The sequence below is a fragment of the Ranitomeya variabilis genome, chromosome 4 (genome assembly GCF_051348905.1).
Source record: "Ranitomeya variabilis isolate aRanVar5 chromosome 4, aRanVar5.hap1, whole genome shotgun sequence".
Taxonomy (NCBI): Eukaryota; Metazoa; Chordata; class Amphibia; order Anura; family Dendrobatidae; genus Ranitomeya; species Ranitomeya variabilis.
This window is the reverse complement of record NC_135235.1, coordinates 416292438-416364526: the sequence shown is the minus strand read 5'-3', so window position 1 is coordinate 416364526 and position 72089 is coordinate 416292438. Positions and strand designations below refer to the sequence as shown.

At 44.4% G+C, this 72089-nt stretch overlaps 1 protein-coding gene across 3 annotated transcripts; it reads right to left on the bottom strand.

Annotated features, from left to right (window-relative positions):
- Positions 1–18096: 18096 nt before the first annotated feature.
- Positions 18097–63164, bottom strand: PPP1R27 (protein phosphatase 1 regulatory subunit 27). 3 transcript variants are annotated; one of them, XM_077257583.1, is made up of 4 exons: positions 63103–63164; positions 60830–61144; positions 55635–55785; positions 18097–20277 (listed from the first exon to the last, which is right to left on the bottom strand). In XM_077257583.1, exons 2-4 carry the CDS (start codon positions 60996–60998, stop codon positions 20154–20156), a joined length of 444 nt encoding a protein of 147 aa, XP_077113698.1. In that variant the 5' UTR covers positions 60999–61144; positions 63103–63164; the 3' UTR covers positions 18097–20153. The 3 variants fall into 3 exon arrangements, with proteins under 3 accessions (XP_077113698.1, XP_077113697.1, XP_077113696.1); XM_077257582.1 differs by lacking the exon at positions 63103–63164 and adding an exon at positions 62297–62326; XM_077257581.1 differs by lacking the exon at positions 63103–63164 and having other exon boundaries at positions 60830–61213.
- Positions 63165–72089: the final 8925 nt, after the last annotated feature.

The window sequence follows — 72089 nt, the reverse complement described above, 5'->3', positions numbered from 1 at the left end:
GGTCGGGAAGGGGTTAAATGTAATTTTATTTTGATAGGATGTTAGAGGGATTAAAAGTTCAGTATCAGTTTCTCATTTTTTCAACAAATTTACAAAACCTGTTTCTTTACTGACCTATTCAGATTTCAATGGACTGTGGGTCAGGGCTGTGGAGCCCGTAAGCCAGACCTCTGACTCCTCTATTTCCCTGACTCCACAGCACTGGTCACTACTGAGCATGTACATAAGACCAGTCTCACACATCCATATAATTCCGGTACCGAAAAAATCGGTACCGGAGTTATCCATGTCCGTGTGTCCGTGAGCTCACGTGGCACATCAGTGTGGCACACGTGCGGCAGCCGTGTGCCGACTGAGTACCACACGGACCGTGCAGGAGACAGCACTACAGTAACCGCTGTCCCCAGCGTGGTGCTGAAGCCGCCATTCATCCCTTCTCTCCAGCAGCGTTCGCTGGAGAGAAGGAATGAAAAATCAATGTTTTTTATTTTTTTTTGTGGTTAAAATAAACCCCTATGGGAGGTGGAGCCGCATATTCATCACTGTAATGAGCGGCACCACGTGACCGCTCATACAGGACAAGCTGCGGCGCTGAGAGGAAGCATCGAGTGAGCTGGGTGAATATTTTATTTCCAGCGGGCGGGCGCACAAGGGGGTGGGAGGGGGGAGGTTGCCGGGAAGTTTATTTTAACCACAAAAAAAATAAAAAAACATTGATTTTTCATTCCTTCTCTCCAGCGAACGCTGCTGGAGAGAAGGGATGAATGGCGGCTTCAGCACCACGCTGGGGGGACAGCGCTTACTGTAGCACTGTCTCCTGCACGGCACACGGACAGCATCCGTGTGCGGTATGTGTTTTACACGGACCCATTGACTTTAATGGGTCCGTGTGATCTGTGCGCTCCCACGAACACTGACATGTCTCCGTGTTTTTCAAACAGACACACGGTCCGTGAAAACACGCTGACATGTGCAGAGACCAGGGCCGGACTGGCCATCGGGCACTTCTGGTAAATGCCAGAACGGCCGGTCCCTCTAATGGGCCGCTCGGTCACCTCCACTCCCTCTTCAGCGTGCATGTCTGGCAGGCGCAGCATTAGCTTGCCTGCACACACAATCACGCTGCACTGATGAAACCAGCAGGACCAGGAAAGGTGCGGCGCTGTGCTGTTCTGTGCCGCCCCTTGGCTCTGCTGATTTCAATTCTGCAGCGCGATCATGCACACAAGCAGGGGGCGCTGTGCAGGTCTGCCCCGTGCAGAAGTTTTAGGCCTCCCGGCACCGTACTGTACCATCAAGTTGTACAAGTGCCAGCCCGGACATCCCAGGATTGCAGACACACCACATGATGTGAGGGTGGATGTCACCTGCGAGCCGGCTGGGCTGAGAGGAGCTTCAGTGATGAGGTCAGCAGACGGGGCCGGGGCAGGAGGTCTCTGACAGAGTCGGATCTTGTCTTGCCGTGGTGTCTGCAGTCAAGCTGAGGCCGGTGAGATGATTTATTGTCCAGCTTGAAGCTTCACACAGATGGGGTCGCGCTGTCAGTGGGGTCATCAGCTCCAGTGTGTCCTGATCTGTGTGCAGGAACAAGCTGCAGCAATAACTCCCAGCAGACAGCTGTATACAGGATCATAGGCCGATCACTCCTGAGCCTGGTTGCAGGACATCATACACTGTGTATATATATATACACTCACCGGCCACTTTATTAGGTACACCATGCTAGTAACGGGTTGGACCCCCTTTTGCCTTCAGAACTGCCTCAATTCTTCGTGGCATAGATTCAACAAGGTGCTGGAAGCATTCCTCAGAGATTTTGGTCCATATTGACATGATGGCATCACACAGTTGCCACAGATTTGTCGGCTGCACATCCCAAAGATGCTCCATACAAGGCAGGATGGATCCATGCTTTCATGTTGTTTACGCCAAATTCTGACCCTACCATCTGAATGTCGCAGCAGAAATCGAGACTCATCAGACCAAGCAACGTTTTTCCAATCTTCTACTGTCCAATTTCGATGAGCTTGTACAAATTGTAGCCTCAGTTTCCTGTTCTTAGCTGAAAGGAGTGGTACCCGGTGTGGTCTTCTGCTGCTGTAGCCCATCTGCCTCAAAGTTCGACGCACTGTGCATTCAGAGATGCTCTTAGGCCTACCTTGGTTGTAACGGGTGGCGATTTGAGTCACTGTTGCCTTTCTATCAGCTCGAACCAGTCTGCCCATTCTCCTCTGACCTCTGGCATCAACAAGGCATTTCCGCCCACAGAACTGCCGCTCACTGGATTTTTTTTCTTTTTCGGACCATTCTCTGTAAACCCTAGAGATGGTTGTGCGTGAAAATCCCAGTAGATCAGCAGTTTCTGAAATACTCAGACCAGCCCTTCTGGCACCAACAACCATGCCACGTTCAAAGGCACTCAAATCACCTTTCTTCCCCATACTGATGCTCGGTTTGAACTGCAGGAGATTGTCTTGACCATGTCTACATGCCTAAATGCACTGAGTTGCCGCCATGTGATTGGCTGATTAGAAATTAAGTGTTAACAAGAAGTTGGACAGGTGTACCTAATAATGTGGCTGGTGAGTGTATATATACACTCACTGGCCACTTTATTAGGTACACCTGTCCAACTTCTTGTTAACACTTAATTTCTAATCAGCCAATCAAATGGCGGCAACTCAGTGCATTTAGGCATGTAGACATGGTCAAGACAATCTCCTGCAGTTCAAACCGAGCATCAGTATGGGGAAGAAAGGTGATTTGAGTGCCTTTGAACGTGGCATGGTTGTTGGTGCCAGAAGGGCTGGTCTGAGTATTTCAGAAACTGCTGATCTACTGGGATTTTCACGCACAACCATCTCTAGGGTTTACAGAGAATGGTCCGAAAAACAAAAAAAATCCAGCGAGCGGCAGTTCTGTGGGCGGAAATGCCTTGTTGATGCCAGAGGTCAGAGGAGAATGGGCAGACTGGTTCGAGCTGATAGAAAGGCAACAGTGACTCAAATCGCCACCCGTTACAACCAAGGTAGGCCTAAGAGCATCTCTGAACGCACAGTGCATCGAACTTTGAGGCAGATGGGCTACAGCAGCAGAAGACCACACCGGGTACCACTCCTTTCAGCTAAGAACAGGAAACTGAGGCTACAATTTGTACAAGCTCATCGAAATTGGACAGTAGAAGATTGGAAAAACGTTGCTTGGTCTGATGAGTCTCGATTTCTGCTGCGACATTCGGATGGTAGGGTCAGAATTTGGCGTAAACAACATGAAAGCATGGATCCATCCTGCCTTGTATGGAGCATCTTTGGGATGTGCAGCCGACAAATCTGCGGCAACTGTGTGATGCCATCATGTCAATATGGACCAAAATCTCTGAGGAATGCTTCCAGCACCTTGTTGAATCTATGCCACGAAGAATTGAGGCAGTTCTGAAGGCAAAAGGGGGTCCAACCCGTTACTAGCATGGTGTACCTAATAAAGTGGTCGGTGAGTGTATATATATATATATACACACTCACCGGCCACTTTATTAGGTACACCTGTCCAACTTCTTGTTAACACTTAATTTCTAATCAGCCAATCACATGGCGGCAACTCAGTGCATTTAGGCATGTAGACATGGTCAAGACAATCTCCTGCAGTTCAAACCGAGCATCAGTATGGGGAAGAAAGGTGATTTGAGTGCCTTTGAACGTGGCATGGTTGTTGGTGCCAGAAGGGCTGGTCTGAGTATTTCAGAAACTGCTGATCTACTGGGATTTTCACGCACAACCATCTCTAGGGTTTACAGAGAATGGTCCGAAAAAGAAAAAAAATCCAGTGAGCGGCAGTTCTGTGGGCGGAAATGCCTTGTTGATGCCAGAGGTCAGAGGAGAATGGGCAGACTGGTTCGAGCTGATAGAAAGGCAACAGTAACTCAAATCGCCACCCGTTACAACCAAGGTAGGCCTAAGAGCATCTCTGAACGCACAGTGCGTCGAACTTTGAGGCAGATGGGCTACAGCAGCAGAAGACCACACCGGGTACCACTCCTTTCAGCTAAGAACAGGAAACTGAGGCTACAATTTGTACAAGCTCATCGAAATTGGACAGTAGAAGATTGGAAAAACGTTGCTTGGTCTGATGAGTCTCGATTTCTGCTGCGACATTCGGATGGTAGGGTCAGAATTTGGCGTAAACAACATGAAAGCATGGATCCATCCTGCCTTGTATGGAGCATCTTTGGGATGTGCAGCCGACAAATCTGCGGCAACTGTGTGATGCCATCATGTCAATAAGGACCAAAATCTCTGAGGAATGCTTCCAGCACCTTGTTGAATCTATGCCATGAAGAATTGAGGCAGTTCTGAAGGCAAAAGGGGGTCCAACCCGTTACTAGCATGGTGTACCTAATAAAGTGGCCGGTGAGTGTATATATATATATATATATATATATATATATATATACACAGTATATATATATGTACACAGTGTATGATGTGTATGATATATATATATATATATATATATATATAATATATATATATATATATATACACTGTGTTCCAAATTATTATGCACATAGAGTTTAGGAGTGATAACGTTAGAATTTTTTTGTTTGTCATTTAAACTCATTGATGGTGATGTGTGTCAGGGCTCTTTATATCACTGAAAGCAATTACAGATACCTGTGCACATTAGTTTGGCAGGTGTGTCCAAATAAAGGCAAGACTACTTAAGAAGGCTGTTCCACATTATTAAGCAGCCTACATTTTTGGCCAAAATGGGAAAGAAAAAGGATGTGTTGGCTGCTGAGAAGCAACAAATTGTGGAGTATTTAGGTCAAGGCATGACTACAATCAACATTGCCAAGACACTCCATCGTGATCATCGCACAATCAGGAAGTATGTAGCTGATTCCCAGCACACACGTGTGCGTGCTGATAAGGAAAAATTGAGGACTCTTTCCAACAGGCAATTGCGTAAGGTTAAAAGAGCAGCTGCAAAAATGTCTTGTCATAGCAGCAGACAAGTTTTTGAAGCTGCTGGTGCCTCCAACGTCCCCAGAACAACAAGATGCAGGGTCCTTCAGAGGTTTGCAGCTGTGTGTAAGCCATCCTGTCGACCACCTCTATCCACTGCAACAAGCAGAAACGGCTCCAGTGGGCCAAACGATACATGAAGACTGACTTCCAAACTGTTTTGTTCACCGATGAGTGCCATGCAACGCTCTATGGTCCAGATGGATGGAGTGGAGGATGGATACCCCATGAAAACACGGCTAAGGCACCAAGAAGGAGGAGGTGGAGTAATGTTTTGGGCTGGAATAATGGGGAGAGAGATTGTCGGCCCCTTTATGATCCCTGAAAGGGTAAAGATGAACTCCATAATCTATGTGGAGTTCCTAAAACAACACTTCCTGCCATGGTTAAAAGGAAGAACCGTGCTTTCCGCAGCAAGATCATTTTCATGCATGATAATGCACCGTCTCATGCTGCAAAAAACACATCTGCATCTCTGGCTGCTATGGGCATAAAAGAGGACAAACTTATGGTGTGGCCACCATCTTCCCCTGAACTCAACCCCATTGAGAACCTCTGGAACATCATCAAAAGCAGTGTCTATGATGGCGGGAGGCAGTTCACATCTAAGCAACAGCTCTGGGAGGGTATTCTGTCCACATGCAAAACAATTGAAGCAGAAACCATCCAAAGACTGACAAATTCAATGGACGAGAGAGTTCAGAAGCTTCTTTTGAACAAGGGGTCTTATGTGCAAATGTAACATCACCTAGAATAAAGTTTTCACTTGAAAACTGTTTGATTTTATTTTGTAATAAGCTGATAATGCTTATAACTTCACAATTGACCATTTTTTGTTCAAAATAAAAAAAAAGGTTGAAAACTCTGCTGTGCATAATAATTTGGAACATGCATTTTGAGTGTTTATTTTTTTTTTTAAAAAGATACTGTTGTCATAGGCAGTTTGTTCCAAAACATTGCAATTATACTAGAATAGTAGATGACTGGAAAATAACAATGACTACAATTCAGATAGGTAATTTAGAGAAAATATGAGGAAATATTATTTGCATAATAATTTGGAACACAGTGTATATATATGGGCACCAACGGAGAAACATGAAGAGACTGGATCAAAAATTTCCATTAAAAACAATATATTTATTATAGAAAATATTATAAAACCAACATTAAACACACAATAATATGGTGAGATACCGTTACAAGTAAGAAGTCTGCACAGAGCCAGAGACTAGAGTGTCTCCCCACTAAGTTGTTATCCGTAGAACACAGATGTATAACTACATAAACCTCATATTTACATAGACCATACCAATAATTAGGCTATTATGCGAAATATAGTGCAAATGCATAACAAGGAGACAGCCGTGTCGTATATAAAAGGCAATCTAACTGACATTAAGCGTATGGCCAACAAGGGCATCATAAAGAGTAATAGATAGTAGTTATTTACCTGTGGTCATGTTTCCAGAATAAAAAGAGGGGAGATCACTCAGCCAAAGCGCACCTCGACGCGCGTTTCGCTATATCAATAGCTTCGTCAGCCACTGTATATTATATCATCCAGGAGCAATCGGTCAATGCATATATCATAATATACAATACACAGTGCACATAGTATACACAGTGCACATAGTACACATACTGTACAGGAGAATATGTCACTCATATCCTATACTATGTGCACAGACATCTGATCTTATATACAGGATGATATGTGATGATATAAGATCTGATGTCTGTACTCATAGTGTAATATACAACATGACATATAATCCTGTATGTAGCATCTGATGTCTGTACACATAGTTTAGGATATATCAGGGATATGATATAAGTGGTGCACAGACATCGGATGTTATATACAGGGAACTACAGTTAGGTCCATATATATTTGGACAGAGACAACATTTTTCTTATTTTGGTTATAGACATTACCACAATGAATTTTAAACAAAACAATTCAGATGCAGTTGAAGTTCAGACTTTCAGCTTTCATTTGAGGGTATCCACATTAAAATTGGATGAAGGGTTTAGGAGTTTCAGCTCCTTAACATGTGCCACCCTGTTTTTAAAGGGACCAAAAGTAATTGGACAATTGACTCCAAGGCTATTTCATGGACGGGTGTGGGCAATCCCTTCGTTATATCATTCTCAATTAAGCAGATAAAAGGCCTGGAGTTGATTTGAGGTGTGGTGCTTGCATTTGGAAGGTTTTGCTGTGAAGTAAACATACGGTCAAAGGAGTACTCCATGCAGGTGAAACAAGCCATCCTAAAGCTGTGAAAACAGAAAAAATCCATCCAAGAAATTGCTACAATATTAGGAGTGGCAAAATCTACAGTTTGGTACATCCTGAGAAAGAAAGAAAGCACTGGTGAACTCATCAATGCAAAAAGACCTGGGCGCCCACGGAAGACAACAGTGGTGGATGATCGCAGAATAATCTCCATGGCGAAGAGAAACCCCTTCACAACAGCCAACCAAGTGAACAACACTCTCCAGGAGGTAGGCGTATCAATATCCAAATCTACCATAAAGAGAAGACTGCATGAAAGTAAATACAGAGGGTTCACTGCACGGTGCAAGCCACTCATAAGCATCAAGAAGAAAAAGGCTAGACTGGACTTTGCTAAAAAACATCTAAAAAAGCCAGCACAGTTCTGGAAGAACATTCTTTGGACAGATGAAACCAAGATCAACCTCTACCAGAACGATGGAAAGAGAAAAGTATGGCGAAGGAGTGGTACAGCTCATGATCCAAAGCATACCACATCATCTGTAAAACATGGTGGAGGCAGTGTGATGGCTTGGGCATGCATGGCTGCCAGTGGCACTGGGTCACTAGTGTTTATGGATGATGTGACACAGGACAGAAGCAGCCAAATGAATTCTGAGGTATTCAGAGACATACTGTGTGCTCAGATCCAGCCAAATGCAGCCAAACTGATTGGTCGTTGCTTCATACTACAGATGGACAATGACCCAAAACATAAAGGCAAAGCAACCCAGGAGTTTATTAAAGCAAAGAAGTGGAATATTCTTGAATGGCCAACTCAGTCTCCTGATCTCAACCCAATTGAGCATGCATTTCACTTGTTAAAGACTAAACTTCAGACAGAAAGGCCCACAAACAAACAGCAACTGAAAACCACCGCAGTGAAGGCCTGGCAGAGCATCAAAAAGGAGGAAACAGCGTCTGGTGATGTCCATGAGTTCAAGACTTCAGGCAGTCATTGCCAACAAAGGGTTTTCAACCAAGTACTAGAAATGAACATTTTATTTAAAACTATTTAATCTGTCCAATTACTTTTGGTCCCTTTAAAAACATGGTGGCACATGTTAAGGAGCTGAGACTCCTAAACCCTTCATCCAATTTTAATGTGGATATCCTCAAATGAAAGCTGAAAGTCTGAACTTCAACTGCAGCTGAATTGTTTTGTTTAAAATTCATTGCGGTAATGTCTATAACCAAAATTAGAAAAATGTTGTCTCTGTCCAAATATATATGGACCTAACTGTATGTGACTGGTGTAACGTCTTATGTCTGTAGCCACAGTATACAGCAGCGCAGCAACCAGGGTGCAGAGTGGACGGTTACCCTGGGCTTCAGGGGGCGCACCCAAAGTTGCACTGCCCTTAATTAATGAGCATGTATAATGTGCATATACAGTTGATCCCTGCAGTAGATCTCCCTGCACTAATGCTCTCTGTTCTGTAGACCGCAGATCGCTTTATGCCTCAGGTCTACAGAACCACCGAGGCGCCGACGCACGCTGGGGGCGTCAGAGTCCTGGCGCATGCTACACTGCGTTGCCTTGCCACTGGACTTGTCAGGATCCTGGGTTAGATGAGTATATGATTTTTTTTTATTAAAACTTGTGATGTGATGTGGGGGCATCATAAACAATGGGAGACCCTTCTACGTAGTGTGTGGGACTCTGAAACTTTGTGGGGGGCCCCTCATACAATTCAGGGACTAATTCAGCATCTATTATACAGCTTGTGGACTAATGCAAGGGTCACTATACAGCTTGAGGACTAATGCGGGGGCCATTATACAGCTTGAGGACTACTGCGGGGGCCATTATACAGCTTGGGGCCTAATGCAGGGGCCATTATACAGCTTGGGGACTAATGCAGGGGCCATTATACAGCTTGGGGACTAATGCAGGGGCCATTATACAGCTTGGGGACTAATGCAGGGGCCATTATACAGCTTGAGGACTAATGCGGTGGCCATTATACAGCTTGGGGACTAATGCAGGGACCATTATACAGTTTGGGAGCTAATGTGGAGGAGCATTATAGTGTACAGTTTGTGAGCTAATGTGCGGGGGCCATTATGCAGTTTGGTAACTAATTTGGAGGCCATTATACAGTCTGAGGGCTACTGTGGTATTCAGTATTTTGGGGGAGCAGTGGGGACATCATACTCTGTATAGCGGAGCTGTGGGCCCAATATACTGTGTATAGGGGAGCTGTGGGACCACCATACTGTGCATTGAGAAGCTGTGGGCCCACCATACTATGTATAGTGGAGTTTAAGGCCCATAATGCTGTGTAGAGGGCAGTTGTGGGAACATCGTATTGTGTATAGAGTAACTGGGTGTATTATACTGTATATAGGGGAGCTGTTTGCCCATCATAATGTATATAAAGGAGTTGTACATTGGGGACTCAGGGGACTTTAGTAGATGTTAACTGGGCACTTAAGAAGCATCATTGTTATAGGGGCACTCAGAGTATTATGGCAGTCATGTGCACAAGGGGCATTATTACTTTCTAGGGGAAAAATGTGGATACTGTTTTCAAGTGCATTTGCACAGTGCATTAATATTTTCTAGTGGGGGCAATTTTACCATATAGAGGGCACAAAGGCATTATTCCTATTTAAAGGGCACAGTGGTGGCATTATTATGTAGGGCAGTAAAAGGAGTGCTGTTTTTGTACCACACAGCAGGTGCAGTAATAGGGACACATACGGCAGCAGTGGCTCAGTATTGGGGTATCAGGTGCAGTAATAGGGACACATATGGCAGCAGCGGCTCAGTATTGGGGTATCAGGTGCAGTAATAAGTACACATACGGCAGCAGCGGCTCAGTATTGGGGTATCAGGTGCAGTAATAGGGACACATATGGCAGCAGCGGCTCAGTATTGTGGTATCAGGGGCAGTAATAGGGACACATACGGCAGCAGCGGCTCAGTATTGGGGTATCAGGTGCAGTAATAGGGACACATACGGCAGCAGCAGCTCAGTATTGGGGTATCGGTTGTAGTAATAGGGACACATACGGCAGCAGTGGCTCAGTATCGGGGTATCAGGTGCAGTAATAGGGACACATACGGCAGCAGCAGCTCAGTACTGGGGTATCAGGGGCAGTAATAGGGACACATACAGCAGCAGCGGCTCAGTATTGGGGTATCGGGTGCAGTAATAGGGACACATACGGCAGCAGCGGCTCAGTATTGGGGTATCAGGGGCAGTAATAGGGACACATACTGCAGCAGCGGCTCAGTATTGGGGTATCAGGGGCAGTAATAGGGACACAGGCAGCAGCAGCTCAGTATTGGGGTATCAGGAGCAGTAATAGGGACACATACGGCAGCAGCGGCTCAGTATTGGGGTATCAGGGGCAGTAATAGGGACACATACGGCAGCAGCGGCTCAGTATTGAGGTATCAGGTGCAGTAATAGGGACACATACGGCAGCAGCGGCTCAGTATTGGGGTATCAGGGGCAGTAATAGGGACACATACGGCAGCAGAAGCTCAGTATTGGGGTATCAGGAGCAGTAATAGGGACACATGGCAGCAGCGGCTCAGTATTGGGGTATCAGGAGCAGTAATAGGGACACATATGGCAGCAACGGCTCAGTATTGGGGTATCAGGTGCAGTAATAGGGACACATACGGCAGCAGAAGCTCAGTATTGGGGTATCAGGAGCAGTAATAGGGACACATATGGCAGCAGCGGCTCAGTATTGGGGTATCGGGCAGTAATAGGGACACATACGGCAGCAGCGGCTCAGTATTGGGGTATCGGGTGTAGTAATAGGGACACATACGGCAGCAGTGGCTCAGTATCGGGGTATCAGGTGCAGTAATAGGGACACATACGGCAGCAGAGGCTCAGTATTGGGGTATCAGGGGCAGTAATAGGGACATATACAGCAGCAGAGGCTCAGTATTGGGGTATCGGGTGTAGTAATAGGGACACATACGGCAGCAGTGGCTCAGTATCGGGGTATCAGGTGCAGTAATAGGGACATACACTCACCGGCCACTTTATTAGGTACACCATGCTAGTAACGGGTTGGACCCCCTTTTGCCTTCAGAACTGCCTCAATTCTTCGTGGCATAGATTCAACAAGGTGCTGGAAGCATTCCTCAGAGATTTTGGTCCATAGTGACATGATGGCATCACACAGTTGCCGCAGATTTGTCGGCTGCACATCCCAAAGATGCTCCATACAAGGCAGGATGGATCCATGCTTTCATGTTGTTTACGCCAAATTCTGACCCTACCATCCGAATGTCGCAGCAGAAATCGAGACTCATCAGACCAAGCAACATTTTTCCAATCTTCTACTGTCCAATTTCGATGAGCTTGTACAAATTGTAGCCTCAGTTTCCTGTTCTTAGCTGAAAGGAGTGGTACCCGGTGTGGTCTTCTGCTGCTGTAGCCCATCTGCCTCAAAGTTCGACGCACTGTGCGTTCAGAGATGCTCTTAGCCCTACCTTGGTTGTAACGGGTGGCGATTTGAGTCACTGTTGCCTTTCTATCAGCTCGAACCAGTCTGCCCATTCTCCTCTGACCTCTGGCATCAACAAGGCATTTCCGCCCACAGAACTGCCGCTCACTGGATTTTTTTTCTTTTTCGGACCATTCTCTGTAAACCCTAGAGATGGTTGTGCGTGAAAATCCCAGTAGATCAGCAGTTTCTGAAATACTCAGACCAGCCCTTCTGGCACCAACAACCATGCCACGTTCAAAGGCACTCAAATCACCTTTCTTCCCCATACTGATGCTCGGTTTGAACTGCAGGAGATTGTCTTGACCATGTCTACATGCCTAAATGCACTGAGTTGCCGCCATGTGATTGGCTGATTAGAAATTGAGTGTTAACAAGAAGTTGGACAGGTGTACCTAATAAAGTGGCCAGTGAGTGTATATGGCAGCAGAGGCTCAGTATTGGGGTATCAGGGGCAGTAATAGGGACATATACGGCAGCAGTGGCTCAGTATTGGGGTATCAGGGGCAGTAATAGGGACACATACGGCAGCAGCAGCTCAGTATTGGGCTATCAGGGGCAGTAATAGGGACACATACGGCAGCAGCGGCTCAGTATTGGGGTATCAGGGGCAGTAATAGGGACACATACGGCAGCAGAGGCTCAGTATTGGGGTATCAGGGGCAGTAATAGGGACATATACGGCAGCAGTGGCTCAATATTGGGGTATCAGGTGCAGTAATAGGGACACATATGGCAGCAGCGCTCAGTATTGGGGTATCAGGTGGAGTAATAGGGACACATACGGCAGCAGCGGCTCAGTATTGGGGTATCAGGGGCAGTAATAGGGACACAAACGGCAGCAGCGGCTCAGTATTGGGGTATCAGCAGGATAAGGAGTTTGTGCAGGTTGGGAATAGATGGTGATGGGGCTGGAATATGAGAAGTGAAATTTGTCTTTGTTGTATTCTCTGCAGACGAGTTGTGGCTGGAGAAGTTGTCATGTCGGTCTGGGCCAGATGGAAAAGATGGGAACAGTGAACGAGTCAATCAGAAAGAAAGTAATCTGTAAGTCATTATCTGTAACTGTGCTGTGATCACTTATATGTTATGCAGAGCTGATATCTACTGCTATATGGTAACGATATGGCGTTAATACAGATCTTGGCCTTTGTAGAGATTTTTGGTGGCTCAGTGGTTAGCACTGTTGCTTTGCAGCGCTGGGGTCGTGAGTTCAAATCCCACCAATGACAACATCTGCAAGGAGTTTGTATGTTCTCCCCGTGTTTGTGTGGGTTTTCTCCGGTTCTCTGGTTTCCTCCCACATTCCAAAGACTCATAGGGAATGTAGATTGTGAGCCTCAATGGGGACAGTGATGATAACGTCTGTAAAGACCTGTGGTGCTATATCAGTGAGTAAAATAAATACATAAATATTAGCTCATTGGTATCTGACCCTTTGCATCACTGTCCATCAGCTACTGTGTATGAAGAGGCCGCAGCACCATGTAGTGCGCAGCATCATCTTCATTATCTATGAGACCCAGCTCTGTGTGTAAAATAGCTGTTTTGCCCGCTCCTGCACCTAAGAGCAATAAATAGGACTGAGCTGTAATACTGGGCACAGCTGTGACTATATGTCATATAGTCGTGTTACACTCCCCTCACTTCTTGAGACCTACAGGTGCACAAAGATATTACATATTCACCATGTGACAAATGGGCTGAATTTTAGTCCCAGTCCGGCCCTGGCAGAGACACATTGATTTTAATGTGTCTACGTGAGTCAGTGTCTCCGGTACGTGAGAAAACTGTCACCACACGTACCGGAGCCAATGACTTGTGAAACAGGCCTAAAGTGCAGCACAGATTCATCTCCACTAACAGCCGAGATCCTTAGATCAGGAACAGAACAGACATTTATAGGACATTTCATAACTTTCCCAATTTATTATGAAAACATTTACAGCACATTCTACATTGTACTACTGTACCTAATTTATTATATATTTTAGGAATCTGAGTCCGTCCATTTTATACTGACTACATCAAAATGAACGACAGTCGGGACTACACAGCCCTGCTTTGAAGGGCCTATATACTTGAAACTCCCCAAAAGTTATACCATTTTAAAAACCGCTCCCCTCAAATACGGTACTTCAAAATTGTCAGGAAAAAAAACCTTCATGTGCTACACAGGAATTAATGCAAAGCAGAATGGAAAAAAATAAATTTAAATGGAACCTATCGGCAGGATTATGCTCAGTAACCTACAGACAGTGTCAGGTTGGCGCCGTTATACTGATTAAAATGTGGAGCTTATGCAGTAGCATCTATCGGATCTCTGATAGATGCTACTGTGCAGACGCGACCGGCACCATTTTTAGACATAATTTTTTTTTCTAAATAAATTTATATCAGCAAATAAAATAGTCAAATGCATATTATATATGCGATCATGCTGCAGCACAGGCACCTGCCTGCTGAATGTGATTTTTTTAATATTTTTTTTTCAAATCCATATAATATTCAGTATGTAAAATAGGTGGCAGGTCACTGTAAGCATAGCAACACATGAAACCTCCCCTTCCCCCACAGCCCGTCCCGGAACACGAGAATCTCATTAACTGAAAATAAAAATTAAATAACCACAAGACAGATTTCATCAATCAAGGTATCACTGTAATCAGTATAATGGCACCGACCTGACACTGTGTGTAGGTTACTGTGCACAATCCTGCTGACAGGTTCCCTTTAAATTTTACCTCTAAAATTTTGTTTTGGCATCAATTTTTTCACCTTTGCAAGAGTCAACGCCCAACAGCTGACTCCATTTTGGAAACTACATCCCTCAAGGATTATATCGAGGGGTATAGTGAGCATTTTGCACCCAAAGGTACTACAGAGAACATGATAACATTAGGTGATCATATTGAATATGTTGTCATATCGTCATCATTTTTTTTTTTTTACTTTTACTACAGCAAAGAATGAAAGAAAAGTGATAAAATAAAAAAAAAGTAATCTGACTAAGGGGATGACACGGGGAGGGGGAGATATTTACTAATTATTGGGCTTTTGATCACTGTGATCCAAAGGGAACCAATAAGAAAAATCCCTTCTGGTGTCGGCAGGCTCACTTGTCATGGGCCTTCAATTTTTTCTTCATGAAGACGAGGCAGAGTGCTAGGGGATGGCGGATGACTATATAGTTAAATCAGGTGTAAAAAAAAACAAAAAAACCTGAAGTTAATATAATATATGAAAAACAACAAAAAAGAAAAAGGCATGTTGGAGAAATATACGTATACACTGTATTTTTCGAACTATAAGGCTAGGTTCCCATTGCGTTAGGGCAATCCGTTTAGCGCTAAGCGCTAGCGGATTGCGCTAACGCAATGTCTTTTAAGGGGTCGTGTTAAATGTCCCCGCTAGCGCAGATCCCCAATCTGCGAGAGCGGGGAACGGACCTCGGGCGCGCAGCGGCCGCTGCAAGCAGCGTCCGAGGCGCGCCACAAAAGAACGGCACATCGCTAGCGCGTGCCGAAAATGACACGCGGTAGCAATGCGCTTTAACATTGCCGGCAATGGGAACGCTAACGGACGCGTTGCGCAGCGTTAATTTCGCCGTGCAACGCTGTCCGTTAGCGCTCACACTAAAACGCAATGGGAACCTAGCCTTAGACGCACTTTTTATCATAACATTTTAGAGGAAAAAGAGGGTGCATCCTATAGTCCGAATGTAGCTTACCATAGGAGCGGCAGCGGGTCACAGGAGGCAGGGTCACTGCTACAGGAATCCGGCGGCAGCAGGAGTTGGGCAATGCTAAAGCCCCCTTGGCTGGGAGGATCGGTTGTTGAGGCTGTGGGCCCTGGGTTTCAACAAGATGTCAGCGATGAGGCAGGAGCGGAGTCCTCGCTCTGCCCATTGATTTCCCAGCAGTGAGTTTCAGGAAAATGGCCACCAGAGGCAGTGCAGGTGCAGATTTAGATCTTGGCTCAATACCTTCAGTATTCTATCATCTTAAGATGACCAATCAAAAAACGCCAACTCAGCTCAGATGACACGTTTCTATATGTTTTTCAGATATGCCTTGTTCTTGCAGATAGTTTTTGCTGCAAATGCAGAGAAGTCACTTTTGCGTTGCAAAGGTGAAACTTAACTATCATGATAAGTAAAGCCTACAACCTGTATTTTTCCTGCAGAATAGAAGATCAGGACAAGAGTTGGACCCCACACATATGCTGCAATAGCTGTGCATCACATCTTATCCTATGGTTGCATGGGAAGAGACAATCTAGAAGATCTGAATGTGGCCTTTTTGTTTTTTTACATTGTATATTAGGGGTATAATAGGGCCAACAGTGTGAGCAGCTGACGAGTGGGGGCGCCATATCATAGAAACTAAGAGTGCCAACCTCCACTGTCAGGTAGGATACAGCATAGGGATTGTTAATAGGGCTCATTAGTCTACACATATTTGTAATTTGACATTTCTTGAATAAGACCCTTATCATACTCGCTATTGTTTTTGTATATACACTGCTCAAAAAAATAAAGGGAACACTAAAATCCCACATCCTAGATATCACTGAATGAAATATTTCAGTTGCAAATCTTTATTCATTACATAGTGGAATGTGTTCAGAACAATAAAACATAAAAATGATCAATGTAAATCAAAATGAATATCCCATGGAGGTCTGGATTTGGAATGATGCTCAAAATCAAACTGGAAAATCAAATTACAGGCTGACCCAACTTCAGCGGAAATGCCTCACGACAAGGAAATGATGTTCGGATGTGTGTGTTGCCGCCATGTGCCTGTATGACTTCCCTACAACGCCTGGGCATGCTCCTGATAAGGCGGCAGATGGTCTCCTGAGGGATCTCCTCCCTGACCTGGACTAAAGCATCCACCAACTCCTGGATGGTGCGAGACATGATGTGCCAGATGTGTTCAATCGGATTCAGGTCTGGGGAACGGGCAGGTCAATCCATAGCTTCAATGCCTTCATCTTGCAGGAACTGCTGGGAACTGCTGACACACTCCAGCCACATGAGGTCTGGCATTGTCCTGCATTAGGAGGAACCCAGGGCCAACTGCACCAGCATATGGTCTCACAAGGAGTCTGAGGATCTCATCTCGGTACCTAATGGCAGTCAGGCTACCTCTGGTGAGCATATGGAGGGCTGTGCGGCCCTCCAAAGGAATGCCACCCCACACCATTACTGACCCACTGCCAAACCAGTAATGCTGAAGGATGTTGCAGGCAGCAGATCGCTCTCAACGGCGTCTCCAGACTTTGTCACATCTGTCACATGTGCTCAGTGTGAACCTGCTTTCATCTGTGAAGAGCACAGGGCGCCAGTGGCGAATTTGCCAATCCTGGTGTTATGTGGCAAATGCCAAGCGTCCTGCACAGTGTTGGGCTGTGAGCACAACCCCCATCTGTGGACGTCGGGCACTCGGACCATCCTCATGGAGTCAGTTTCTAACCGTTTGTGCAGACACATGCACATTTGTGGCCTGCTGGAGGTCATTTTGCAGGGCTCTGGTAGTGCTCCTCCTGTTCCTCCTTGCACAAAGGCTGAGGTAGTGGTTCCGCTGCTGGGTTGTTGCCCTCCTATGGCCCCCTCCACATCTCCTGGTGTACTGGCCTGTCTCCAGGTAGCACCTCCAGCCTCTGGACACTACGCTGACAGACACCGCAACCCTTGCCACAGCTCGCATTGAGGTGCCATCTTGGATGAGCTGCACTACCTGAGCCACTTGTGTGGGTTGTAGAGTCCGTCTCATGCTACCACGAGTGTGAAAGCACAACCAACATTCAAAGTGACCAAAACATCAGCCAGAAAGCATTGGTACTGAGATGTGGTCTGTGGTCCCCACCTGCAGAACCACTCCTTTATAGGGGGTGTCTTGATAATTGCCAATAATTTCCATCTGTTGTCTATTCCATTTGCACAACAGCATGTGAAATTGATTGTCAAACAGTGTTGCTTCCTAAGTGGACAGCTTGATTTCACAGAAGTTTGATTTACTTGGAGCTATATTCTGTTGTTTAAGTGTTCCCTTTATTTTTTTGAGCAGTGTATTTAGTCACTTCATCACTGGATGCATCAGACACTGACATATCACTAGTGATGGACCTCATAGGGCATAAGCTTGCAGGCAGGGCCCTCACTCCTCTTGGTATCTGTAAAATTGTGTTACCCTGTGATGTCTTTATTGTCTGTACAAGTCCCCTCTGTAATGTAAAGTGCTGTGGAATATGTGAGGGCTATAGAAATAACAATTATATTTATCCAGCAAAAGAAATGGCTATTACATTCTCTTACCATCTTTTTTTAATTGTTTTTCCTACACAGACAATGTATGAAGACACCAGTATACATATTGTCACAATGCAGTCTGTTCTAGATTCAGCAGGGTGAACATGTAAGCAGATTTATTAAAATAAAAATGATATATTTGTAACCAAACAGAATATTTTTTTTCAGGTTTTGGGTCTTTTGTTACTTAGAAATGGCTATAAAATAAAATGTTAGAAATGGTCACTTTACAAAATACTTTTACAGTAGTAATAACGCACACACCATTAGATGAGTTAGTTCAGCTTCACGTTGACATTGACATCAACTTCTCCAGGACTTCACGTGGAATAATGCATTAACCTAATTCGAAAAGCAAACTGCCGAACATGTGATATCAGCATGAAATACTTCAGAGTTTGGGGTATGTATTGTAATAGCTGTAAACCCACCACTCCCCTGTTTGGGAGAGGCAACCACACCGCCATAGTCATTAGATCCCTACTACCTGCAGTCCTCACTAATGGCAGATCCTTAGATGCCTATTTATAGAGATTGTGTATGAATTTGTATGCACTGATCTCTCATTGGTTGTGGCCACAGGCAGACGGACTTATCATTGAATTATGTCAGTGTGATATGTAGCAGAGAATTTAATTTAAAGATATTTTATAAAAAAAATATTTTATGCAATTAATGCTTACAAATTTTAAAATGTATTTAAATAAAAATAAATTATATGTACACATCAGCCCTTCACTGTCCTAATCCACGCCAAGTAATACAATTTACCCTTTAATTATTTTAAACCCCTAAAGCACCAGGAATATTAAGTATAAAGCCTTAACTGCCTCAAGCATGAGCAATATTACATTAACTACTGCACTACATTAGAACAAAGACATTGATGGCGGTTTAGGATATTTGCTTGTGTAACATATGGGTCTAAAGTACAGGACATCACATGCTTCCTATCTCCAATGCTCCCAATTGCCCCTTCCTTTTGCTTTATCTCTGGATGGATCTTGTTTCACATGCTGAGCATCATTCAATGAGTAGGGGACTAGCAGAGAAGTCATGGAGGAATTAGAACACAAGGTTATACATTGTAGCTGAGGGATACGCAGGTAGCTGTAAATAGTGACAAAGGTGATAAGAGATGAGAGGGATCATGGGAACTGTAGTCCTTCAGACCGATAATCTCATTGACAGCAAGCCCTCGTAGCATAAAAAGAACTGTACTGTACAAGCTGGCATAGCGAAAATATAGGGCATTTTCCCATTTCTGTTGTAACGGCAACTTATTTGGAAATCCCGGACAGATGAGTAATTTAGGTTCTTTGGTTTCAGTGGAGTTCTTCTAAATAGTCATTATTAATATTACTGCATGTTTTAGACTGATTGGTGGGTGTTCAGATCTGGAGATTTGCTACGGTTGCCATGTGTGTTTGGTCACTTATTTTAAGGGATATATAGGGTTTACATATGAGAGGATATAGAATGGTTAATGGGTGTATTAACCCATGTGTGACCAGTACCGCAGAATTAGGCATGAAGGTGTTTTTTGGTTGCTCCATCACATTTGTATGGCTAGAGTTATTTTCATGTCTATGGCCACCTTAGTTTTCTGCAGATATTCTATACAAATCTGAACCTGTTGTTTTAATCTGAAGTCACATATAACTTAAACACATGGTTATATATAAATGTATATACATTTCAAGACACTTTAGTACACAGTGCACAATCATACGCCGCCCTGTGCATGAATGGGACAGTGATCTGTCTCCTTCCTAGCACCTCCAAGGAGAGCCTCTTCTGTACCAGCAAAATGTCTACAGACGGCCATCGGGAATCCAAACAGGTTTCCACGTGGCAGTAAAGATTAATGTTGCTCTGTCACCATGCTGTCCAGTATTTGTGTGACTGTAGCTGGACTTGAAACTCCTTAGGCATGACATAGATTGAGAAGGTGAGAGCTTAGGAGGGAATCTCAACAGTCTACATTCTCTCACCTCAAAGGATCAGCAAAGGTTAAAAATGCCCACCCTGCTGGGGCTAGGATACAGGTCAAAAGTCAATCACCCTCCTTTTTCGAGAATAGCTGGACAAGCTCCTCACAGTCAGAATCTATCAGTTCACATGGCTTCTCTCCTTCACTGTTCAAAACTTCTTTTTCAGCTCCAAGCGATAGTAGATACCTATGTGGAGACAAAGATTTTGGTGGAGACATGTTATTTATGGATAGACAGTTAGTACCCATCTGTAGTGCACAGGATGAGATGTGGCAGTCATTGGTTAGTGTCCTTTATTAGTGGGGGAGAAAGTCATACAAATTAAAAAGAAACCACCAAGATCATTTAGAGAGCTTCTTCACCAGATAGTGTACACTTACATGATTTATTTCTTTAATAGACTGTTTCTTGCCAAAAATGTGAGAATTCCTATTTTTCTTATTATGAAGCCTGATCATAAGTTCAACAAAATTAACCAGGGCCCAAAATAGAGTCTTATGAAGGTGTCCTAATACAGCAGTCTGGGTTAAATGACTTAGCGCCAATGCTGCCAAGTTCTTTGTCCTATTCTTTGCTGCCAGCACAACCGTCAGTACAACCAAGCTGATCAGCTGGCTCATACCTGACTGTCATGTCACTAGGGATACATTGCTTTACAAAGATAGTCTGTTAAAGGGGTTTTCATGCATATCTCTAGAATCTCAAATTACTCAGCTCAAGGCAGATTTGCTTCCGAACTGAGGGCAGATAAAGGGCATTGAGGCTTGGATGGACTTAAGCTATAAATTCTCTGCCTATCATTTCTATATTAGCCATAATGTACAATAATCGTAGATGCAGTTCCACATTAAAGGTAACGTTTCTCCTTATGGAGAGTGACATACCAGCTGGCTTGTCAAGGTAAGGAGGCTTATTCGCCGTGCAATGCTCCTCTGGGAATTTAAATATGCAAATTGCCTCTTCTGAGAAAAAGAGGACCTAACTCTATAGCGCCACCTGTTGGAAGTAGCGATCCTACAAGTCACAATCAACCCTTTAACGAGTCGTGCAATATGACTTAGGATAAAAGCCAAATCAGTATCTAAATTCGCAGACGGTGTTTCGGGCTGTTGGCCCTCGTCAGTGCGAAGCATGAGAACTGATTTGGCTAGGTGAGAGGCTCTGGACTCGGGTCTAAGGGGTAACGTTTCTCCTTATGGAGAGTGACATACCAGCTGGTTTGTGAAGGTAAGGAGGCTTATTTGCCGTGCAATGCTCCTCTGGGAATTTAAATATGCAAATGTCACTCTCCATAAGGAGAAACGTTACCCCTTAGACCCCAGTCCAGAGCCTCTCACCTAGCCAAATCAGTTCTCATGCTTCGCACTGACGAGGGCCAACAGCCCAAAACACCGTGTCTGCGAATTGAGATACTGATTTGGCTTTTATCCTAAGTCATATTGCACGACTCGTTAAAGGGTTGATTGTGACTTGTAGGATTGCTACTTCCAACAGGTGGCGCTATAGAGTTAGGTCCTCTTTTTCTCAGAAGAGGCAATTTGCATGTTCCACATTAAAGGGATTATTGCAAATAGACATTCCTCTCAGAATCCCGGTCATCAAGTAATTCCACTAGTGGCAGCAATGTTTAGCTACCCATTTTGCCTTCATGTAGATACACGACAGATGATGTGCTACATGGATGTGCCAAGTCTACCAGAGTGAAAACTGCTATTTACCCCTGTGGTACATCCAATTACATCCTTTCATGATGTCAGTGCATACAGGTATGTGATAAAGCATAGGTCGTAAGTAAAATGCTTGCTTTCTATAGTAGGATAAGTGACTTAAAACACTTCATTGTAAACTTGAACTATACATAGACAGCAAGTGAAATAAGTATGAAAGATGTCATCAATTTTCTAAGTAAATATATTTCTAAAGGAGCTATTGACATAAAATTCTTACCAAATGTCGGTGACAACCCATCCAATTCACACAGGAAAAGAAATCAAACCATAGATGTCCATAAATTAAGTTATGTGTAATTATGAGAAATGACAGAGGGAAAAGAATTGAACACATGAAGAAAGAAGTGCAAAAAGCCATGGAAAATAATGACACCAGCTAAAAGCTATCAGTAATTAAAAAGCAATCCTACCACTTAGTGAAAAATAATTTCAGCAGGTTCAACTGATGGCCTATCAAAAAGTAATGCATTACCAAGGTGCCACACAAGAAACATCTCATGATGGGTAAAACCAGTGAGCGTCTAAAAACCTTTGTAACCTTATTGTTGAAAAATATATTGATGGCATTAGTTATACAATAATTTCTAAACCACTGAAGGTGCTAGTGAGCACTGTTGGGACAATAATCCGAAGTGGAAAGAACATAATTTCACAATAAACTGGCTAAAGCTAGGTGCTCATCGCAAGATTTCAGACAGGAGTGATTTACCAGAAGAGTTGTCCAAGAGTCAATGACCACCTGTTGAGAGCTACAGAAAGAGCTCGAAACAGCAGGTACAATTGTTTCAAAGAAAACTGTAAGGCTAGATTCACGTAGCGTTAAGTACATACCGTTAAACGGATCTGTTAAACGCATGTACAGAAAAGAGCCAAATTTCTTGAAAATTTGGCTTCACTTTAACACTTGCGTTAACGCACGTGCAGCGTTTATGTCATTCTGATGTCCATTCGTGAAGCATCCGTTTGTCTGCGTTTGGCACTGTCAATAAAGTTGTTCTCTTTTTTTTTTTTTTTTTTACACACATCCGACGTGCACTACACACTCACATGATGTATACAGAGATATATAATATAATAATACATAGAATTGTACTTACATTGCCTCTGATCGCTTGCAAGACACTCACACTGTGCTGCAGGCGTGTTGACAATGTTGTTGTGTCCCTTCTCCTAAAAATGGCTGAAATCATATTTCCTGTCACATGACCACATGGACCACCCTCATTAACGCAATTCAAACGTATGGTTTTATTTGGAAATTTTGCATGATTTGCGTCTGGCTGCGTTTGCAATAGCCTTCAATGGCAGAATAGACGCTTTCCGTTAGTCTTGCGTTAGCTTGACCAGACCCGAAAACACTGCAAGCCGCTTTCCAAGGTCCGTCATAAAAAAACGTAATGTGGCAAACGCATGCCAATTTAGGCATGCGTCACGATGCGTCAGACAATGCAAGTCTATGGGTGCGATACAATGTCCGTTACATTGCGTTTTCACTACTTAAAAACGTGTCCGTTTGACGGACTCCCCTAGCGCAATGTGAACCTAGCCTAAGTAATGCCCTTAACCTCCATGGCCTGTATGCACGCTTACCACGCAAGACTTCATTGCTGAACAAAAAGCAAGTACACTAGCGTTTACAATTAGCTCAACAACATTTAGACAAACCAGTGAAATACTGGGAGAATATAGTCTGGTGAGATGAAACCAAAAATGAACTCTTGGATGCCATAATATCAGGGGCGTAATTACCACGGTCGCAGCAGTCACCGCTGCGACCGGGCCCGGCGGGTCAGGGGCCCAGAAGGTCCGAGGCACCCGACACCATGTTGCAGTGCAGGAGATTTCTCTCTCACGGCAACAGTCAGAGGTGTATCTAGGGGGAGGGGGCAGCCAGGGCATGTGAGAGATAGGAAGCAGCTCCAGTCAGCACAGTGAGACAGCTTCTCCTGCTCTGCAGCCCCGGGACAGAAGGCGAGAGCAGGGGTAGGTGCGGGACAGGACAGAGCTGCTGTAGTCAGGAGAAGCTGAGGAGCTGCACTTTTATATCAGCCTCCCCTGTACCAGAGAGGAGAGTGTGAGATGTGTGTATAAGCTGGTATCGTGTGTGTGTGTAATCTGTAGTATATGTGTGTGTGATCTGTAGTATACACTCACCGGCCACTTTATTAGGTACACCATGCTAGTAACGGGTTGGACCCCCTTTTGCCTTCAGAACTGCCTCAATTCTTCGTGGCATAGATTCAACAAGGTGCTGGAAGCATTCCTCAGAGATTTTGGTCTATATTGACATGATGGCATCACACAGTTGCCGCAGATTTGTCGGCTGCACATCCCAAAGATGTTCCATACAAGGCAGGATGGATCCATGCTTTCATGTTGTTTACGCCAAATTCTGACCCTACCATCCGAATGTCGCAGCAGAAATCGAGACTCATCAGACCAAGCAAAGTTTTTCCAATCTTCTACTGTCCAATTTCGATGAGCTTGTACAAATTGTAGCCTCAGTTTCCTGTTCTTAGCTGAAAGGAGTGGTACCCGGTGTGGTCTTCTGCTGCTGTAGCCCATCTGCCTCAAAGTTCGACGCACTGTGCGTTCAGAGATGCTCTTAGGCCTACCTTGGTTGTAACGGGTGGCGATTTGAGTCACTGTTGCCTTTCTATCAGCTCGAACCAGTCTGCCCATTCTCCTCTGACCTCTGGCATCAACAAGGCATTTCCGCCCACAGAACTGCCGCTCACTGGATTTTTTTTCTTTTTCGGACCATTCTCTGTAAACCCTAGAGATGGTTGTGCGTGAAAATCCCAGTAGATCAGCAGTTTCTGAAATACTCAGACCAGCCCTTCTGGCACCAACAACCATGACACGTTCAAAGGCACTCAAATCACCTTTCTTCCCCATACTGATGCTCGGTTTGAACTGCAGGAGATTGTCTTGACCATGTCTACATGCCTAAATGCACTGAGTTGCCGCCATGTGATTGGCTGATTAGAAATTAAGTGTTAACAAGAAGTTGGACAGGTGTACCTAATAAAGTGGCCGGTGAGTGTATGTGTGTGTGTGATCTGTAGTATGTGTGTGTGATCTGTAGTGTGTGCGTGTGTGTGATCTGTAGTGTGTGTGTGATCTGTTGTGTGTGCGTTATCTGTAGTGTGTGCGTGTGTGTGTGATCTGTAGTGTGTGTGATCTGTAGTATATGTGTGTGTGTGATCTGTAGTATGTGTGTGTGTGATCTGTAGTATGTGTGTGTGTGTGATCTGTAGTACCATATGTGTGTGATCTGTAGTACCGTATGTGTGTGATCTGTAGTATGTGTGTGTGTGATCTGTAGTATGTGTGTGTGTGTGTGATCTGTAGTGTGTGTGTGTGTGTGTGTGTGTGATCTGTAGTGTGTGTGTGATCTGTAGTGTGTGTGTGATCTGTAGTATATGTATGTGTGATCTGTAGTATATGTGTGTGTGTGTGATCTGTAGTATGTGTGCGTGTGTGTGTGATCTGTAGTGTGTGTGTGTGTGATCTGTAGTATATGTGTGTGTGATCTGTAGTGTGTGTGTTATCTGTAGTGTGTGCGTGTGTGTGTGATCTGTAGTGTGTGTGTGATCTGTAGTATGTGTGTGATCTGTAGTATATGTGTGTGTGTGTGATCTGTAGTGTGTGCGTGATCTGTAGTGTGTGTGATCTGTAGTGTGTGTGCGTGATCTGTAGTGTGTGTGTGTGATCTGTAGTATATGTGTGTGTGATCTGTAGTATGTGTGTGTGTGATCTGTAGTATGTGTGTGTGATCTGTAGTACCGTATGTGTGTGTGTGATCTGTAGTACCGTATGTGTGTGTGTGATCTGTAGTATGTGTGTGTGTGATCTGTAGTATGTGTGTGTGTGTGATCTGTAGTATATGTGTGTGTGTGTGATCTGTAGTATATGTGTGTGTGTGTGATCTGTAGTATGTGTGTGTGTGTGTGATCTGTAGTATGTGTGTGTGTGTGTGTGAGGCAGGGGCGTAACTACCACGGTCGCAGTGGTCGCCACTGCGACTGGGCCTGGCAGGTCAGGGGCCCGGCAGGTCAAAGGCACCCGACTCCCCCCGTCGCCGCATTGAACTATACTGGCGTCTATGACGCCGTTACAGTTCAAAGCAATGATGGAGGAGAGAGCGTCAGCTGACGCTCCCTCTCCCATCATTCCCTCTGCCTCTGACACTGCGGGTGCGTGATGACATCACTTCATCGCGCACCCGCTGTCTGCAGGACCCAAGCAATGCAGCATCTGCACAGGTGATGGCGGCCGCCATATTGGCAGAGCCTGTGGTGGCTGCTGGGTCTGAGGAACATCCGGCTCCGGATCTGGCGGGGGGCACATGGACCGATCCGCCTAGGAGGGGCATGCCGCAGCCGCTCAGCCATGTGGAGGATCCAGGGATGAACATGGAGGTGTATGGGACCAGCGGCAGTGAGGTGTGTCTGCTGCCCGTGTGTCGCCGTCTTCGGCCGCCAGCATCCCCGGCCCCCTGTGACACCAGCCCCGTTTCCTCCCTGCTCTCCCGTGCCCCATGTCCTCGTAGGTCCCCAGGTTCAGGTCATTGTGCTCCTCCAGGCCCCCGTATGCGCATTGTCACTCCTCCCCTGGTCCCCCAATGCTCCCCATCTCCCATGCCCTGAGTCCTCCTGCTCCCCCCATGCATTCCCAGCCCCTTGTCCCCATGTGACCCGTCTGCTCTGCTCTCAAGTCTCCCCTGTCCCCTTTCTCACTGTTTGTTCCCCATCTACCCTGTCCTCATAATCCCTGTGCCCCCTTCCTCCCTGCTCCCAAGTTTCCCCGTCTTCCCCTGTCCCCTTGCAACTCCATCTACTTGTGTCCCTATCTACTCTGCCCTCGGAGTCCCCTTGTGTCCTCTTGTGCCTGTCTCCCTTGCCCCCTAGTCCCTATGTGTCCCATTGTGCCCTTCTCTTCTTCCTGGTCCCCATGAGTCCCCTTGTGCTTGTGTCCCTTGTTCCCGTGTGTAGCCTTGTGTCAGTCTCCCTTGCCCACTAGTCCCTGTGTGTCCCTTGTCCCCGTGTGTCCCCTTGTTTCAGTCTCCCTTGCCCACTAGTCCCCTTGTGCCCTTCTCTCCTGCCTCCTAGCCCGCATGTGTCCCCTTGTGCCTGTCTTCCTTGCTCCCTAGCCCCCCTGTGTCACCATTGTGCCTGTCTCCCCTAGCCCCCTTGTGTCCTCCCCTGCCCCATAGTCACCATTTGCCCGTGTCTTTCTCATTGCACCTGTATGGAGGGGCTAATAGAACAAGCCCAAGAAGAAAAATACCCATCTACTGTCCCTCCACATGCTCACAACCCCAGTGGGGGAGCCACAAAAAATGGGGGACACGAACAATTGATATAGGACACTCCTAATACAAAGAGAACCAAAGAAAATTGGAGTACATGTCCATAATTCGTATGAAATTTTTTGAAATTACATAGATATACAGAAAACACATATATCAAAAACCCTTTAAGACATATATATATAAAAAATGGTAGGCGAGTTAGGTAGCACAGACCAAACTAACGGTGCTGTCCATCACCGACGCCATATTATACAACAATCAAAATGCAGTATGCATGAATTAAATAGTACAATGGGCACAGAGTCAGGGAGAAAGTAGGGTCGTTTTGAAGAAACACAGTATAGCCCTGTACACAGGCTAATACCACAGTGACTATATTTCCACACCCATCCCCATGCTCTTACCACAATTGCTGGCGTCAGACCTGGACAGCACCGTTGCCCCAACGCGCGTTTCGTGACGAAGCTAACGCGAAACGCGCATTGGGGCAAAGGTGCTGTCCAGGTCTGACGCCAGCAATTGTGGTAAGAGCATGGGGATGGGTGTGGAAATATAGTCACTGTGGTGTTAGCCTGTGTACAGGGCTATACCGTGTTTCTTCAAAACGACCCTACTTTCTCCCTGACTCTGTGCCCATTGTACTATTTAATTCATGCATACTGCATTTTGATTGTTGTATAATATGGCGTCGGTGATGGACAGCACCGTTAGTTTGGTCTGTGCTACCTAACTCACCTAACATTTTTTATATATATATGTCTTAAAGGGTTTTTGATATATGTGTTTTCTGTATATCTATGTAATTTAATAAAATTTGATACGAATTATGGACATGTACTCCAATTTTCTTTGGTTCTCTCTGTATGGAGGGGCTGCATTATGCTATGAGGGGGGCTGCATTATATTCTATGGGGGTTACATTATATTGTATGGTGGGGCTGCATTATACTTTTGTGGGGTGGCTGCATTATACTATATGTGGGCTGTGTCATACTGTATTGAGGACTATGGGGAATACATTATACTATATGAAGAACTATGGGGTGCATTATACTATGAGAAGTGAATTGTACGACATGGATGACAATGGCGGTGCATTATACTATATGGAGCACTATGAGGAGTGTATTATACTATATGGAGGACTGAGCAGTGTATTTTAATATATGGAGGACTATGAGGAGTGTATAATACTATATGGAGTACTGAGAAGTGTATTATACTATATGGAGGACTATGAGGGGTGCATTATACTATATGGAGCACTATGAGCAGTGTATTATACTATATGGAGGACTGAGGAGTGTAGTATACTATATGGAGGACTGAGCAGTGTATTACACTATATGGAGCACTATGAGGAGTGCATTTTAATATATGGAGGACTATGAGGAGTGTATTATACTATATGGAGGACTGAGGAGTATATAATACTATATGGAGGACTATGGGGAGTGTATTATACTATTGTACTATATGGAGGACTATGGAGAGTGTATTATGCTATATGGATGACTATGGAGAGTGTATTATTCTATATGGATGACTATGGAGAGTGTATTATACTATATGGATGACTATGAACTGTGCAGTATATTATATAGAGGACTATGGAGGTGCATTATATTATAAGGAGTACTATGGGGGTGCATTATACTTCTTATATGGATCCCCATGACTTCTATGTAAGCCCCTGATGAGTATAATGGTTTATTTTCTTTTATAAATTACATAACAATGGCAGTACGGGGGACAGATATATACCAGGATGGGGCACCGGATAGTTACGCCACTGAGGTCACACTATACAACTTTGCAATAAAGCTATAGTGTGCAAAATGAATAGGGAAAATCTCAATTTGGGTGGAAAATATTTTTGCATGGTTGGGGGGGGGGGGGCATTTGAAAGTTCGCATCGGGGCCCATAACTTTCTAGTTACGCCACTGCATAATATACACCATGTTTGGAGGCCAAAAGGCACTGTATATCACCCCAAAACATCATATCAACAGTGAAGTTTGAGGTGGGAAGATCATGGTGTGGGGCTGTTTTTTAGCGTAAGGCACTGGCAAACTTCATATGATTGAATGAAGGATGAATTAACAAATATACCAAAACATTCTTGATAAAAATCTGCTGCCTTCTACCAGGATAATCAAGATGAAATGAAGGTGGACATTGCTGCAATACAATGATTTCAAACACACAGCCAAGGAAACTCTCATTTGGTTTGTGAGATCGAAAATAATTGATTTCAGTGAAAGAAAATAAAGCTGTTAGAAAGGCCCAGCCAATCACCTGAACTGAATCCAATAGAAAATGTATAGAACGAAAGCTCAGAGATCATAGAAGGAGCTCACGGAACCTTCAGGATTTCATGTCAATAAATATGCTTAGAAGATTGGTGACTTGCTCAATACTTATTTCTCCCACTGTACATGAAACGGCCACAGCCTGCCATTCTGCATGATATAACTGACCTGTTCTGAACAAAAGTTTTTTAACGACGTGGGTGAGTGCCCTTTTTATTTTTGGATGGACTTTTCTGTTACTAATTGTTGAGCACCACTGTTCTGATGTTCATGCAGCTGAATATTGGCATTACAGTTGCATGCAAAGCAGTCCTTGGATGATTTTAAAGTGACTAGTAGCAGTGCCAATTGTTACTATGGGATTGAATTTGTACTCACTTACTAAAGTACTGTCTGTAGCTGGAATGCCCCTGTAAGCCAGTCTCCCATACAGCCTTATCACCCTGCTCCTGGTGATGTCCCATGCATTGAACACATGAGTATCTCCACTTCGGCTGTGTGCACACGTTGCGGATTTTGATGCGTTTGTGCAGCGTTTTTGACACGCGGAAGTGCATCAAATCTGCAGTGTAGTACAGTAACAATGATAGTCAATGGGAATTTGAGAATTGCTGTGCATATGCTGCAGAAAAATCCTTCGCTGCGTTTTTTTTCCGCAGCATGTCAATTCTTTGTGCGGCAACGCAGCGTTTCTGCACCCATTGAGTAAGGCAAATCCACACATCAAAAAACGCATGACAATCCGCAACAAATCCGCAAGTAATCTGCATCAATTCCGCATTAAATCCGCAAGCATTTTGGCCTGCGTTTTCTGCCAAGAGATGCACATTCTGTGCGGAAAATTCCGCAGGCCAATCCGCAACGTGTGCACATACCCTTAGTGTGCAAGAGAATAGCGGAGCAGATAAGGGGTAAATATAGCACTACTGTGCAAATCGTTACGGGGCATAAAAGCAGCTGTATATCCTGTATGTTTCCTCCCGCACGCCAAAGACATACTGATAAGGAATTTAGATTGTGAACCTCAATTGAGACAATAATGATGATGTCTGTTAAGCGCTGTGGAATTAATGGCGATATATAAGCGAGTAAAATAAAAAATGATAACTAAACCTCAAAACAACAATACTCTACAAAGCAGTGCAAGATAATGAAAATAATGTCGAATGATCTATTTTGGCATCATCTGTTAAGCATTTAGGCATATATAAGGTGTTTTATATAAGCTTGGAAAAAACCCTTTAAAGGGTATATTCCAGTTGAAAGAAGTTATAAACTCTTGGTTGATGGGGGTCCAACCCCTGGGATACCCACTGATCGCCAGACAAGGCATTTTTATCCCTCTTAGAATACATGCACAACCGTCACTCCGATCATTCTCTATTATAGCATTATTGGAGCACTGTCCATGGCTTTATTAGAGAACTAGCTGTACTACCCGGCTTCGCCCGGGTTAATGACTGCTGTTAGCAAAATAGAATGTGTTAACAAAAATTTATTCTGCACACAAAAACCACAAAACAAATAGATAGAAATGTAATTATTAAAAGGCAAAAACCAAGCTAATAGAAGAATTTCACAACATATATTAGCTTTGTGATACTGAGAATGTCTTTGTTGCCTATATTAACCAATCAGAGCTCAGGTTAATTAACTGTAGCAAAATAGAAGCTGAGCTGTGATTGGTTGCTATTGGCAGCCTGATAAATCCCCAGCCAACAGGAAGCCCTCCCCCCTGGCAGTATATATTAGCTCACACATACACATAATAGACAGGTCATGTGACTGACAGCTGCCGTATTTCCTATATGGTACATTTGTTGCTCTTGTAGTTTGTCTGCTTATTAATCAGATTTTTATTTTTGAAGGACAATACCAGACTTGTGTGTGTTTTAGGGCGAGTTTCATGTGTCAAGTTGTGTGTGTTGAGTTGCGTGTGGCGACATGCATGTAGCGACTTTTGTGAGATGAGTTTTGTGTGGCGACATGCGTGTAGCAACATTTTGTGTGTCGAGTTGCATGTGACAGGTTAGTGTAGCAAGTTGTGTGCAGCAAGATTTGTGCATGGCGAGTTTTGCGCGTGGCGAGTTTTATGTGTGGTGCGTTTTGAGTATGTGCAAGTTTTGTGTGAGGCAACTTTTGCATGTGGTGCAACTTTTGTACATGTGGCAATTTTTCTGTGTGTGCAAGTTTTGCATGAGGTGAGTTTTCCATGAGGTGAGTTTTGCGCGTTGCGAGTTTTGAGTGGTGACTTTTGTGTTTCGACTTTTATGTGGCGAGGTTGGTGTGTGTGTGGTGAATTGTGTGCTGAGGGTCGTATGTGTGTTCAAGCACGTGGTAGTGTGTGGTGCATTTTGTGTTTGTGTTCATATCCCCGTGTGTGGTGAGTATCCCATGTCAGGGCCCCACCTTAGCAACTGTACGGTATATACTCTTTGTCGCCATCGCTCTCATTCTTTAAGTCCTCATTGTTCACATCTGGCAGCTGTCAATTTTCCTCCAACACTTTTCCCTTCACTTTTTCCCCATTATGTAGATAGGGGCAAAATTGTTTGGTGAATTGGAACGCGCGGGGTTAAAATTTCACCTCACAACATAGCCTATGACGCTCCCGGGGTCCAGACGTGTGACTGTGCAAAATTTTGTGGCTGTAGCTGCGACGGTGCAGATGCCAATCCCGGACATACACACATACATACATACACACATTCAGCTTTATATATTAGATATACCTGTATGTAATCTCCTGTATATAGTATATATCTGTGTGTCATCTCCTCCTGTATATAGTATATACCTGTATGTCATCTCCTCCTATACATAGCATATACCTGTATGTCATCTCCTCCTGTATATACTATATACCTGTAGGTAATCTGCTCCTGTATATAGTATATACCTGTGTGTCATCTCCTCCTGTATGTAGTATGTACCTGCATGTCATCTCCTCCTCTATATAGTATATACCTGTGTGTCATCTCTCCTGTATATAGTATATATCTGTGTGTCATCTCCTCCTGTATATAGTATATACCTGTGTGTCATCTCCCCTGTAAATAGTATATACCTGTGTCATCTCCTCCTGTATATAGTATATAGCTGTATGTCATCTCCTCCTGTATTAGCCCTCGTTCACACGTTATTTGGTCAGTATTTTTACCTCAGTATTTTTAAGCTAAAATGGCAGCCTGATAAATCCCCAGCCAACAGTAAGCCCACCCCCTGGCAGTATATATTAGCTCACACATACACATAATAGACTGGTCATGTGACTGACAGCTGCCGGATTCCTATATGGTACATTTGTTGCTCTTGTAGTTTGTCTGCTTATTAATCAGATTTTTATTTTTGAAGGATAATACCAGACTTGTGTGTGTTTTAGGGCGAGTTTCGTGTGTCAAGTTGTGTGTGTTGAGTTGCGTGTGGCGACATGCATGTAGGGACTTTTGTGAGATGAGTTTTGTGTGGCGACATGCGTGTAGCAACTTTTTGTGTGTCGAGTTGCATGTGACAGGTTAGTGTAGCAAGTTGTGTGCAGCAAGTTTTGCGCATGGCGAGTTTTGCGCGTGGCGAGTTTTATGTGTGGTGCCTTTTGAGTATGTGCAAGTTTTGTGTGAGGCAACTTTTGCATGTGTTGCAACTTTTGTGCATGTGGCAATTTTTCTGCGTGTGCAAGATTTGCGTGTGGCGAGTTTTCCATGAGGTGAGTTTTGCACGTGTGGCGAGTTTTGCATGTGGAGAGTTTTGCGCGTGGCGAGTTTTGAGCGGCGACTTTTGTGTTTCTACTTTTATGTGGCGAGGTTGGTGTATGTGTGGTGAAATGTGCGCTGAGGGTGGTATATGTGTTTGAGCACGTGGTAGTCTGTGGCGCATTTTGTGTGTGTGTTCATATCCCCGTGGTGGTGTGGCGATTATCCCATGTTGGGGCACCACCTTAGCAACTGTACAGTATATACTCTTTGGCGCCATCGCTGTCATTCTTTAAGTCCCCCTTGTTCACATCTGGCAGCTGTTAATTTGCCTCCAACACTTTTCCTTTCATTTTTTCCCCATTATGAAGATAGGGGCAAAATTGTTTGGTGAATTGGAAAGCGCGGGGTTAAAATTTCACCTCACAACATAGCTTTGACGCTCTCGGGGCCCAGACGTGTGACTGTGCAAAATTTTGTGCCTGTAGCTGCGACGCCTCCAACACTTTTCCTTTCACTTTTTCCCCATTATGTAGATAGGGGCAAAATTGTTTGGTGAATTGGAAAGCACGGGGTTAAAATTTCACCTCACAACATAGCCTATGACGCTCTCGGGGTCCAGACGTGTGACTGTGCAAAATTTTGTGGCTGTAGCTGCGACGGTTCAGATGCCAATCCCGGACATACATACATACATACATACATACATACACACACACACACATTCAGCTTTATATATTAGATGAATGGAGCGACAGTCGAGCATGGGCACTGGCCGCTCCATTCTAATGAGGATAAAAATGCCCCATTCTGCCAATCCGTGGAGTCCCAGTGCTCGGACTACCTCCAATCTGGAAGTCATCATCTACCCTTTGATTAGGTGATAACTTCTTCCAATCAACACTGAAAACTGATAGCTTGAATGTCTGTGTAAGGGTGAATGCACATGTCTATGTTTCAAGTGGACAGCACAAGGATGGCATCTGTGTTCTTCTGGCCATTTATATCACAGAATCTAACATTAGAACTGGTGAGATTGCTCCACAAACCAAATTCATGTTTTTTCCTTGCATCCCATTAGTTAAAAAATGGCTTGTGAAAAGGCACATAAACTGATACATGTCTGTGTGCAGTACTTAAAGTGGTAGTCACATCTCCAATATCCTATCCCAATATGTAATTGTTTTTAAATAATTTTTCACCCATGGATCTGTTGCTGGATACCTTTCCTTCTTTTATACTCCAATTAGAAATGTGATTCGCTATGTCTCTTTTTTCTCATGTGCAGAAATTGCAAGACCTTAGGTATCCATGGTTCTGACCACTGATATAGTGACAGTTATCTAGTTGTTAGTGGTCATATCCATGGATACCTAAGGTCCTGCAATACCTGCACATGAGGAAAGAGACATGGCGATTCAGAAAAACTATACTGCATATCTAATTGGAGGTATTTGCTAATATTAACATTACACCTACTACATTTTGGGATAGGATCTTGGACATGAGAATACTCCAAAAAACGCAATCTTGTAAAATGAGTTTTTAAAAAGACACTCTGGCTGTCTATTGTTGGCCGGTGTGACACTTTTATAGAGGTACTGTGACTGTAGTTAGGGTGTAGTATAGGGTGAAACTAGTCTGCCACCATGCAGCATTCACAGCTCCTTGCATATACCTGCCATTCTTTACAGTTCTTGAAAATTGGGAGGTATTGTATTTTTTTGCATCTTTGCCTTAATTGTAGCATAATGAATTTACTCCAAATATATCTTCAAATGCGCTGTCTGCACCTAGTGGTAGACAGGAATAAGTGATAAAATGCACGTGGCCCACAAGATGGCACTATACAACTAGAGCTATGTCTGCTCTGCATTAACCTCATTTACTTGGAGAAGGAATCGGAGAAGGGGGAGGGAATACCAGCAGGCATTAAGATGCAGAAAGGAATGCACAGCCTATTCTTGAAGTGACTTGACTGGTCTTAAGCAGAAGACTATCATGTGAGGCAGTGGAGAGGACAGAACAAGCCCAGCACATGATCTTTCCTCTTGCAGCATGTGAAGATGTCATTCCAGCATTGCACGGGTTTCTAATTAATCCCCCCAAATACATTTCTCATATTAAATTATACCATACCATTGCTTGAAATATTTCCATGACTGAGATTGGAAACATTGGCCCAGTTTCATCAAAGTATTTTTGCTAGAAATTTTGGCGTAAAACACTGTAAAAGTTGCAACCAATTTACACCACAGCTCATCTAATTCATGAGTTGTGACATAGCTTACATCAGAAATCTTTCTCCAGCCATTGACTGGAGTAAGTTTTCTGGCGAGGCACACACCACTTTTTATACGCTCCTTAAAGGGAACCTGTCACACCCAAAATCGATGGTGAGGTAAGCTCACCGGCATCAGGGGCTTATCTACAGCATTCTGTAATGCTGTAGATAAGCCGCCGATGTTACCTGAAAGAGGAGAAAAAGAGGTTAGATTATACTCACCCAGGGGTGGTCCCGCTCCGATGGGCGTCTCAGGTCCGGTCCGGCGCCTCCCATCTTCATTCCATGACGTCTTCTTCTTGTCTTCATGCTGCGGCTCCGGCACAGGTGTACTTTGCCCTGTTCAGGGCAGAGCAAAGTACTGCAGTGCGCAGGCGCCGGAAAGGTCAGAGAGGCCCGGCGCCTGCGCACTGCAGTACTTTGCTCTGCCCTCAACAGGTCAAAGTACGCCTGCGCCGGAGCCGCGGTGTGAAGACCAGAAGAGGATGTCATGGAATGAAGATAGGAGGCGCCGGTGCGGACCTGAGACACCCATCGGACCGCAGCGGGACCGCCCCTGGGTGAGTATAATCTAACCTCTTTTTCTCATCTTTCAGGTAACATCGGGGGCTTATCTACAGCATTACAGAATGCTGTGACCTTCTCACCATCGATTTTGGGGGTGACAGGTTCCCTTTAATGAATCAATAGTGTGTGACTCCACCATGCCCTACTGGTGTGAACAACGTCGGTGTTGATGAATCAGTGCCTCTGTATTTAGACTATCGCCATGCTGCATTCTTGTCTACTCCCCATAAAATGCAAATTCAGCTTTATGCAGAAAAGCTGAGGTGTCTCACCAATTGGTTACTAAGAACATGCCGCCTAGCAACCATAATGTGGTTTGGCAATGTGTGCTTAGTAACCAGTTTGTCTCAGATTACTCAGGCCTTCTTAGTCCCTTATTTCCACATTAATTGGTCATTGCAAGACCAATATATTCATTTTTTACACACAAATAAAAAAATAAGATACATAACACTATATCTGATGTCATTGTTGCCTCCCACTCACCACATTCAGCAATGGGTTATCAGTAAGTTTTTGGGCCCCAATGCAAAATCTACAACAAAGTATCCAACTATTGCAGGCCTTTATAGTCTTTTCATATGGGCCAAAGGGACCTTTTGGGCCCCATTAGGCTCCAGGGCTTGGGTACAACTGCAACCCCTGCCCCTACTATAATTATGCTCCTGCTCATTACTCCCCTGCTCCTACTATAGTTACACCCATACTCCTACTATTGTTACGTCACTGCTCCTACTACAGTTACGTCCCTGCCCCTACTATAATTATTCCCCTGTTCGTTATGCCCCTGCTCCTACTATAGTTACACCCCTGCTCCTACTATAGTTACACCCCTGCTTCTACTATAGTTACACCCCTGCTTCTACTATAGTTACACCCCTGCTTCTACTATAGTTACACCCCTGCTTCTACTATAGTTACACCCCTGCTTCTACTATAGTTACGCCCCTGCTCCTACTATAGTTACACCCCTGCTTCTACTATAGTTACACCCCTGCTTCTACTATAGTTACACCCCTGCTTCTACTATAGTTACACCCCTGCTTCTACTATAGTTACACCCCTGCTCCTACTATAGTTACGCCCCTGCTTCTACTATAGTTACACCCCTGCTTCTACTATAGTTACACCCCTGCTTCTACTATAGTTACACCCCTGCTTCTACTATAGTTACACCCCTGCTTCTACTATAGTTACCCCCCTGCTTCTACTATAGTTACACCCCTACTTCTACTATAGTTACACCCCTGCTTCTACTATAGTTACACCCCTGCTTCTACTATAGTTACGCCCCTGCTTCTACTATAGTTACGCCCCTACATGTCATCATTCTCATATGGCATCCATGAGGCTTTGTGATACATATATCTGTGACTTCAGTTCCCATAGCTCAGCACATACTAAGATTTGCTCTGTATTTATGTACACTAAGCTAGAAATGGCTCGGTCAGTTATTTATGTCACTCAGATGTGACCGAGATGGATGTAATGACTGTGATTGATTCTAGACGATAGTTCAAACGGTAAGGGTGCATTTATACTGAGAGATTATTTGTCAGGACTCTGAACATTTTCTACCTTTTGTGCATTACTGCCCTTTTCCAAGAAGGCGTGTTTGGTCTCATGTGCACTGTGTCTCCTGCTATAAAACTCCACCCCAGCATTCAGTCTGTGCTAGAGTATTCTGCCTTGCATCCAGCTCCTGACCTCTGATTACTCCCTGGCTATACACCTGCTCCTGTGAACCTGTGTGGTGATCCTGCTCCTCTGCTCTGAGTTCCTGCTGCATACACAAGTTTCCAGTAATCCTCCTTCATCTGCTGTTCGTGTTTACTTCCATCTGCATTTGCTGGTCATGTAAGCTGTTGCTGCTTTGCAATAACCTGAGACTATTAACCAGGCCTCCCTGGTTGAGCTAAGATATGATTTGAACTGCCTAATAAGCATATCTATCTGTGCCTGGACTAAGACAAGGATTTATTCGTGTCAAGTATCCTCAAGAATAACTGTGCTTCATAGACTTTCTGCTTGATTGCATTTTCCTCTGAAGTTTCCTATAGACTGCTAAGCTGCGTTTATTATTTGCACCAAGTGTTGTGGAATTGAGTTTCTCTCTGCACCTGTTTGAATCACCGTGTGATAATATAGACTTTACCACTTATAAAACTGTGTCCTGTAGTTGTCTTGTTCCATGCAAAGAGTCTCCTGAGTTATCCCCTATAATTATTACAGGATATTCTAGCCTAAAAAAAAAAAGGAGACTGCTGGAACAATGACTGCAGAAAGCAAATTAGAGCAGGTGTTTTCCATAATTAGATCACTGCAGAAAGATGTGGAACGTCTGCAAAAGAAGTTTGGAAGCTTTGAACACAATCAACAAGTGTTTGGACAAACTTTGCAGGACTTGAGCAACCGCATGGCAGCCCAGGAAAACAAACTTGCTGGCATAGAGTCCCAGTATGGATGGGCTTTTCAGGACATAAGCACGCAAATAGCTGCACAAGTGACTTTACCCTCTGGGCAACCGCCACCAGCTGGCCCACCTAAGTTGCCCCCATTCAGATTTAATGGTGATCGCGACAAATTTCGTGGCTTTGTGAATCAATGTATGCTATATTTTGATGTGCATGCTGACCGTTTTCCTACTGATAGATCCAAAGTATTGTGTGTAATAATCCTACTGACCTCACGAGTAGTGTTGAGCGATACCGTCCGATACTTGAAAGTATCGGTATCGGAAAGTATCGGCCGATACCGGCAAAGTATCGGATCTAATCCGATACCGATACTCGATACCAATACAAGTCAATGGGACACCAAGTATCGGACGGTATCCTGTATGGTTCCCAGGGTCTGAAGGAGAGGAAACTCTCCTTCAGGCCCTGGGATCCATATCAATGTGTAAAAGAAAGAATTAAAATAAAAAATAGGGATATACTCACCCTCCGACGCAGCCTGGACTTTACCGCCGTAACCGGGAGCCGTTGTACCTAAGAATGCGCGCTTGAAGGGCCTTAGATGAGGTCACTGCGCTCTGATTGGTCCGTAGCAGTCGCGTGACCGCTACGCGACCAATCACAAAGCAGTGACGTCTTCTAAGGTATTTCAAGCGCTTGAAAGACCTTAGGTGACGTCACTGCTTTGTGATTGGTCGCGTAGCGGTCACGCGACCGCTACGGACCAATCAGAGCGCAGTGACCTCATCTAAGGCCCTTCAAGCGCGCATTCTTAGGTACAACGGCTCCCGGTTACGGTGGTAAAGTCCAGGGGCCGCCGGAGAGGTGAGTATATCCCTATTTTTAATTTTAATTCTTTCTTTTACACATTGATATTAATCCCGATACCGATTCCCGATACAACAAAAGTATCGGATCTCGGTATCGGAATTCCGATACCGGCAAGTATCGGCCGATACCCGATACTTGCGGTATCGGAATGCTCAACACTACTCACGAGCGCTCGCCTGGGCGATTCCGATGATTGAGTCTCGTGACCCACGGTTAAATGATTTGGATGATTTCTTGGCCGCTATGGCATTAATGTTTGATTACCCTAATCGCCGTGCAACCGCTGAATCTGCTTTGTTGTCTTTACGCCAGGCTAAATGTTCTGAGTATGCCACTGAATTCAGGAGATTGGCGGTAGATACCAAATTGGGACAGTTATGCACAATTGCCTATTTTTAAAAGGGGTCTGTCTAGTATTGTAAAAGATGAACTAGCCTGCTCTGAGTCACCACAAGAGCTAGAGGCATTTATACAGCATTTTGTGCGCATAGACATTCGCCTTACTGAGCGTTGGCAGGAGAAATTTGCTGCATATAACCGTGTTTCTAACTTTTCCCTTCCTTCCAAAGAGCCTGCAGGTAAAACCTCTCGGGAGGTGGAGGAGGTGCCCATGCAAATTGATTCCGTTCAGAGGCGCGAGATCAATGAGCGCCGGGAGCATCGCTTTCGTGAAAGTCTATGTTTCTACTGCGGCCAGTCTGACCACTTCTTGATCAATTGTCCTAAGTGTCCTAGACGGCCTAACAAGGTGCTAGCAGCAATAGGGGAGTATGACAACTGTGATGATGAATCTGACATCTCTGAATGTAGCCTGCCTTTAAATGCTGTATTCCATTCACTTTCTATGACTTCACCCCCCAAGGAGCTGAAGGAAAAGAACTCTCACTGTTCTCTCCCTATTAAGATCCTGTGTTCAGGACAGTGGATTTCCAGTGCAGCTATGATTGACTCTGGTGCAGGTTACCATGGAAACAGTGGATGGATCACCTTTAAACTCTGGGCCTGTGGATCAGGAGACCGTACCCCTAGAAATTTTGTTGGAGCCTAAGCATCAGGAGCAACTTTCTTTCTTGCTAATTTCTTCTCATTTTCCTGTGATTTTAGGCATTCCTTTGTTGCATTCTCAGAACCCAATTATCAACTGGGAGACCAAGGAGATTATCTTCCCAACAAGGAGCAACTCAGCGTTAACAGAAGCTGTCCCTCAGTCCACGGCTACGGAACCACATGTACAGGTATTTTCTTTACCTCCAGCTTATAAAGAGTTCTCTGACATCTGTGACAAGAAGAATGCAGATCAGCTTCCTCCACACAGGCATTATGACTGTCCCATTGAGCTGCTTCCCGGGGCAGCCATTCCTTTTGGTAACGTATACCCTTTGGCGGCACCTGAGCTTCAAGCGTTAAAAGAGTATATTGATGAAAATCTGGCCAAAGGCTTCATACGTCTTCCTCACGAGCAGGGGCAACTATCTTTTTTGTAAAGAAGAAGGATGGGACCCTGAGACCCTGTGTTGACTATCGAGAACTGAATAAGGTAACCGTACGAAACCGTTACCCTTTGCCTCTGATTCCCGAATTACTGGAAAGAGTCCACCATGCTAAGGTGTTCTCTAAACTGGATCTTCGTGGGGCTTATAATTTGGTGCGTATTCGTCCAGGGGATGAGTGGAAGACAGCATTCAGATGCCGGTATGGACACTTTGAATCTCTTGTGATGCCCTTCGGGCTTTGTAACGCCCCTGCAACATTTCAACACCTTGCTAATGACATTTTCAGAGATTTGTTGGACCAGTTTGTAGTGATCTATTTGGACGATATACTAATCTTTTCTGACTCTCTACAGGAACATGAAGAACATGTCAAAACTGTTTTAAGACGTCTGAAAGAGAACCATCTGTATATTAAGCCGGAGAAATGCGAGTTCCATCGTTCTGAGATACAGTTCTTAGGTTATATCATCTCTCCCCAGGGGCTGAACATGGAATCTGGTAAGATTCAGGCTATCCTTGACTGGCCGGTACCCAAGAACGTTAAGGAGGTCCAACGTTTTATTGGTTTTGCAAATTTCTACAGACGCTTCATTCGAAATTTTTCTGATATTGTCCGTCCCATTACTTCCTTGACAAAGAAGGAAAAGCCCTTTAAGTGGTCATCACAGGCTCAAGAAGCTTTTGATCGGCTTAAAGTCTGTTTCACATCAGCACCGCTGTTGATACACCCAGATCCAACACTTCCTTTCATTGTGGAGGTGGACGCTTCTGATAATGCTTTGGGGGCTATTCTCTCCCAAAGAACTGGAGAGAAGGGTCTGCTACATCCTTGTGCTTTCTTTTCCCGTAGACTAACCTCAGCAGAGAAGAATTACGACGTGGGAGACAAGGAATTGCTGGCTATTATTGCGGCTTTCAAAGAATGGAGGCATCATCTGCAAGGAGCTGCACAACAGATCATAGTGCTAACTGACCATCGCAATCTAGAGTTCCATAGATCTGCTAGATGTCTTTCTCCTCGTCAGGCTCGTTGGAACTTATTTTTAAATCAATTTAACTTTGTTATCTCGTACCGTCCAGGTTCTCGTAATGGGAAGGCTGATGCTTTATCCCGAATCCATGCTGCGGATTCCGTACCTGGAGCCCCGTCCAAGACCATTCTATCTGATGCCAATTTCATCGGAGTTATCCACGATCAGGACTTGTGGAGGGAGTGCAGGGAGGCCTATGAAGGTGATGTATTTCTGGCCAACCCACCTGTGGATATTAATCTTGTCTTTAAGGGTCGCATGTGGTTCAGAGATCGACGTATCTACGTCCCGGAGGTCGTCCGTCTGCAGATCCTCAAGTTGGTACATGACTCCAAGTTGGGTGGTCACGGGGGGGGTACAGAAGACACAAGAGTTCCTGAGCCGATTCTTCTGGTGGCCAACTTGCCTGAAGGATACCAAGGACTATGTTCTCTCTTGCGAGGTATGTGCCCATTACAAGACTCCTCATGTGGCACCTACGGGTCTTCTACAACCATTACCTGTTCCGTCCCGCCCTTGGGGGTCTATATCAATGGACTTTATTGTGGAGCTGCCTACATCGGGGGGCATGAATACAATCATGGTGGTAGTTGATCGTCTGACTAAAGCTGCTCATTTTGTTCCGTGCACCGGCTTCCCCTCAGCTAAAGATACAGTGAACTTGGTTATACAGAATGTCTTTCGGTTGCACGGGGTTCCGGATGAGATCATCTCTGACCGTGGAGTACAGTTCACTTCAAGATTCTGGAAGGGGTTTTGCTCTGCACTCAATATTAATATCTGTCTCTCTTCTGCTTACCATCCCCAGACAAATGGTCAGACTGAGCGTACCAACCAGACGCTGGAACAATATCTAAGATGTTATGTCAGCCATCTCCAGGATGATTGGTTGGGGTTGTTGCCGTTAGCCGAATTTTCATATAATAATTCTCAGAGCGCCTCCACTAAATTTACACCTTTCTTTGCCTATCTGGGTTATCATCCGTGTATTTTACCTAGGTCTCCAATTAATTCTCCGGTTCCAGCAGTGGAGGAAAGGCTGACTGCGATGAGACAGAATCTGGAGGTCTGAAGGAATCCCTGACCACAGCTCAAGAACGTTATAAGAGATCGGCTGATAGATTCCGTAAACCTGCACCCATGTTCAAGGTAGGAGATTCCGTGTGGTTAGCAACTAAGAATCTGAAGTTAAACATTCCTTCACAAAAACTTGGACAGAAATTCATTGGCCCTTTCAAGATCAACGGTATTGTGAGCTCTGTGGCCTGCCGGCTGAAGCTGCCTAGGACAATGAAGGTACACCCAGTTTTGTTCCACGCAAAGAGTCTCCTGAGTTATCCCCTGTAATAATTATAGGGGATAACTCAGGAGACTCTTTGCATGGAACAAGACAACTACAGGACACAGTTTTATAAGTGGTAAAGTCTATATTATCACACGGTGATTCAAACAGGTGCAGAGAGAAACTCAATTCCACAACACTTGGTGCAAATAATAAACGCAGCTTAGCAGTCTATAGGAAACTTCAGAGGAAAATGCAATCAAGCAGAAAGTCTATGAAGCACAGTTATTCTTGAGGATACTTGACACGAATAAATCCTTGTCTTAGTCCAGGCACAGATAGATATGCTTATTAGGCAGTTCAAATCATATCTTAGCTCAACCAGGGAGGCCTGGTTAATAGTCTCAGGTTATTGCAAAGCAGCAACAGCTTACATGACCAGCAAATGCAGATGGAAGTAAACACGAACAGCAGATGAAGGAGGATTACTGGAAACTTGTGTATGCAGCAGGAACTCAGAGCAGAGTAGCAGGATCACCACACAGGTTCACAGGAGCAGGTGTATAGCCAGGGAGTAATCAGAGGTCAGGAGCTGGATGTAAGGCAGAATACTCTAGCACAGACTGAAGGCTGGGGTGGAGTTTTATAGCAGGAGACACAGTGCACATGAGACCAAAGACGCCATCTTGGAAAAGGGCAGTAATGCACAAAAGGTAAAAAATGTTCAGAGTCCTGACATTATTGCTCACCAAGAACACTCTTTTCACCAAAATCTTTCAGTGTAAACATACTATTACCCGATGAACAAACAAAACTCTGGTTCATAGGGTGAAATGATCTTTTGCACATCATCTGTCAGGGGGTTACCGTGACAGTGTGGAGCCAGAAGACCGCAGCATCTGATTGCTCCTACTCCCTCGCTGAGAAGAAGCACTTCTTCATTTTAATGGTGTTTATTCCTTTTGGCAGAACAGGGGTTAATCGGCCATGTTGGAAAACCTTGAGCTTAGAGCCGAGCCCAGTTAGCCACTCCTTTCCCCTTTATAATCTGGGCTCCGATACAAATATATGCCAGAGCTAGCATTTGCTGCATGGCTTCAGGACAATGAGGTGTTCATATAAGAAGGAGTGTTGGAGGCGTTATTTGTGATTGTTGCATGGTTTGTAAATGTGGTAATACCCTTCCCTTGTCTACTTTTGTTTATTCCCCATCCTCCACTCCCCAATGCATTCCTCTGTTATATGTGAGTGAATATTTTGTATGCCTGGAGTGTTCTATTAACCCTTGTTTGTGTAGCCTTGTTTGTCGGGTTGGTGTACTGCAGTGCACATTAGCGCTCCTCTTCCCTGGGAGCGGGGAAGAGAACAGACTGCTAATTCAGGAGATAAGGCAAGAGTGGCGGCCCCAGCATCTTCACCTTCTGAAGTATCCCGTGGAATAGGGTGCCCCATAGTGTTAGGGTCAGGGAAGGAGCCCCTGGTCCCAGGTCATGTGACAACTGTGTTGTGACATCATTATTATTCTGTGGGTGTAAACAGGACTCGCACTGCCAATAACAATGGCAGCCTATGCTCACTGAATGATCTATAGCTAGCTTAATGTGCATTGTTTACTCTGTTCTATTGTATAAACAGGCTATTAAACGACAGCCGATCTGTAAAAGCTTACGAATCGCCAGTCACTGAGTACCTCTGATCAGTCCATGTAAACGGACCCTATGAACTTGATTTTGCTATTGTGTAAAAAAAAAACGGTCCCATAAACCTGAACTCGATTCATCAAGACTAGCGTTCAGAGACAGTGATGTAGACATGTATCATACTACACAGTAAATAGTGTTTAACCCCTTAACGACCGCCGATACGCCTTTTAACGGCGGCCGCTAAGGGTACTTAATCCACAGCGCCGTTAATTAACGGCGCTGTGGAAAAAGTGAATAGCGCCCCCCAGAGTCGGATTTTCTCTGGGGTCTTGGTTGCCGAGGGTAGCCGAGACCCCAGAACATGATTCGGGGGGTTTTTACCGACCCCCGAGTTGCGATCGCCGGTAATTAACCGTTTACCGGCGGTCGCAACAAAAAAAAAAAAACGCGATTTGCCGTTTAATTTCTCTGTCCTCCGATGTGATCGCACATCGGAGGACAGAGAAATGTGGTCCCCGATGGCCCCCAATAGCCCCCCAATACTTACCTACCTCCCCCAGTGCTCCTCGTGTCTCCCCATGGGCGCCGCCATCTTTTTTCCGGGAAAAAATGGCGGGCGCACGCGCAGTGCGCCCGCCGCCCGGCACCCGGATGTTCTTTGGGGTCTCGGCTGCCGGGGGTAGCCGAGACCCCAAAGAACATGATCGGGGTCGGTTTGCACCGACCCCTGCTTTGCGATCGCCGGTAATTAACAGTTTACCGGCGACCACAAAAAAAAAAAAAAAAAAAGCGATCAGTTATTTCTCTGTCCTCTGATGTGATCGCACATCAGAGGACAGAGAAATAGGGGGATTCGGGGACCCTATCATACTCACCCGGGGTCCCTGGGTCCTCTTCTGTCTTCTCCTGCCAGCCGGCTTTTTCATCATGGCGGGCGCATGCGCAGTGCGCCCGCCATCTGCTGCCATCTGCCGGCCGGCAGGAGAAGACAAGTTGGGGCTAAAATTAGGGTTAGGGTTAGGGTTAGAGTTAGGGTTAGGGTTAGGGTTAGAGTTAGGGTTAGAGTTAGGGTTAGGGTTGGGGCTAAATTTAGGGTTAGGGCTAGGGTTAGGGTTAGGCTACTTTCACACTAGCGTTTCTTGGCTTCCGTCGCAATGCGTCGTTGGAGAAAAAACGCATCCTGCAAAAGTGCTTGCAGGATGCGTTTTTTCTCCATTGGCTTGCATTAGCGACGCATTGCGACGGATTGCCACATGTCGCATCCGTCGTGCGACGGATGCGTCGTGCTTCGGCGGACCGTCGACACAAAAAAAACTACATGTAACTTTTTTGTGCGACGTGTCCGCCATTTCCGACCGCGCATGCGTGGCCGGAACTCCGCCCCCGCCTCCCCGCACCTCACAATGGGGCAGCGGATGCGTTGAAAAAACAGCATCCGCTGCACCCGTTGTGCGGCGCTTACAACGCTAGCGTCGGTACGTCGGCCCGACACACTGCGATGGGCCGAGTACGACGCTAGTGTGAAAGTAGCCTTAGTCTTCTTTCACACTTGCGTCGGTACGGGGCGGTCGCAATGCGTCGGCCCGATGTACCGACGCACGTTGTGAAAATTGTGCACAACGTGGGCAGCGGATGCAGTTTTTCAACGCATCCGCTGCCCAGTCTATGTCCTGGGGAGGAGGGGGCAGAGTTACGGCCACGCATCCGCGGAAATGGCGGACGCGACGTACAAAAAAAAGGTTACATTGAACTTTTTTTGTGACGACGGGGGCTAAAGTTATGGTTAGGGTTGGGGCTAAAGTTAGGGTTGGGGCTAAAGTTAGGGTTAGAGTTGGGATTAGGGTTAGGGTTTGGATTAGGGTTGGGATTAGTGTTACGTTTGGGATTAGGGTTGGGATTAGGGTTAGGGTTGGGATTAGGGTTAGGGGTGTGTTGGATTTAGGGTTTTGATTAGGGTTATGGTTAGGGTTGAGATTAGGGCTGTTTTGGGGTTAGGGTTGTGATTATCGTTAGGGTTGTGATTAGGATTATGGATCGGGTTGAGATTAGGGTTAGGGCTGTGTTGGGGTTAGGGTTGGAGTTAGAATTGGGGGGTTTCCACTGTTTAGGTACATCAGGGGGTCTCCAAACACGACAGCCAATTTTGCGCTAAAAAAGTCAAATGGTACTCCCTCCCTTCTGAGCTCTGCCGTGCGCCCAAACAGTGGTTTACCCCCACATATGGGGCATCAGCGTACTCGGGATAAATTGGACAACAACTTTTGGGGTCCAATTTCTCCTGTTACCCTTGTGAAAATAAAAACTTGGGGGCTAAAAATCTTTTTTGTTGGAAAAAAATATATTTTTTTATTTTCACTACTCTGCATTATAAATTTCTGTGAAGCACTTGAGCTTTCAAAGTTCTCACCACATATCTAGATAAGTTCCTTAGGGGGTCTAGTTTCCAAAATTTGGTCACTTGTGGGGGTTTCTACTGTTTAGGTACATTAGGGGTCTGCAAACGCAACATAACGCCCGCAGACAATTCTATCAAAGTCTGCATTCCAAAATGGCGCTCCTTCCCTTCCGAGCTCTGCCGTGCGCCCAAACAGTGGTTTACCCCCACATATGGGGTACCAGCATACTCAGGACAAATTGGACAACAACTTTTGGGGTCCAATTTCTCTTGTTACCCTTGTGAAAATAAAAATTTGGGGGCTAAAAAAATCTTTTTTGTGGGAAAAAAATATTTTTTATTTTCACTACTCTGCATTATAAACTTCTGTGAAGCACTTGGGCATTCAAAGTTCTCACCACATATCTAGATAAGTTCCTTGGGGGGTCTATTTTCCAAAATGGTGTCACTTGTTGGGGTTTCTACTGTTTAGGTACATTAGGGGTCTGCAAAGGCAACATAACGCCCGCAGACAATTCTATCAAAGTCTGCATTCCAAAATGGCACTCCTTCCCTTCCGAGCTCTGCCGTGCGCCCAAACAGTGGTTTACCCCCACATATGGGGTACCAGCATACTCAGGACAAATTGGACAACAACTTTTGGTGTCCAATTTCTCTTGTTACCCTTGTGAAAATAAAAACTTGGGGGCTAAAAAATCTTTATTGTTAAAAAATATATATTTTTTATTTTCACGACTCTGCATTATAAACTTCTGTGATGCACTTGGGCATTCAAAGTTCTCACTACACATCTAGATAAGTTCCATGGGGGGTCTAGTTTCCAAAATAAGGTCACTTTTGGGGGGTTTCTGCTGTTTAGGCACATCAGGGGCTCTCCAAACGCGACATGGCGTCCGATCTCAATTCCAGTCAATTTTGCATTGAAAAGTCAAATGGCGCTCCTTTGCTTCCGAGCTCAGCCATGCGCCCAAACAGTGGTTTACCCCCACATATGGAGTGTCGGCGTACTCAAGACAAATTGTACAACAGCTTCTGGGGTCCATTTTCTCCTGTTACCCTTGGTAAAATAAAAATTTGGAGGCAAAAAGATCATTTTTGTAGAAAAAATGCGATTTTTTTATTTTCACGGCTCTACGTTATAAACTTCTGTGAAGCACCTGGGGGTTTAAAGTGCTCACCACACATCTAGATAAGTTCCTTAAGGGGTCTAGTTTCCAAAATGGTGTCATATGTGGGGGGTCTCTACTGTTTAGGCACATCAGCGGCTCTCCAAACGTGACATGGCGTCCGATCTCAATTCCAGCCAATTCTACATTGAAAAAGTAAAACGACACTCCTTCTCTTCCAAGCTCTGCGGTGCGCCCAAACAGTGGTTTACCCCCATATATGGGGTATCGACGTACTCAGGAGAAATTGCACAACAACTTTTGTGGTCTAATTTCTCCTGTTACCCTTGTGAAAATAAAAATTTGGGGGCAAAAAGATCATTTTTGTAGAAAAAATGAGATTTTTTATTTTCACGGCTCTACGTTATAAACTTCTGTGAAGCACTTGGGGGTTCAAAGTGCTCACCACACATCTAGATAAGTTCCTTAAGGGGTCTAGTTTCCAAAATGGTATCACTTGTGGGGGGTTTCCACTGTTTAGGCACATCAGGGACTCTCCAAACGCGACATGGCATCCGATTTCAATTCCAGCCAATTCTGCATTGAAAAAGTCAAACGGTGCTCCTTCACTTCCAAGCTCTGCGGTGCGCCCAAACAGTGGTTTACCTCCACATATGGGGTATCGACGTACTCAGGAGAAATTGCACAACAACTTTTGTGGTCTAATTTCTCCTGTTACCCTTGTGAAAATAAGAATTTGTGGGCTAAAAAATCATTTTTGTGAAAACAAATGCGATTTTTTTATTTTCACGGCTCTACGTTATAAACTTCTGTGAAGCACTTGGGGGTTCAAAGTGCTCACCACACATCTAGATAAGTTCCTTGGGGGGTCTAGTTTCCAAAATGGTGTCACTTGTGGGGGGTTTCCACTGTTTAGGCACATTAGGGGCTCTCCAAACGTGACATGGCGTCCGATCTCAATTCCAGCCAATTCTGCATTGAAACAGTCAAACGGTGCTCCTTCACTTCCAAGCTCTGCGGTGCGCCCAAACAGTGGTTTACCTCCACATATGGGGTATCGGCGTACTCAGGAAAAATTGCACAACAAAATTTGTGGTTAAATTTCTGTTTTTACACTTGTGAAAATTAAAAAAAATGGTTCTGAAGTAAAATGTTTGCAAAAAAAAGTAAAATGTTCATTTTTTTCTTCCACATTGTTTTAGTTCCTGTGAAGTACGTAAAGGGTTAATAAACTTCTTGAATGTGGTTTTGAGCAGCTTGAGGGGTGCAGTTTTTAGAATGGTGTCACACTTGGTTATTTTCTATCATATAGACCCCTCAAAATCACTTCAAAGGTGATGTGGTCCCTAAAAAAAACATGGTGTTGTAAAAATGAGAAATTGCTGGTCAACTTTTAACCCTTATAACTCCCTAACAAAAAAAAAATTGTTTCCAAAATTGTGCTGATGTAAAGTAGACATGTGAGAAATGTTATTTATTAACTATTTTTTGTGACATATCTCTCTGATTTAAGGGCATAAAAATACAAAGTTTGAAAATTGCAAAATTTTAAAAATTTTCGCCATATTTCCATTTTTTTCATAAATAATCGCAAGTAATATCGAAGAAATGTTACCACTAACTTGAAGTACAACATGTCACGAAAAAACAGTCTCAGAATCAGCGGGATCCGATAAAGCGTTCCAGAGTTATAACCTCATAAAGTGACACTGGTCAGAATTGTAAAAATTGGCTCGGTCATTAAGTACCAAATTGGCTCTGTCACTAAGGGGTTAAACACCTCTCAGCCATGTGGTCCACCATGGCCAGAATATACTGTAAAGAATGTCTCTAGCCCAATTACTGTGCATACAGTGGAGGTTCTCTGAGCATCAATTCAACAGATACAAAGCATGTCTCTACATAGCTAATTGACCATTGAGGGTGCGACCACTAGGAACCCCACCAATTCTAAGAAACTGGCTCTGTAGAGCCCTTCATGAATAGAGGTCAAGCATCCGCACCTTGGTTCTATTCATTTCCTATGTGACTTCTAGAGAAAGTTGAATGCTGTACTTGGACCTATAGCAATCAGTAAGTTACCTTATCACCTAAAAACTAGCGTAATAAACCTTTTTAGACAATCCATTCTCTACATGAGATCCTAAATTATGCAAGTGTGGCAGCTGACAAACCTGACAATAACAACTGCAAGAAAAATAGGGAGCTCTATAGGGCCCATTCAAATAAATGAATGACCAGGAAATACATGTTTACACTAAGGATCCGATTCATCCAAAAAATTGGCGAAAAAAACACTTGGAGCAGTTGCAAGGCATTTGCGCAACTTTTCTTGTTTTCATACCAAGCTCTGGCAGCTCTGTCAAAGTAGGTGGAGCTGGTGGAAGTCAGAACAGGGTGTGCCAACGCTCGGTCCTTAGAGGGGTTGTGCCACGAACAAAAGTACATTTTAATCAACAGATCTTGGAATAAAAATAAATTTCACAATTGGATGTGTTTAAAAGAAATGTCCCTGTGCTGAGATAATCTCATAAATGTGCCTCAGTGTAATGGCTGTGTAGGAACATGGTCTGATCATACCACAGCTACTGGCCAAGGGAGGACGCAAAAGAGAGTATACAGACATTACAGCACTGGACAGCCATTTTCAGGTCTCTCCAGAGATGCTCAATTGGGTTTAGGTCAGGGCTCTGGCTGGGCCTGTCAAGAATGGTCACAGAGTTGTTCTGAAGCCACTCTGTTATGATCCGGTGACCTTGGAGCCGCATGAAAGACTTTCTCAGGAGTAGGTGGTACCTGTACTGACCGCAAACCCTAAACTAACACCGCAACTAGAAGTAGCCGTGGGATGTACCTAACACGTCCTAGACACCTCGACACAATGGAAATGGGAATTCTATCTTGCCTCAGAGCAGAACCCCAGAGGATAGGCAGCCCCCCACAAATATTGACTGTGAGTATAAGAGGAAAAACACACGCAGGCAGAAAAACAGGATTTAGCAAAAGAGGCACTTCTAGCTAAACAGAAAAGGATAGGACAGAATTCTAAGCGGTCAGTATTAAAATCCTAAAAATATCCACAGCAGATAATACAAATATACTACATCTAACTAAAGACATAGAAAGTATATCTGCATCTCCTGAGAATCCAGCATGACTGAAAAATCCAAACAAAGTCTAAGCTGGACAAAAACACAATGAATTGCACTGAATTGCAAAGCACACTGCATGTGTGCACAGAGACAAAAAAAAGACACTTATCTTAGCTGAATTGGAAGCAGGGCATGAGGAGCCAGAGAGAGATGCAATCCCTCCAAGTAAAATGGACAACTGGCATGGACTCATGGATCCTGCACACCTAAATACCTAATAGAGCTGCAATCAGAAGAAACACCTGCCCGGATTACAACCCCAAGACAACTGCACTACCACCAACAACTACCGGAGGGAGCCCAAGAGCAGAATTCACAACACCACTCCTTTGTTATTTTAGTTGTGTGCTTAGTCAAGTCTGAGGTCCAGAGCACTCTGAAAGAGGTTTTCATCCATGATATCTCTGTTCTTGGCCACATTCATGTTTCCTTCAATGGCAACCAGTCGTCCTGTCCCTGCAGCTGAAAAACACCCCATAGCATGATGCTGCCACCACCATGTTTCAATGTTGGAATTGTATTGGGCAGGTGATGAGCAGTGCCTGGTTTTCTCCACACATACCGCTTAGAATTATCACCAAAAAGGTCTATCTTCATCTCATCAGACCAGAGAATCTTATTTCTCATAGTCTGGGAGTCCTTCCTGTGTATTTTAGCAAACTGTGGGCTTTCATATATTTTGCACTGAGGAGAGGCTTTCGTAGTGCCACTCTGCCATAAAGGCCCAACTGGTGGGCTGCAGTGATAGTTTATTTTGTGGAGCTTTTTCCCATCTCCCCACTGCATCTCTGGAGCTCAGCCACAGTGATCTTGGGTTTCTTCTTCACCTCTCTCACCAAGGCTCTTCTCCCATTATTGCTGAGTTTGGCTGGACGGCCAGGTCAAGGAAGACTTCTGGTGGTCCCAAATGTCTTCCATTTAAGGCTTATGGAGGCCACTGTGCTCTTAGGAACCTTGAGTACTGTAGAAATTCTTTTATAACCTTGGCCAGATCTGTGCCTTGCCACAATTCTGTCTCTGAGCGCCTTGGCCAGTTCCTTTGACCTCATGATTCTCATTTGGTCTGACATGCACTGTGAGCTGTGAGGTCTTATATAGACAGGTGTGTGCCTTTCCAAATCAAGTCCTATCAGTTTAATTAAACACAGCTGGACTCCAATGAAGGAGTAGAACCATCTCAAGGAGGATCACAAGGAAATGGACAGCATGTGACTTAAATATGAGTGTGTGAGCAAAGAGTCTGAATACTTATAACCATGTGATATTTCAGTTTTTCTTTTTTAATAACTTTGCAAAAATTTCTACATTTCTGTTTTTTTTCAGTCAAGATGGGGGGTGCAGAGTGTACATTAATGTGGAAAAAAAATAACTTTTTTAAATTTACCAAATGGCTTCAATGAAACAAAGAGTGAAAATTTTAAAGGGGCCTGAATACTTTCGGTACCCACTGTATATTGTGCTATAATTTAGGCTGTAACTTAGGACTAGTGCGGGAGAAGAAATATAATGTAATTACTGTCGATCTGCTGTGTATATCACTATGTCTATATATGACCACCTGTAAAATGGTGTTCAAAGGTGAACATACACTAAAGAACATATTCCTGTACTGCTATTAAAGCCATAACTCTGTATCCACCCATTTACAGTTGTGTGAAAAAGTGTTTGCCCATTTCCCGATTTCCTATTCTTTTGCATGTTTGTCACACTTAAATGTTTCAGATCACCAAACAAGTTTAAATCTTAGACAAAGAAAACATAAGTAAAAACAAAATACAGTTTTTAAATGAAGGTCTTTAATATTAAGGGAAAAAATCCAAGGAATCCAAACCTACAGGGCCCTGTGTGGAATAGTGATCGCCCCCTAAACCTAATAACTGGCTAAGCCACCCTTAGCAGCAACAACTGCAATCAAGTGTTTGCAATGACTGGCAATGAGTCTTTTACAACGCTCTGGAGGAATTTTGGCCCACTCCTCTTTGTAAGAATTGTTGTAATTCTGCAACATTGGAGGGTTTCCGAACATGAACCGCCTTTTTAAGGTCATGCCACAGTATTTTATTCAGATTAAGGTCAGGACTTTGACTAGGCCACTCCAAAGTCTTAATTTTGTTTTTCTTAAGCCATTCAGAGGTGGACTTGCTGGTGTGTTTTGGATCATTGTACTGCTGCATAACCCAAGTACGCTTCAGCTTGTGGTCATGAATAGATGGCCAGACATTCTCTTTCAGGATTTTTTGATAGACAGTAGAATTCATGTTTACATTTACAACAGCAAGTTTTCCAGGTCTTGAAGCAGCAAAACAGCCACAGACCATCACATCACCACCAACATATTTTACTGTTATAATGTTAATTTTCTGAAGTGCTGTGTTACTTCTACGCCAGATGTAATGGGACATACACCTTCCAAAAGGTTAAACTTTTGTCTCATAAGTCCACAGTGTATTCTCCCAAAAGTCTTGGGGGTCATCAAGATGTTTTCTGGCAAAACCTTTATGTTTTTATTGCTCAACAGTGAGGTGGGGGGGGGGTTTCTTGTAACTCTGCCGTGCAGGCCATTTTTGCACACTCTCTTTCTTATGGTGCAGTCATGAACATTGACCTTAACTGAGTAAAGTGAGACCTACAGTTCTTTGGATGTTGATGTGGGGTGACCTCTTGGATAAGTTGTTGCTGCATTCTTCAGGTAATTTTTGTCGGCTGGTCACTCCTGGGAAGGTTCACTACTGTTCCATGTCTTTGCCATTTGTGGACAATAGCTCTCTCTGTGGTTCACTGGAGTCCCAAAGCTTTACAAATGGTTTTATAACCTCTACCAGACTGATAGCTCTCAATTATTTTGTTTCTCATTTGCTCCAGAATTTCTTTGGATCGCAGCATGATGTATAGCTTTGTCAGGCAGGTCCTATTTAAGTGATTTCTTGATTGAGAACAGGTATGGCAGTATTCCGGCCTGGGTGTGGCTTGGGAATTTGAACTCAGCTTCCCATATATGTGATAAACCACTTAATTTATGTTTTAAGGGGAGGAGGGGCAATCACTTTTTTTTTTACACGGGGGCCTGTAAGTTTGGATTTCTTTTTCCTTTAATACTAATGACCTTCATTTAAAAGGGCATTTTGTCTTTACTTGTGTTATCTTTGTCTATTATATAAATTTGTTTGGTGGTCTGAAGCATTTACGTGCGAGAAACATGCAAATGAATAGGAAATCAGGAAGGGGGAAAACACTTTTACACACAGCTGTATATATCAAGGTCAACATCAAGGGTTTTTTTGAAGATCAAACTGCAGAAGCACACAACTCCCCTGCCACTCAGTTTCGTACTTGCCAAGGGGTGGTGTACTCCTGAAGATTGGCAGTTATAACTGGAAGCATCTGAGTCGGATTGAAGCTGTATTGGATACAGCAATTTGGACGGCTTCTTATCAGCATTTGCACACTCTATAGTAAAGAGCTTGAAAGGGCTGCAGTCATTGCCTAGGACGCTAGCAACCTACAAAGGTGGCTGGTAACCTAAGCAACAAGTAGTATACTATATTATTTAAAATCCTCTGTCAATTTATGTTACTGAGACAACTCCTTAAATATTTTAAAAGTACACATTTTCATTCTTTGTATATACCCTCTCTACACTAATTTTAATGCACAGATCTACCTTAGCGAACATTTGCTTGTACAGTATTTTAAGGGAATACTGTCCTTATTCTAGCTGCCTCTCTTTAGAAGCAGGATAGATTTTGTTAACTGAGGAGGACAATTCTGGGACAAGCATATCCCCTACACTTGTTTTTTCCTGGACCTGCAAAAATAGACCTAGCTTGTAGCAGGGAGGGAAAACACACAGGAGAGGACCCCTATTGAAGAACAATATATGGGCCCTTTGACGTTCAATACTGTATCTCATGATGCACATCTGCTGTGGAAGTTGGCCCCATTGCCTCTTGGGGCCCCTGTGCAGCTGCCCAGGCTGCATCAATGGTATGGCCGCCCCTGCTTTAATGAGATTATGGGCGCAGTCAGACGGACGTACAACATGGACGACAATCGCAACGCAGTGGCTGTCCTGACCCGAGCGTGACAGCTTCATGTATTTCTATGTAGCTGTCATGCTTGGGTCAGGAGAGCTGCTGGCCAGTCCAAGCATTGTGAAGTGATCGTTGTCCATGTTATACGGCCATCTGACTGCAAGGTAGGTTGTAATTCTGAAGTGCCTTAACGTTCCCTTACCTGGCAATGTGCGGATGTGCATCACTACATGCCATGTGCAATGGAGTCCAGCCATTTTCATCCCTCTGTTCTATGTCAGCACCGTATTTCACTAGTAGCTTCACACACTCTAGATTGCCAGAGAGGACTGCTTCATGCAGAGCACCCATGCCTGCGGGTTGAGAACAAGTGTCAGCTGCAAACGTTCAACAGCTTTTATTTCTATAAAACATACAATTGGATATATAATATTACAGTATATACACTAAAATATTCTCATATTTAACATTATCCACCAATGTTGTAAATGTAATGACTCTCCGCTCTACTGCGCAGTTATGTCAAAATGAGGCAGTATACATATGTGATGTGTTACTACCCCACCCCATCATAAATAAGTCTAAGGCTGTGTTCACATGTTGCGTTTTTGCAGTGTTTTTTTTTTTGCTGTTTTTCTTTTTAATGCAATTTTTAAGTTGCATTTTACAGTACCAGCATAGCCTATGAGATTTCAGAAATCTCATGCACACACATTGGAAACCATGGGTAAGTGCAAAAATGAAACAAAAAAACGCAAGTATCAGTTTTTGCTGCGTTTTTGGTGTAAAAGCCTAGGAAGTTGCATCATGCTTTTTTTTTTTGGGGGGGGGGGGACTAAACGTTATCAGCATGCACAAGAGACAACAAATACGCAGCCAAAATTTAGAAACACCTATTTTTTTGTAAGCAGCGTCTTTACTGCCAAAAATGCAGGTTTTGCCTGTGGAAATAAATGCAGCAAAAATACAACGTGTGAACATAACCTAAGGCTACACTCACAATGCCGTATAAGGCCGGTTTCACGTGTCCAGATAATTCCGGTACCGGAGAAATTGGTACCGGAGTTATCCGTGTCCGTGTGCTCCCGTGGTACATCCGTGTGGCACACATGCAGCAGCTGTGTGCCGCCCGTGTGCCACCTGAGGACCACACGGACCGTGCAGGAGAGACAGCGCTACAGTAAGCGCTGTCCCCCCCGCGTGTGGTGCTGAAGGCGGCATTCATCTCTTCTCCCCTGCAGGAGAGAAGAGATGAAAGATCAAGTTTTTGTTCTTTTTTGTTAAAAATAAAGTTTGAAGGTGACCTCCCGCCTTTCATTCCCAGTGCGCCGCCCGGCCCCTTGCAGAGAAATACCCAGCTCCCGCGATGTCTCCACTCTCCTCTCAGCGCTGGCAGCTTGTCCTGTGTGAGCGGTCACATGGGACCGCTCATTACAGTGATGAATATGCGCACTCCGTGTTCTCCGTGTGCAGGACGTATTGCTGTACAGGACACACGGTCCGTGAAAACACGGAGACATGTGCATAGACCCATTCATTTGAATGGGTCTACGTGTGTCAGTGTCTCCGGTACTTGAGAAAACTGTCATTGCACGTACCGGAGACACTTACGTGTGAAAGAGGCCTAACATGGCCGAGTGCTATGAGATGATTTATCGCATAGCACTCAGACCAATGTTATACTACGGGCCAGTGCAGATCTGTGATCATTTTCTCATGCTAAGTGTGGCTCCGATATTCGGATCGCATGCATCCGTACAAGTCTATGGGAGTGTGTGAAATATCGAATTGCACTCTGATCTCATTTGAGTACAGTCCTATGAACGTGCAAAGAGTCAATGGAGAAGATGGACAAATTAAGTTCTCCGTCTTCTTGGCACCTGTGCTGTGATTCTCTCATGTGAGAGAATCGGATCACACTCAGATGACACTCAGATCAATCTCTGAGCGAGTTGGAGCCAAGTGTCAGCATAATCGACCCTATTCTCTCATAAGAGAGAATATGCGCCAGTGTGAGCGAGCCCTTATGGGCCAGATAGCAATTGGATCATGATACAAGCACAAACATTTCTCGTAGCTCTCTCAGCCATGTGCAAGAACCTCACGGTATCTTCACACAGACTGTTTTGATGAGGTTTTTGGAGCACATGCTTCGAATACTTTGTGAATAAGCTCCCTAATGCTATACTGCATGTGGTACTGTTCTTTCCACGTTTTATTGGAAAACAAAAGCAACATGTACATTTTTGAGTTGTTTCTGTCTGAAAAAAAAAGCTCCAAATTAGACTACTGAATAAATCAAGAAAAAAGCACCTCATACACAAAAACTTCAGATTTCAAAGTTAGATTTCTGCTAGAAAAAAATCTTGTCCAAATATTCTGTGTGAATTAACCCAAAATGTAAAGACTTCATGTGTCACCATAGATTCTGTATCCTTCATATTTATATAGTCAAGAGTTCTTTCAGGATGCCTTTTTTTGCTTTTTGTCTTCTAAAGGTTGCAGGGGAGGTTTGCACAAAGATTCAAGAAAAATTCAAGACATTGAAACTGTAGCTCCACTGTATTGTACTCCAAAGTCTGGCGTCGCACTACCGTAGAATATGGGCGAGTGCTATGCGAGAAAACATCGCATAACACTCAGACCAGTGTTAATCTATGGGGAGCTCACATCACCGTATTTTTTCTCTGGCGTATTCAATGTGTGTGTGAAATCACAGCAGGCTGCAATTGTACACGTATATCGCCCGAGACTCGCCAATGGGTCCAAGAAAAACTTGAACGCCATACGGACCGTCCATGTAGCGTGCGACAAACAAGCACACATTTTCCTGAAGGCAGGAAATTGCATCAGGCAAAAACAGGAAGCTTGGCATGCAGATTGTCCTGGAAACCACTAAAAAAGCCAGGAACACACCTCCACGGATCCACAATCACTGGGTAAGGCTCCGAAAACATTGAGACAAGACCCAATGTAGAAGAACCCGCTCAGTTGTGTTTAAGGTTAGGCTCTCACACATTTTTGTCACAAACCAGCAAAAAGAGGACACCAGAAGGGACTTGATTTGAAAAATTGGAGGAGGGAACTTCTTGTTAATCCTTCTTGTAAAGCCAATTTATGGGCTTCTTAATTAGGTTTTGATTAATTTCCGACCATTGAGCCCATTTAATTTAATGGGGAAAATCAATGATAAATGTAAAGCCCTACACATGTCATACGGATGTCATATGGATAAATGGCTGAGAGAAAATCGCATCATCGCATTGCAAACGCATTACACACGGATGACCATACGGAGAACACTCGTGCCACTCTTGGCATGGAGACGGGTCGATTTTTCATACGTTTAGTGTGACGCCGGCCTAAGGTATGTTCTCACTGAGGTTTTTGAGGAGTTTTTTTTTTAACAGAAATTGTCTTACAAAAACTGCAAAACTCCTCAAAAATTTGGAGTTTCTACTCCAAAAACTTTATCAACATCTCAGTGTGAGCACACCCTCAGGCCGGGTCACACTAGCATATGACATCCGATGGGATATCCTAATGACCCTTGGCTCCTGCTCTGCTGCGAGTGCGAGCCGAGTGTCAGTGCTCCGATCTTCTCGCATGACAGGATCGGAGCACAGCTGCGGAGGAGGCAGAGAAAGTAATTTCTCCATCTCCTCTACTGCCGGTGTAGGTGGGAATCGCACTGCACTCAGGTGATATCTGAGTGCAATGTGATGTTTCATACACACCCAACTTATATGGATGCGTGAGTTCCGAATTTGGCATGCAATTGTAGCATGCTGCGTATTTTTCCTGTCCAATCAGAGCAGGAAAAAAAGTCATTGTGAAAAGAAGCGAAATTACACAAACTTTTTTTTAATTTTCCTTTTCCTTCAGTCATATTCACATGTCCATGAAGCACAGGCAGTACTTGGATCCCAATATCCAGCTTAACTGCGGGGGTCTCCTGATTTGATGCAACACATGCAGGGATTGCCTATTTGTTAGGCAATCCCTGCATGTGTTGAGCCTGTCGAACAGTTGCGAGACATGCAGTTGCAGAGACTCGAACATATTTTTTGAGCACGCCAAAGTCAGTCGATTAGCACCTGAGCATGCTCAGGTAATACCTTAGCACGTTTGCTCATCACTACTAACTACCTGATATATGCCTATATATGCCTATAAGGCTACAGTCACATGACCGTATATTGTCCCATCTGAGAGAATCATGCCGATTATACAAATCACACTCTGATAAGAGTGTGATCGTAGTATTATCTGATTGTCTCTGATGAAGAAAAGATTGACAAAACAATGTCTCCATCTCCTCCATTCTGTCCGTGCACAGAAATTGGACCGCAGTCAGATGTCATCCAAGTGCAGTCCAATGTTTTCCATGGACTCATTGACTTGCATGGCCAAGTGAAATCCGCTAATTAGATCCAATTTGGCCATGCTGCAATTTTTTCCTTGGACAGTCTAACATTGTCATGGTCCCAAAGACTACCAATGCTCCGGGTGCAATCCAATGTTTTGTCGGATCACACTCAAACTGAAAATATGGTCGTCTGCACGAGCCACACGGTTAGCTCAGGTTTTGGAGATCAGGCAGTCAGACCGGGTATTGCAATCAGAGCATGGGGCGGTGTTTCTCGGACTTGTGAAACCATTTAAGAAGCAGAATTTTAATGCCATCACCAGTCCTCTCCATAATTAAGGTCAGTTTATTAATTAACCTTTGACTATAGCTTAAAATGTATTGCCAATTTTCAGTTGTTAATTTGACTCAAGTCAGGGGAGAAAATTAAGATAAGTGCTCTCTTTCTTCTTTGTTCCCCAAACATTTAGTGAATTGCTATTTAAGTAATGCCTAATAAATGCAATTAAAGAGTGAGCCAAGTGAAACAAGACCTAATCAGATGTTGTATACCACCATTAAATAGAAGGGAGGGTGCACACATGAAGCTATACCGATCATTACCTATATTCTGGAGGTAAATGGTTCTAGGAGTAAATAACACATCCAAAGCGGCGTGAATTCCTCTCTACAAATGCAAAGCCTTGCATTATTCTGCCTCCATTACAGAAGGACATATATCTACTACACCCAGATTGTTGAAATTGCTCACACTTTGAGGTTCCGCGTGAATGTTTTCTTGTAGCAATGCTACAACAACAGCAGATAAACAACTGTCACATACGGCTCCGATGTCAGTAGTGGAGCGTCCCTGGCAAATATGCCCAAGACTGGACAAGTCCCAGGAGTCGGGGAGCAATGGTGCATAACATTTCTGGCTATTTTTACTTATGGTTACCATTACATCATTTCCTTACTTAATCAAAAACTCATATTTCACTTGAAATGAGATCTATTCCTCAAAGCGGGATGAGACATGATGCCCTCACCTGTTAAGTAGATTGTGTCCATCGTCACCTTTCGAGCTCTTATAAATCTCCCAACTTGCTCCAGGTCACCCTGTCGGATATGATCCAGAAAAAGCACATCATTTGGAAAACGCACAGTCCGTGTCGACCTCAGACTGCGTGAAGGCCTATGGGAAGAGTAGTACTTCATCTTGAGGATGCCGTGATCGGGGGCTGCGGAAGGTGAACTTAGCGCCAGCGCTGTCAACTAAGTTATTTTCACTAAAGCAGAATCCGGTTTCTCTCCTTTCCCACAAATTGTGGTAAATTCCCAAGCCACCTTTAGGGATTGTAACTCTGCAACACAGATCCGAATACTGATTACCAATTCCACCCATAGAGCAGCGGCACACAAAAACCCCTTTTTATAGCTCTGCCTTCCCATCTATTTAAGGGACTCTCATCTCATCGCACTGTAAGGCAAACGACCAGTGCAGACGCCCATTGCAGTTCAAGAGAGGCTCATCTTACCGGGTCAACTGATCATGAGAGCAGCTGCTACTCAGAGCTTCCCAGGGTCACAGGCGAAATACAAAAATTGGCAGCAAGTTTGGGGTGGGGAGAGTGCTACCACAGTAATCAGTGAGAGCAAGGTAGACATGATCAGACAGTTATCTGTCCACCCACAAAGTAGGAGGTTAGAAGGTGCCTCTCTAAATAGGGGTCAACAAAGCTAGGTCAATCCGTCTAGCCAGGTCTGAAATGATACACATCACAGAAAAGTGCGAAGGTAATCTTTAATCCTGGAGCAAAATGGCTCCCCTAGTGCCAAGAAAGAAATCTCCCCGCTGACAAATGGTACATGGTTGAAATTGCAAGACAGAGTATGAAAAGAATTAGAAGACCTTAATGCGTATGGCTTGAAATAGAAGGACAAACCTTACAAAATAAGTCACAAATGATTTCACGATCAACTAAACCGGTTGTTGAAACTATTTCAACCTGTTGAGCTCGAACGTAGAATGACAGTGACCGATTATATGTGGACTACATGTCTATGACGTTGCAGAGGAAACTAAGAACCTATGATTATAAAGTTTATAAGAACCTGATGATTATGTTTTTTTAGACTTTTAGAGTAAAAACCTGATTTTCACACTGAAGAAACTTTTTACCCTTTCTCTGATTTATCTTCAGTCCCAGCTTGTCCTTGAGCTGGAGAGATGTGTTATCTGTGCCAGATTAGTTGCTAATGATGTAAAGCCTCATATAAAAGTCTGTAGCTGTGTAACAGTGATCCCTAGCTGTGGATTGGGCTTATATAAATATACTTTTGAGCTCATAGCCAGCCACATAGTTAGTATAGTTGTCCGTCAATCACTTGTTCACTCAACAATTATTCCTCCAGGCTCCCCATGTAGACAACTGAGCGTGCATATGTCTGAATCATCCTTAGATGAAAAGCAACCCCCAAATATGAATGGTCTCAGGATGCTTTATAGTTCTCACCTTATTTTCTCCAATCATTATTCCAGATGCCTCAAACAGTATGAAGCAGGCTTCATCAGAGAAAATAACTCCCCCCCCCCCCCCACCTCCCACTGCAGTCCAATCCTTGTACTTCCTTCAGAATGTCAGTCTATCTTTGATGTTTCTCTTGGAGAGAAGTAACTTCTTTGCTGCTCTTCTTGACACCAGTCCAGCCTTTAAAAACTTTCGTCTCGGATGTACAGACACCTGCCTGCTGTCATTCCTAAGCAAGATCTGCACTGGTGTTGAATAAATCCCATAGCTGAATCCTTTTTGGAAGACGGTCCTGGCACCTGCTGGAGTTTATTAGGTGCTCTGAAGCCTTCTTCACAGCAACTGAACTTTAATTTCCGACTTTGATGATCTAATAAATGGTTGCTTTCAGGCCATGTGCACACGTTAAGTATTTTTCGCGTTTTTTTCGCGTTTTTTCGCTATAAAAACGTGATAAAAACGCGAAAAAAACGCTTACATATGCCTCCCATTATTTTAAGTGTATTCCGCATTTTTTGTGCAAATGTAGCCTTTTTTTCCGCGAAAAAATCGCATCGCGGAAAAAAAAGCAACATGTTCATTAAAATGCGGAATTGCAGGGGATTCCGCACACCTAGGGGTCCATTGATCTGCTTACTTCCCGCACGGGGCTGTGCCCACGATGCGGGAAGTAAGCAGATTATGTGCGGTTGGTACCCAGGGTGGAGGAGAGGAGACTCTCCTCCACGGACTGGGCACCATATAAGTGGTCAAAAAATAAGAATTAAAATAAAAAATAGTCCTATACTCACCCTCGATGTCTTCCCGCCTCCACTGCATGCTGTCGCTTCGGTTCCTGTAGCTGATGTGCAGCGAAGGACCTTGCCGATGACGTCACTGTCCTGTGATTGGTCGTGAGCGGTCATGTGACCGCTCACGTGACCGTGACGTCACGGAAGGTCCTGTGCGCACAGACCAGCTATAGGAAGAGGAACGGACGCCGGTGAGGAGATGTCTGGGTGAGTATAACCATTTTTTTTATTTTTTTTATTATTTTTAAACATTCCATCTTTTACTATAGATGCTGCATAAGCTGCATCTATAGTAAAAAGTTGGTCACACTTGTCAAACAGTATGTTTGACAAGTGTGACCAACCTGTCAGTCAGTTTTCCAAGCGATGCTACAGATCGCTTGGAAAACTTTAGCATTCTGCAAGCTAATTACGCTTGCAGAATGCGAAAAAAACGGAAAAAAAACGCAAAAAAAAAAATGCGGATTTCTTGCAGAAAATTTCCGGTTTTCTTCAGGAAATTTCTGCAAGAAATCCGCAACGTGTGCACATACCCTTACAAACAGCAATGTCCTTGACTGTAAAGCCCTTTTAATGCAAACAGTGATGACTGCACATGTTTCATTAGAGATAACCATTTTATCATTAGAGATAACCTGAAAACCCACCTCTTCAGGAAAGCCTACAGGCTGCACTGACCCAGCTGCCTGTTCACCACTACCAGAGCTACCGCCTCACCAACAGCGGAGCTCCTGCAACCCCCAACCTATTGTCTCCTTCCCCACCATCCTGTGGAATGTAAGCCCGCAAGGGCAGGGTCCTCGCCCCTCGGTATCAGTCTGTAATTGTTAGTTTGCTTACTGTAAGTGATATCTGTTATTTGTATGTAACCCCTCCTCATGTACAGCACCATGGAATGAATGGTACTATATAAATAAATAATAATAATAACACTATGTAACAAAAAAAAATTTATTTTTTGTTCTTGGGTCCAAAGTGTGTTTTCCTAATCCGTTATGCCTAAAACAAATAGAAAATAGTTGTTGTTCCACAAAAACTTTGCTTCTGTGATCAGGACAATGAAATTTTGAAATTTGTCTGTTTACGGGAAAATTCTCGATTTGTATTTAATACTGAGTACTCTTCTAGAATATTGTTGAACTGCTAGAATTGTGCAGAAATTTCTACAATTTTCCAGAATTATCTAGAAGTTTTTAGAAACTTTTAGAACTTTCTAGAACGTTCTTGGACTGTTCAATTGTAGTCATACAAGTATAAAAGCACAGGTGACTCGAACCAACATTTCAGTTTATGTTATTGCTGAGTAAGAAAATAACGAATCATAATTAAAGAGCAATTATTTGTTTTAGATGACATCAGGAGGTTTGCACGACTCCGCAGATTCATTTTGCTACGTGTGTGGGCAATTTATAAAGACAAGAGCTAGAAAGTATTCCGTGAAAGCATGTCATAAGATGTGCGAGGCCTACAAGGCATATTTCGGCATGCCTATCGGGGATCAAGACAAGTCCTTGGCACCTCATTTCACTTGCGAATATTGCAAGAAAACTCTTGAAGGTAAGGTAAACAATTGCTGCTCATTTAGATGGCAGTGCTTTATTTTGTAGAATTTCAGATTTAGCTCTAGTACAGTTTAAGGAGTTGCAATCGACAAAATTTTCACATATGTCAATGCACTATAGTAAAATATGTATTAAGTAATGTGTAAAATGTCATGCTTTTAAATGTATATAATTATATCTGCTATATTACAGGTTGGTACATTGGAGAAAAGAGAGCCATGAAGTTTGCTATCCCACAAATTTGGCAGCAACCGACCGACCACTCAAGCAACTGCTACTTCTGCATGGTGGATCCTGCCAAATATCGCACAGGCAAGAATGCACCTCAGATCTTTTATCCAGACATTCCTTCTTCCATTGCCCCAGTACCACACTGCCCCGAGATGCCTGTTCCAACTCCCTGAAGAGGGATCAGCTATCTTCAGGAAAAAGCTGCAAGTCAGACAGTGAGGAAGATATTGGAGATCAAGATTACGTTTTCACAGATGCGGTTGAGGAGAGAAGGCCATACTTTCCTGACCAGAAAGACGTCAATGATCTGATCAAAGACCTTCGTCTTACCAAGTCCAATGCTGAGCTTCTGATATCCAGGTTCAAGCAGTTGAACTTGTTGGATGAAAGTGTGAAAGTCACAGATCAGAGAAAGCGTCACTAAACATTTTCCAACTTCTTCAGTTGGGAAGATGGGTTGTGCTTCTGCAACAATGTGGCCGGTCTTTTTGAGGCTATAGGTATCACCTATAACCCGAGTCAATGGAGCCTATTCATAGACAGTTCATCCAGGAGCCTCAAAGTCGTGCTTCTTCACAACAGGACAGCCATGACACTAAGGCGCACTATCACAGAAAGGACTGGCCACAGCGGACCGAGTTCTCTGTAGTGAAGAGCATCATCAAGTGGGAGCCGCTGATAAAACCTCTGAAGGTGCTGATGCCACCACTGCACATCAAGTTAGATCACATCAAGCAATTTGTCACGGCTCTTGACAAGAAGTAAGCAGCTTGTAAGTACCTCCAAGATCTCTTTCCAAAGCTATCCGAGGCAAAGGTCAAGTCTGGTATCTTCGTCGGACCGCAGATTAAGAAGATCAAGAATGTCACGAGTTCGCCAAGCTGCTGAACAGGACGGAGAAAGCGTCTTGGAACAGTTTTGTTGCAGTGGTTCATGGCTTCCTGGGTAATCACAAGGCTGAATACTAGGTGCAGTTGGTTCAGACTCTCATAAAGAATTACGCCATAATGGGATGCAGAATGTCTCTCAAAGTCCATAACCTTGACGCTCATCTTGACAAGTTCAAGGAGAACATGGGAGCTTATTGAGAGGAGCAAGGCGAATGCTTTCATCAAGATATATTGGACTTTGAACATCGTTACCAAGGATAGTATAAGGAAAACATGATGGGGGACTACATTTGGGGGCTTCTCCGAGAAAGTGATTTGCAATACACTCGCAAATCTAGAAAAACTACTCATTTCTGAACCTTTTTGAGTGATTTTTGACTGTCTTTGTCTATTTACCATGCAAGTGTTTTTTATCAGACCGCATGAACGAAAATATAATAATTTCATTTTTTTGACACAATAAATACGAAATTATTCTGGCCTGTGGTCATAAAATCAAAATTTGTGCTGAATGTAGTCATTTTTCCATAGTCTTTAAATATAAGCAGTTGAAATATTACACTTGGAAGCCAGGAACAAAAATTGTGTTACATAGTGTAATAATCAGAAGAAGATAATGATCTCAAGCACCATCCCTCTTTAAAACAATCATTCTCTTCTTATAGTTCAGTCCGTTTGACGGAGTGGTATCAGCTGCCTTGTCCTCAATATCACTTTCTCCTGAGCTAATGAGAAGATCACTGAAATGAGGTTAGTAGGTCATTTTTGTGGCAGAACTGAAAATCAGTGAAAATTGGGTTTACATAATTAAGCTAATTTTCATGGCAAGGAATAACTGCATTTTTTTTTTTGCAATTCATTTGAGCACTCTTCATAAAAATCTAGAGTTAATGCAAACTGCCACTATAAAAACTGGGCAGCAAACAAAATTTGCATCAGTCTCAAAACTTTTTTGGCCACAACTTGATTAATAACAATGTTGTCCTTAATATGTCTCCTCGATCAGCAACCCGTCACCATCTAGCTGTGGGAAACTCTGGGAGGTTTTCTATGGGTCATGGGCAGACTTATCGCATGTGCAGCTGGTGCGGCTGCAACGGGGCCTGGAGGTGGAGGGGGGCCCCTGCAGGGTGACTAACACTGAGGGCAATCTGGCCTGTTTATCCAGCCTCGAGGCTTTCGGGGGCCCCTGGCCAGATTGCCCTTATGTGCGTCAGGCAGGGAGCAATCCCTACAGCTCCGCTGCCTACAGAAGAAAATGGCAGTGGAGCGGAGCTGCTGGGATCCGTCCTGCTTCCTGCCCACACTCCCTGTCTGACAGCAGCACAACTGCATGACGTCAGCATTCAGCGCACTTCTGTGTCAGAGAGAAAGATGCTGCGGCTGCGGGGAATGTGTGGAGAGATAAGTGGTGCTGGGTGTATATATTTCTGTCTGTCTATCTGCGGGGAATGTGCGGAGAGGTGTGTGGTGCTATGTGTGTCTTTCTGTGTCTGTCTTTGTGTGTGTGTAGAGGTGAGTTGTTTGTATGTGTGTGTAGGTAATGGAGAGAGCAATGATGTGGGTGATGGAGAGGGCAGTGATAGAGGTGGTGGGGGAGGAGGCAATGATGGAGGTGGTGGAAAGGGCAATGATGGGGATGGTGGGGGAAAAGGCAATGATGATGGTGGTGGAAAAGACAATGATGGTGGAAAGGGCAATGATGGGGTGGTGGGAAGGAGGCAATGATGGAGGTGGTGGAATGGGCAATGATGGGGTAGTGGGGTAAAAAGCAATGATAGAGGTGGTGGAAAGGGCAATTATGGAGTGATGGGGAGAAGGCAATAATGGAAATGGTGGAAAGGGCAATGATTGAGGTGGTGGGGAGAAGGCAATGATGGAAATGGTGGAAAGGGCAGTGATGGGGGTGGTGGTGAAAAGGACAATGATGGTGGTGGTAGAAAGGGCAATGATGAGGTGGTGGGCAAGGAGTCAATGATTGAGGTGGTAGAATAGACAATGATGAAGGTGGTGGAATGGGCAATGATTGGGTGAAGGAGAAAGCAATGATAGAGGTGGTGGAAAGGGCAATGATGAGAGTGGTGGGGAGAAAGCAATGATAGAGGTGGTGGAAAGGGCAATGATGGGTGTGGTGGGGAGAAAGCAGTGATGGAAAGGGCAATGATGGGGTGGTAGGGGAGAAGGCAATGATGTAGGTGGTGATGAGGACAATGATTGGGTGGAGGGAGAGAACAATGATGGAGGTGGTGAAGGTAATGATGGAGGTGGTGGAGAGAGCAATCATGGAAGTGAAGGGGAGAGCACTGATTGGAGTCATGGAGAGGGCAATGATGGAGGTGGTGGAGAGGGCAATGATTGGGGTGGGTGTGAAGCCAATGATGGAGGTGGTGATGAGGACAATTGTTATGACCCCAATGGCGAGGGTCTCAGAGGAACGTGGAAGTCTGCAGAATACAAAAATCCAGCTCATAGGGCAGTGGTAACTGGGTTGACCATATATCTACTCCTAACGCCAACACTAGAAGTAGCCGGGGATCATTCCTACGTTGATTCTAGATGACACGCGCCAGCCGGAGAATCTAGCTACCCCTAGTAGAGGAAAACAAAGACCTTTCTTGCCTCCAGAGAAGGGGACCCCAAAGCTGGATAGAAGCCCCCCACAAATAATGACGGTGAGGTAAGAGGAAATGACAAACACAGAAATGAACCAGGTTTAGCACAGAGAGGCCCGCTTACTGATAGCAGAATAAAGAAAGGTAACTTATATGGTCAACAAAAACCCTATCAAAATCCACACTGGAAATTCAAGAACCCCCGAACCGTCTAACGGTCCGGGGGGAGAACACCAGCCCCCCTAGAGCTTCCAGCAAAGGTCAGGATATAGATTTGGAACAAGCTGGACAAAAATACAAAACCAAAACAAATAGCAAAAAGCAAAAGGCAGACTTAGCTGAAATAACTGGAACCAGGATCAGTAGACAAGAGCACAGCAGACTAGCTCTGATAACTACGTTGCCAGGCATTGAACTGAAGGTCCAGGGAGCTTATATAGCAACACCCCTAACTAACGACCCAGGTGCGGATAAAAGGAATGACAGAAAAACCAGAGTCAAAAAAACTAGTAACCACTAGAGGGAGCAAAAAGCAAATTCACAACAGTACCCCCCCCCTTAGTGAGGGGTCACCGAACCCTCACCACGACCACCAGGGCGATCAGGATGAGCGGCATGAAAGGCACAAACTAAATCGGCCGCATGAACATCAGAGGCGACCACCCAGGAATTATCCTCCTGACCATAGCCCTTCCACTTGACCAGGTACTGAAGCCTCCGCCTGGAGAGGCGAGAATCCAAGATCTTCTCCACCACGTACTCCAACTCGCCCTCAACCAACACCGGAGCAGGAGGCTCAGCAGAAGGAACTACAGGCACAATGTACCGCCGCAACAAGGACCTATGAAATACATTGTGAATAGCAAACGACACAGGAAGATCCAGACGAAAAGATACAGGATTAAGGATTTCCAATATCTTGTAAGGCCCAATAAAACGAGGTTTAAATTTGGGAGAGGAGACCTTCATAGGAACAAAGCGGGAAGAAAGCCATACCAAATCCCCAACGCGTAGTCGGGGACCCACACCGCGGCGGCGGTTGGCAAAGCGCTGAGCCTTCTCCTGTGACAACTTCAAGTTGTCCACCACATGATTCCAGATCTGCTGCAACCTATCCACCACAGAATCCACCCCAGGACAGTCAGAAGGCTCCACATGACCCGAAGAAAAGCGAGGATGGAAACCAGAGTTGCAGAAAAAAGGCGAAACCAAGGTGGCGGAACTAGCCCGATTATTAAGGGCAAACTCAGCCAACGGCAAGAATGTAACCCAATCGTCCTGATCAGCAGAGACAAAACACCTCAAATAAGCCTCCAAAGTCTGATTGGTTCGCTCCGTCTGTCCATTAGTCTGAGGATGGAAAGCAGACGAAAACGACAAATCAATGCCCATCCTACTACAAAAGGATCGCCAGAACCTGGAAACGAACTGGGATCCTCTGTCTGACACAATATTCTCAGGGATGCCATGCAAACGAACCACGTTCTGGAAAAACACAGGAACCAGATCGGAAGAGGAAGGCAGCTTAGGCAAAGGAACCAAATGGACCATCTTGGAGAAGCGATCACATATCACCCAGATAACGGACATGCCCTGAGATAGCGGAAGATCAGAAATGAAATCCATGGAGATATGTGTCCAAGGTCTCTTCGGGACAGGCAAGGGCAAGAGCAAACCGCTGGCACGAGAACAGCAAGGCTTAGCTCGAGCACAAGTCCCACAGGACTGCACAAATGACCGCACATCCCTTGACAAGGAAGGCCACCAAAAGGACCTGGCCACCAGATCTCTGGTGCCAAAAATTCCCGGGTGACCTGCCAACACCGAGGAATGAACCTCGGAAATGACTCTGCTGGTCCACTTATCCGGGACAAACAGTCTGTCAGGTGGACAAGACTCAGGCCTATCAGCCTGAAATCTCTGCAACACACGTCGCAGATCCGGAGAAATAGCTGACAAGATAACTCCATCTTTAAGAATACCAACAGGATCAGCGACTCCAGGAGCATCAGGCACAAAGCTCCTAGAAAGAGCATCGGCCTTCACATTCTTTGAACCTGGTAAATACGAGACAACAAAATCAAAGCGGGAGAAAAACAATGACCAGCGGGCCTGTCTAGGATTAAGGCGTTTAGCAGACTCGAGATACATCAGATTTTTGTGATCAGTCAAGACCACCACACGATGCTTAGCACCCTCGAGCCAATGACGCCACTCCTCAAATGCCCATTTCATGGCCAACAACTCCCGATTGCCCACATCATAATTTCGCTCGGTAGGCGAAAACTTCCTAGAGAAAAAGGCACAAGGTTTCATAACAGAGCAACCAGGGCCTCTCTGCGACAAAACGGCCCCGGCCCCAATCTCCGAAGCATCCACCTCAACCTGAAAGGGAAGTGAGACGTCAGGCTGGCACAAAACAGGCGCCGAAGTAAACCGGCGTTTCAACTCCTGGAAAGCCTCCATGGCAGCAGGAGCCCAGTTAGCTACATCGGAGCCCTTCTTGGTCATATCCGTCAAAGGTTTCACAATGCTAGAAAAATTAGCGATAAAACGACGGTAGAAGTTAGCGAAGCCCAAGAACTTCTGAAGACTCTTAACTGACGAGGGCTGAGTCCAATCAAGAATAGCTCGGACCTTGACTGGGTCCATCTCCACAGCAGAAGGGGAAAAAATGAACCCCAAAAAGGGAACCTTCTGTACACCAAAGAGACACTTTGAGCCCTTGACAAACAAAGAATTTTCACGCAAAATTTTAAAGACCAACCTGACCTGCTCCACATGCGAATCCCAATTATCAGAAAAAACCAAAATATCATCCAGATAAACAATCAAAAATTTATCCAGATACTTCCGGAAAATGTCATGCATAAAGGACTGAAAAACTGAAGGCGCATTGGAGAGCCCAAAAGGCATCACCAAGTACTCAAAATGACCTTCGGGCGTATTGAATGCGGTTTTCCATTCATCACCTTGCTTAATGCGCACAAGGTTGTACGCACCACGAAGGTCTATCTTGGTGAACCACTTGGCACCCTTAATCCGGGCAAACAAGTCAGACAACAGCGGTAAAGGATACTGAAACTTGACAGTGATCTTATTTAAAAGCCGATAATCAATACAAGGTCTCAAAGATCCGTCCTTTTTTGCCACAAAAAAGAATCCCGCACCAAGAGGGGAAGAAGACGGACGAATATGTCCTTTCTCCAAAGACTCCTTGATATATGAACGCATAGCGGTATGTTCAGGTACCGACAGATTAAACAGTCTTCCCTTAGGAAATTTACTGCCTGGGATCAAATCTATAGCACAGTCACAGTCCCTATGAGGAGGCAGTGCACTGGACTCAGACTCACTGAAGACATCCTGATAATCAGACAAATACTCCGGAACTTCCGAAGGCGTAGAAGAAGCAATAGACACAGGCAGGGAATCCCCATGAATACCACGACAGCCCCAACTTGAGACTGACATAGCCTTCCAGTCCAGGACTGGATTATGGGTCTGTAACCATGGCAGCCCTAAAACAACCAAATCATGCATTTTATGTAAAACCAGGAAACGTATCACCTCGCGGTGTTCAGGAGTCATGCACATGGTAACCTGTGTCCAATACTGCGGTTTATTTGCTGCCAATGGTGTAGCATCAATACCCCTAAGAGGAATAGGATTTTCTAATGGTTCAAGAGTAA

Excerpts from the sequence above, each read along its gene's own strand:
- PPP1R27 (XM_077257583.1), bottom strand. The coding sequence starts at position 60,998 with ATGAAGTACTACTCTTCCCATAGGCCTTCACGCAGTCTGAGGTCGACA. Across the intron at positions 55,786-60,829 it reads GGACACAATCTACTTAACAG|GCATGGGTGCTCTGCATGAA; the intron begins GTGAGGGCATCA and ends CTCAACCCGCAG. Across the intron at positions 20,278-55,634 it reads GCACATCCGCACATTGCCAG|GTATCTACTATCGCTTGGAG; the intron begins GTAAGGGAACGT and ends GTCTCCACATAG.